This window comes from Leptidea sinapis, chromosome Z (assembly GCF_905404315.1).
Source record: "Leptidea sinapis chromosome Z, ilLepSina1.1, whole genome shotgun sequence".
Taxonomy (NCBI): domain Eukaryota; kingdom Metazoa; phylum Arthropoda; class Insecta; order Lepidoptera; family Pieridae; genus Leptidea; species Leptidea sinapis.
In genome coordinates, this window is record NC_066312.1 from 2,832,807 (window position 1) to 2,896,745 (window position 63,939).

General features: G+C 33.5%; 3 protein-coding genes and 1 pseudogene across 3 annotated transcripts in view; 3 read left to right on the forward strand and 1 right to left on the reverse strand.

The window, feature by feature from the left end:
- Positions 1-9,946: 9,946 nt before the first annotated feature.
- Positions 9,947-10,465, reverse strand: LOC126978889 (uncharacterized). The gene has a single exon (XM_050828004.1). It carries the CDS (start codon positions 10,463-10,465, stop codon positions 9,947-9,949), a length of 519 nt encoding a protein of 172 aa, XP_050683961.1.
- An 11,575-nt stretch (positions 10,466-22,040) lies between these two features.
- LOC126978409 (phytanoyl-CoA dioxygenase domain-containing protein 1) lies at positions 22,041-56,522 on the forward strand. Its single transcript, XM_050827181.1, has 6 exons — positions 22,041-22,273; positions 43,262-43,408; positions 45,260-45,376; positions 48,574-48,724; positions 53,192-53,437; positions 55,272-56,522. The coding sequence occupies exons 1-6, from the start codon at positions 22,250-22,252 to the stop codon at positions 55,457-55,459; spliced, it is 873 nt and encodes a 290-aa protein (XP_050683138.1). The 5' UTR covers positions 22,041-22,249; the 3' UTR covers positions 55,460-56,522.
- On the forward strand, positions 48,939-50,372 carry LOC126978406 (putative nuclease HARBI1; annotated as a pseudogene).
- A 4,911-nt stretch (positions 56,523-61,433) lies between the features above and the next one.
- The window catches only part of LOC126978413 (cubilin-like), a 10,429-nt gene continuing 7,923 nt past the window's right edge, over positions 61,434-63,939 (forward strand). The window contains exon 1 of the mRNA XM_050827185.1: positions 61,434-61,546. Coding sequence (XP_050683142.1) covers positions 61,498-61,546 — 49 coding nt within the window. The 5' untranslated portion in view covers positions 61,434-61,497. The remainder of the gene's footprint in view (positions 61,547-63,939) is intronic.

The window sequence follows — 63,939 nt, forward strand, 5'->3', positions numbered from 1 at the left end:
TAAATTTAACGTAAGTAAAATTCCACAATATGTTTGACGATATATTATCTTCACAGTTCGGTCATCAAGGAACTTTCTTCCACTTACTACAAAGCTGTGGAATGATCTTCCTTGTGCGGTGTTTCCGGGACAATCGGACTTCAAAAAAAGCGCATCCTTAAAGGCCGGCAACGCTCCTGCGAGTCCTCTGGTAATGATCACTAGGTCCGTACGCTCCTTTATCCTCTTTTTCCATAAAAAAAATATATTAAAATGAGACTAGGTCTGATGCCAATGGCAAGTGGATCAGTAGCAAATGGTGATCCTTTATATGTGCCTACCACTCAGGGAAAAAAAATATTTTCCTATAAGTGGTGAGCCTCCATGCCTGTTTGCTCTTTCTTATATGAAAAAAGTGTTTTTTTCGTACATATGTCGAATGTCGCATTACAGCCGGCCTTGGAGTAGGGGTGAAGTGTTGCCGTGTGGTCTAAAGCCCGAGAGGGAGTGGGATTCGAACCCAAGACCTGAAAAAGGTTTTTTGATGATGTTATATTTTTATTTTATGAATAAGTTTATCATAATATATATATTATACATTTGATTTTTTTTCTTTCTTTTTATATTGCTTATGCTATTAATAATTAATACGTTATTTTGTGAAAATAATCGTTGTTTCATAAAACCACTCAATTGTTTTTTGTTAATTTTAATATAATAAGTATATCAATGTTAAATAATGTATGTATAGAATATAAGATGGACTATTTATAACACAAGATGCCTCACAAAAAACTATGACGCTATACTACACTGTAAATATTCCGTTCAATTTTCTTAGATTAATTTTGATATTTTTTAAAATGTATAATTACATTATATTTTCAAAATATGAACCCTGGTTAAAGTTTAAAGTATCAACTTAATACTTAATGATAATGTTTATAAATAATTTGCAATTTGTTGTAACAACCATATAACAGAACACATAGAACATGACAGTTTTTATTTTTTAAATGAAATTGAGAAAATCGCTCTTCCAAGAGGAATACATTTAAATTGAATATAAGTTTATATTTTCCTTTCTTATGTTTAAAAATAAGACGCATCTCATAACTCTTTGTGAGCACAATATGCTTTGAAATTTCTCGACGCTTTACGTTCAAGAAAGTCTTTGATGTAACCAATGTGGGTTTAAATATTATCAAAATAGTACAGTAAATCCGTTTAAAGAGTGTCCTCACATGTCTATTAAGAACTTATTTCCCAGGTGGATTACAGCTAATAACACGCTGTCGGGATATTTATTACTCATGGAATAAAATTCAATTTAAATTAAATAATATTGTATATCGAAATTGTGAAACTGTTTAATCCGCACATGTTGTGGACGTGACTCATGGAAAATTTATTAAGATTCACTTTAAATTTATTTAGCGCGTGGGTCTTATGTGTGGGTCAAAGGTAAGTTGGGGTAATGTTGGCCTACGCAGAAATGGTCCTCTCCTTCCAGGTATGAGTAATAGTTTTCGATAAAGTATATTTCGGAATATTGAATGCTGCAGGTTGGGAAAGAAATATTAGGGATATAATATACAATTCTTTTCGTATTTTGGCTATATAATGAGAAGGGGCAATGAAAGCCTGGACAAATTGATCGAAGCTGGGAATACAAATGGCAAGCGAGCCCGAGGCCGATCTCTTAGCAGATGGACTGACCTAATAGATAACTCCACGTCCAAGAGGTTTAGCTCCGTCGTCAGGGCCGCGATGGACAGAAGCCGATGGAAACAAAGAGTTCACTCCAAGTGTGGACTACTTGTTGATGACCAAGATCCTCAGTCATGAGGCAACGACTAGAGAGAGGTTGGGAATCTAACGCCATCATTTTACTCCTGATAAGTTATAAGTGTAGGAATGAAACATTGAAGTCGGTTTCTTTGAGTAGATATTGGAAAAATACTAAACTATACATTTTCTAGGTCGGAGGAAGATGTTTTTGAACAGAATATCAGCTAGGTTGGGCAACAAAGCGGCAACTTTTTCTCCTGTAAAGTAATATTCATGTTTTAGCTTCAAGGGCATCGTATCTAGTGTAATTACTGGGCAAATGAGATTCAAAGTAACGATTGCATTTTACTTGGAAGACAATACTATGCCTGTTTAACAGTTTCACTGCAATCATGAGGGAAAGTACAAACAATAAATTTATGAATATTTGGGAAATTCTTAAGTTATTTAAGCTTTTCAAATCAGAGCAATGAATAATCTGAAATCATAGTTTCTTGATAATATAAGCCTGAATATTTGTGCAATTAGCAAGTGAATATTTTTGATTGAGTAGATTGATTAAAACTGTTCTGAATTAAAATGTGATTATACACACATGAGACACTTTTGCTATTTTGTGGTGTCTTAGATAAAAAAATTATAACAAAATACACATAGATTCTTGTTAGCTTAAAAGTAAAAGACAAATTTATTAAAGTAATTATGCAATTGAATATAAAAAACATAGCATGGTCACTTTACATATTTGCTTCGGGGAATAGTTTATTATTAAATATAAAAGCTAGCACAATTTTTCCAGTTTTCTCTGTAATTTGCGTACTTCCTCAGCATTATGTCTAACAGCATTATGCTCTGGGGCACGACGGCCGATATTAATAGTATCTTAATTTTAGAAAAAAGTGAAATTCGTGCTTTAAGTATATTATAGTAACTCTTTGTTATCCAAGTCTGTAGTCTTGGAAGTCGAGACTCATTACGTTACTGTTTAAGGATGTAATGTAGTATTTTCGGTTATATTAACTAAATATAAAAAAAATTGTAAGATATAAAGTAGTGTAATGATACTTATATTTCCATCAGAATACATTTATCAAAATAATTTGTTTACTAAGAAAAATTGCTTAAATATATTAAAAGGGTGCGCTGCATTACTTTAACACTAGACACAAACGAAATTACAATACCAAAGGAAATAAATCATTTTTAAGTAATTGTGTTAGATTTCTATAGAATAGGAGAGAATTGTGTTATATTGATATAGAATAAGAATAAACTCGGGTTATTAAAATATAATACAGTATATTGAGATTGATAAAATTTTATTTTTAATTACTTATAATTGTTATTAAATTGTTTAATTATTGACATTAAAAAAATTGTTGCAAATTTATTTTTACTGTTTTGTTTACGCTGATTACTATTGTAATTTTTACGCTGTTTACTTTTGCGCACTTGCTTTTGTAATGGAAATATATTCTGACGATATACAAAAAATTTTTTATAAATTGACGTAAATAAAAAAAAATCATTACTTTTCATAACACCCTCTCCAGTACAGTGCCATTTTTACATTCTTGATTGAACCCAAAGTTCGGAGTGGCATCGCTTTAGACTTTAGGCGTGTTTAGTCTTAGTAGCATCGTAGTGAAATTACTGCTACGTCACTCCTTAAATGTTTACGCAGTAAATCTTGCCCATTGCTACTTTATATACATAATAAGGCACCTCTGTGGCACTTATGTGGCCTTGATATGATATAATAGCTATGTTCATTAGAATATGAAATAAAAGCTTAATGCTATACTAGCATACCGTAGGCCATGTTTACACACGGCATATATTATAGCAAGTAGACCCTGTTCGTGGGAGATATTCTAGTTTCTACCACTCACGTTATTCTTAAATTTACGATTATATTTGATAAATAACAAATTATTTTGAGTATGAAGTATTATTCGAGAGGACAATACCGTTTCCTGCTTTACATCGCTTCCCGGTGAACTTCGCTTAAATTTCCCTTTGTGGCTCCAGCAAATTTCACTGAAGTATTTCGTAAAGGATTAAGGAGTCTCATTCTGTTTTAATTGTTTGAAATTTGGATTATATGAAATTCGATGGATATGTTCACGGGAATGTTGTCTAACTTTATAGCCTTTATGGCATACGAGCTGAATTTCATACATGAAGTTGTTGGCAATTTCAGGTATTTGTCGTTTCAATTGAAGTTTTAAGCTTTGTAAGGACTTTGTAAATGCTAGGTGCCATCTAAAAGTTGAAGCATGGAATTAGCTTTTGTGCAATATTTCAGAGTTGAACATTTTTCAAATGACAATTAGAACATTCTAGATGTAAAAGTGTACAACATGCGATTGTTTGGCTTTAAATTGCTTTTCAATTCAGCTTTTAACTAAAAATGGACGCATAAAAACTAGAGAAAATTTAATACGAGTTCTGAAATTAGAGAGAACACGGATAACTAACTTACAGTGTGTTTATTGCGTAATGGCTTCCTTTGAGGAAACATCGACTCAAAGAATTAACCGCGAGGAAGGCTACCCATGGTACAAGCTGGTTAACATCAAACTACCAAGAACTAGCGGCATGTTTTAGCATGCACATAATATTGAACCTTTTACATAAATAGGTGATGATAGATATACCAACACAAACTTTGTCGACGACCATTAATGAGGCGGCCGCGTGTTTTAATAACTAAAAAGACTGAATTCTTATAAGAAAACAAAAACTTTATAGCGTGAAATGAAGTTTCTAGTTACTGTTAAAATGAAAAAAAAGTGACGGTGAAAATTTATTGAAACATTAACTTTAAGGTTGCTTTGTGCAACTGGCGGTTAGTGACGTTATTGTCCTTGGACTAAGTACAAGTTGTTATTTTAAACTGTTAAATTTATTAAATTATTATTATTAATTATGCGTCTATCCTCCTAACTCGATCGGATCAAATGTACAGTTGTAGCGCGTAGCGCGGTCATACGAAATTAGCCATATGGTAAAATTATTGTTAATAAATTAAAAATAGATTATGTAGCTTGGAAATGGCTGTTCTTGTATCCACGTTGATATATGAAATTGAGATATGGGTATTGTAGAAGAAGCATGAAAGCAGATTTAATACAGGTAAGATGCGAACAATAGGAAGTATGTGTGGGATGAGACGTAGTGAATGGAGCGCGCTGTGATCTGAAATACGATGTCGTCTCAAGTATTCAGAAAGAAATGCTGAAATGGTGTCCAAACAAGTGGAGCGACTGTGTGAAGAAAGACTGACGAATTAATATACACATAAATAAAATTGAAGTGTCTGTTTGTAATGTCAAAATAGCTGCTTTTTACTAAATGTATATGAGAGGATCTACGAAATAATTAAAAAAAAAACAATTTTTTTTTTAAAAATTGTCTGTTGGCTGGACCTTTTGCTTTTTGAAGTGACTTTCAGTAGCAGATAATTAAGTTGGAGGTGGTGCATAAAATAGGCTTAATAGGCATTTTTTTTTGAGAAAAATAATTGGGGTCTGCAAAAAAACTAAGACCCAAGTAACGCGAATTTATTTCCAAAACGGCTAAACCGATTCTGACAGGGCTTGCACTGTCAGATAGCTGATATTACAGCGCGTAAGATCGGCTATATTTTTATTTATACTTTTTTATTTATTTATTATTATTATTATATTATTTTACAATTATGTTCCGCGCGGGTTAAAAAAATTAAACTTTGAATTTGAAAGACTGCGATTTCCTATCACCGTCAGCTTTGCTATGACTATCAATCAATAAGTAACAAGGGAAAACGTTGAGCAAAGCTGGATTCGATTGAACTAAGGGCAGCTACACGTGGCATGTTCACGTGCAAGGGATGTAACTAGCGTTGCTTTTTTGCTCAAGAAAAATCGTACACTAAACATTGTATATAAAGAGATTCTTCTCTAAATGATGATGGGCACACAATTACAAAAAGCAAAAAATAAAAATACTAATTTAAAAAATATAGAAAAGATCCTAATTAATAAAGATAATAATCACACGTAATTGAGGCTAAGTACCTCAAAAATAAGAAGTTTCAATGGAGTATTTCTGAACAAATAGAACAAAATTATTGATTTTTCGTAAATGTCGCGAACTGAGTAATAATTATATTATATAATATTGACACACTCTTACACAAATTATCTTGCCCCAAACTAGGCATAGCCTGTACTATGGGTACAATACAACGATATATTTAATACAATATACTTACATAAACATACATAAATACATATAAACATCCATGACTCGGATACAACGGGATCTCTAGTTTAGTAGTCAGGGTCACTAACCATTCGGCTATATCGGTCGTCAAAATTGAGCACGCCTTTTGTTAAATCTACGCGGACAAACTCACGGGTAGCAGCTAGTCAAATATATCAGGCAAGTATGTGTCGGCAAGTCGCGGCGGTCGACTTATAGGACATTCGTCGACCAAATTGGGGACATTTTAAATCCTAGCTACGCGCTTGGCTACAACTGTTACTACTGCCAGAAATGAGTGTTAGACAGATCTTGTATTGTGGTAAGGCTGACCGGCTTCTTAGGGTCGAATTTTGAAGTACCCGATCTGATCAAACCAATGTCGTTTGCACTTTGCATCCAATATTCATAATTTAATTCCCTCTCCCAAAACCCCCACACAATGCGGCAAAAAATTGAAATGAATACAACATTTTGAACGAAGTATTTCGAATATGAATGACTGCGTAAACAAACTGATTAACTAATGAACAGCTATTGTTCTCAACCAACGCGTTACAGGACTGGGCTTAATTTTGGAATAAATTAAAATGCAGTGCAAATTATTTGCATATGAATAATTTATCAGGAGATATTTGAACTTATATCTGTCACTTATTCCATTAACTGGATTTATGACATTTCCCCAAGTGCGTTTTTCAAGAGTCTAAGGACTCAACTAGCCTTTTTGCATGGTGTTCTCAGGTCGATGAGTTTTTGTCACTTATCGTATCTCACCCTAATGGTATATAAGAACTTATAATTTTTGATACTTATTTTTTAATCGAAGTTAATCATTTTTTATTTAATACTAGCTTACCCGACAGACGGTGTTCTGTATATAATAAATAAAATAATGTTTTATATGAATTGTCAATAATATATCATAACATCAAAAATTACTTTGTAAAATATGCACCCTGCTGTCGTAATGAAATTGTTTCACAGCAGAACTGTCAAACCGTGCGTCAATAAAGTCTCTCATAGAAATTATATATGGACACATCAAAGGAAAAACAAATTTGATGTTTTTATTTAATTTAGCAGCATTTTCCTATTTCTTCTCTGGACTTCCACAAATAATTCAAGACCAAAATTAGCCAAATCGGTCCAGCCGTTCTCGAGTTTTATATATATAAATAGATAAAACACTGTTCTCCTATGGTTTACTTTTTTATAAGACTAGCTGGCCTGAAAGGCTTAAAGATATCTTCCCTGTAATTAACTATGCCAGGCATGCGAAATCTTCAAGAAGACGATTAATCTTCGCTAGTTAAATGTTCTTCCTAAACACCAGTTTTATAAGAATATGCCCCTCTTTTCAGACGTAAGAAAACATTCTGAAGCCTGTTAATGATAGTTAAACATATAATGTTTTCTTTGATTTTATTAAGCTCATAATAGCATAAGCGTTAAGAATATGTAGGTACTAATAGTATTATGTGGTGTATGAATAAAAAATTATTTTGTTAATATTAACATAATAGGCATAATAGGCATTTATTTTCTCAAAATTTATTCGTTTAGAATTTTTTTTTGATGCCATTTATAATATACAAAGCAATACTACTGCTTCGGAAACAAATGGCGCTCTGAGAGAGAAGAAGCGGCGCAAGAAACTCTGCCAGCATTCTTTAATTTTGCGCTCTTTTTCATGAGATACGAGTATACAATATTGTACCTAGGATCTAATGATAATATACAGTATTGTACCTACAATATTGTACGAGGACCCTGTCTGTCGGATCACTTAGATATTCAGTTGTGGAGTAGTAGGATTTATGACGAAAGCCATTTTCAGAATCACCACAAAAATGGAACAGATGTGGTTGGGTTAAATTAATTTAAATGGTTTCAAAGTAGCATTTGGTACCGCTTACCGACCTCCTTGGCTTCATGTTGACACTTTTTTTGATGCTCTCACTGCACTTGCGACCTACGACCACATTATACTGATGGGTGATTTTAATAAAGATTTGTTGATCAATTCTAATGTAATTACAAAAAAACTGTCTGATTTTTTACAATATATTAATTTGAAACAATACGTTTATCAAGCCACTCACTTTACATCCCATTTCGCAACTCTCCTAGATGTAATATGTATCAGTACTAAGGTCTCGAAGTTAGATCATATTGCTGATTTAAGCAGTAATGCTTTTGTCACATTTTAAGTACACATTAGAAAACCTAGGCATTTTCCATTTTGATTTTGATATAGACCTTTAAAGGATATCAATATCAAGGCTATCAGCATTTAATGATCAAGTTAATTCAATACCATTGAAAGAGATAATGATGTGTCACTACACATCATTAGTGTCACTACACTAATGAATGCATTGTGACTTTTAATAAATACATGATGCTATTATATGACTTACATGCTCCAATCAAAAATAAATATATAAAGCCAATATCCGTGGACAACACAAACTATCAAAGTTATGATGAAACTTAGAGACAAAGCATACGTTAAAAGTCGTCAAAGTTAATACCATAAGCCATATTATAAGGATCTTAAAACCGTTGTTAGCACGGCAATATTTACGAAAAAATTGCTTATTTTAAACAAAGAATCAATAAAAATATAAATATTTAACTTTGTTGTTCAATTGTTCACACGTTCACTTTGGAAAAATATTAAACAAAATATTTTTATTTTATGGAATAGGAGGACAAACGAGCGTACGAGTTCCTGTTGTTAATTGATCACCGCTGCCCACAATCTGTTACAACACCAGAGGAATCACAGGAGCGTTGCCGGCCTTTAAGGAATGTGTACGCGCTTTTTTGAAGGAACCCAGGACGTATCGTACCGGAAACACCGTACAAGGAAGTTCATACCACAGCTTTGTAGTACTTGGAAGAAAGATCCCTGAAAACCGCACTGTGGAGGACCGCCACACATCCAGATGGTGGGGATGATATCCTAACTCGGCAGGAATCAGGTTAAACAGCTCTTCGGAACACTCACCGTGATAAATCCGGTAGAAGACACACAATGAAGCGACATCTCTACGCAACGCCAAGTGATCCAGCCGTTTGCTGTATTGTGAACTTTAAGAGTAAACACGCAGACTTGCCATTAAACTTAACAATTAATGATCTTAACAAAATCAATCAAAATTTTCTTATTCTTCCAGGTCAACAAAATGTCAGTATTTCAGATTTAACATAATTCCATCATGATATTGAATCTGTATTTTGTCTTGGGCCTGTTAATGAAATAATAGTATCTAAAGTTATTAGGAAAATTAAAACAAACGCTCAAGGTATAGATGGTGTTTATTTATTTATTTATACTATTAATCATTTCTGTTTGGACAGTTTGTCTGCAGGATCAAGTCTCTTGTTATACATTAATGCTTATTAGAATTGATTGAATTGACATTGATTTTATACAAGTGTAATTAACAAATATTGATAAAAAATATAAAAAAATCTAATTTTTATTTTAAGGCAGTGTTGACACTAAATATTTCTTAAGTTTAGTTTTAAATTTTCTTTTACTGGTTTCTAGTCGGATGTCCTCAGGCAAGCTGTTTAATAGATAAGGTAGGCGTTTTTTCAAAGTCCTATCTCCGTAGTAGTTATTGATTCTAGGAACCTCGAACTTACCAGCGGACATCAACCGAGTATCGTGGTTGTGCATAATTGGGTTATGTTCTTGATTGCCATGATTGTTAATGGCCAATAAGTACTTATGTTTTAAGCTTACTGGCAATACTTTACATATGTTTTAAAAGTAAGCCCATAGCTATCAAGCGCATAATCAATTATGGATTCCACCAAAGAAAAGTATAAGCACTTTAGGGTACTAATAGGTATTCTAAAACTAAGGTGGTAAAATTTTCCTAGTAGAATTCTTAATTTGCTAGAAATAAAGTCAACATACTTTAATACCTAAGTATGTTACAAAAATAACTTTTTCTATAGGATTACATAGGCAATTACTTAAATTATTATGAAAGCAGTTAAAACTGTGTGCATACAAGGGAGGCGGTGAACCTGTAGAACGAATATAAGGCGAGCCAATCACTTTTGTTTTATCTGCATTTAACATAATACCATTGTCGTGTGACCATTTGACTACGGAGTCAATATTCTGTTGAACCAAGCGACACGTCTCAGCGAGGTCGGTGCCGGCACGAAGAGTACATAGGTCATCCGCGAACATATATGCTGAACAGTGGCGTAGTACACCACATAGGCTATTGACGTACATGAGATAGCATACTGGCCCACACCCCGAACCCTGAGGTACACCATACTGTACCTTCACCTCCGCACTGAGCGAATCGCCTACCTTCACACGATATGTACGAGATGTGACAAAGTCACGGAACCAGTTGTTCAGTGGCTGTCGCACACCACACTCATCCAATCCATTCAGGAGCGTTTCCATTTCTAAAGTATCAAAAGCTTTCTTGAAATCATAAAAAACTGCAACTATAATTTTTCTCTCTTCTAAGTTTGTATTTATCTCGTCCGTAAATTTAGACAATAATGTATTTGTGCTTTTGCCTTTTTGAAAACCGTGTTGACATTCGTTTAAAATATTATGTTTTTGTAAGTAACTACCAAGCTCATTTACAATACATTTTTCCATTATTTTATCAATACTGGATAAAATAGATGTAGGTCTATAGAGAATATATATAATTATAATTAGAAATAACTTTACGGTCACCGGTCGGTGGATTGGACGAATAACTTATTCCTTAAGTCTGTCAGGGAACGTATGACTCTTTACAGATGTATTAATTAACTTAGCTGAAATAGGACTAACTTTATCACTAAGTAACTTTAAATCGGACATACGCACGAGATTGCTGCCGGGTGATTTGTTTTTATGCATATTATTAATAACAACTTTAACATCCCTGCTACTAACTGGTTGCCATCTCATGCTCACATCCGCTTTCTTTACATAATAACTTTTTTCTAACCATTTATCGCCACATATATGTTTTAATTCTTTAACATCATCTGAAAATTTATTTGCAAATTTATCACAAATGTCTTTTGTATTGCCATGCTTTTCCATGTTACAAAGTATTATATTATCCAATGATTGTTTTTCTTTTCCTATTAAACTGTGAATTCTGTCCCATATTTTCTTGATGTTTTTATTACAATCGTAAATTCTTTGCTTGTCATGTTCATTACTACATTTGACAATAGTTTTATTGCATCGATTTCAATATCTAGTATAAATTAATCTTTTTAACATATTTTTAGGATCATTAGACAATGTCTTAAATAATTTATCTCGTTCTTATATCATCCTCCTTAAATTATCATTACTCCAGCTTTTACAATTTCTCTTATTAGTAAAGGTGATAATATGTTCCTTATAACAATCGTTATATATAGTAGTGAATATATTAGTAAATGCTGTATAAAGTTCAATTGGACATTCAATATTTAATAACTCAGTAAAGTCTGTTTCCAGTAGCTTTTTTCTAACTAAGCGGTTATCGAGAGTTCGACGAGTAGCGGAAGACAACTCAGTATGCGGCATGGGCTGCGGCGGCAGGTCAGGTGGCCACCCCGACACCGTGGCGACCGTACCTATCGAATGCGCGCCTACACCAGTGATCGATGGAGCGCGCTTCCATTGTACCATGGCCGCAACATAATAATGATCCGAAAGTTTGTGCTTTATTACAGCTGAATTAATAATTGGTATTGGTGCTCTGATATAAATGTGTTCCAACCAGGATTCTACAAGTCTACCGTTAAGAATTTCTCGTCTAGTAACATCCTGTATACATTTCACAAATCCAAATTCGGCCATTTAATTCTCGTAGCGCATAACGCGATCACTATAATTAATTAATAAGTCTATATATAAAGAAACAACAAAAAACTACTTTGGATTCTTTAGGTAAACTAATAAAAAGATTACGTAATTCAACAAAAAATTCATTGATTCTGTCTTCTTTGTTATATCTTGGTGGCATATACACAGATATTACGTAAATTGACTCACCATTCCAGTTAAGTGTAATGGAAACGCACTCCGCCGACCGCATGATACTTGTAAGCGCGACTGTGTCACGTTTTGCGCACACAGACCCTCTCGCGAGTATACTAACACCCCTCCCCTGCTGCGACCCTTACGGGTATAGGCATCTAAGCGAAAACCTGTAATTTTATAAAAAGATAACATCGAGAAGCTTACATTAGGTTCAGTTATAACCAACAGATCAATTTTATTTAAATGTTTGTCAATTGACACAAGTAATTCACTGAAATGTTTTTTTAAAGAGCGAATGTTCACATGTAAAACAAATAGGTCTTTGTTATGTACATGGCATTGTAATTGTTGTGTCAAGCTGTCTAAGCTGTCGACAGATAGATAACTAATAGGAACATCTGTTATGAGATCTATACTATTTAAATTAGTGAATTTTGATAAACAATGTTACACTTGAAAGATAAATAATTACAATAATAATATGATATAAAATGGAAGCTATAAGTTTCGCGGAATATGGTGTTACATGCACTACCACAAACTCTTACAGTTATTACATCGATTATTAATCATGTTAGCAAGCAATTATAAAGCCTATACCTAAAAAAAATGTTGCTATGTTTAAAGTTTTAGAAAAAATAATAAGTATTCAGCTTACTGAGTACCTTCAGTCTACTGACATCTTACCCGAGAAACAATCTGGTTTCAATGCAGGAGTACAGATATGGCTTTGCTAGAGATGTAGTCGAGGATATTTACCAGCACAGCATGAAGGCAAAGGAACTACTCTGATGCTGCTTGATTACATACGTGCGTTTGAGACTATTAATACTTCTCTATTAATTGCAAATCTGACCGATTATGGATGTGATGCCATAGCAATCAAATTGTTTGCTAGCTATTTATACGATAGATCACAACAAGTCCAAATTAAAAGTAACTGCTCTGGTAACGTTAGTACTTCTATTTTTTCTCCTGTAAATCGAGGGGTGCCACAGGGATCTATTTTACGACCGTTGCTATTTATTATATATAGTGCTGACGTAAATAAGTCTTTAAAAAACTGTAAATATCATTTATACACTGATTATCTTCAACTATGCTATTCTTTCAAACCTTGTGAAACAAAAAATGCCGTAGAAAATATCAATTAGGACTTGAATCAAATATCGAACTGGACAGACAGAAATCGTTTTGTTCCTCATCCACATAAGTCATGTTTCTTAATCATAGGCACTCAAACTCTAATAGAACAAACAAATGGTCACAATCCTTGTTGAAAGATGCGCGAAGAAAATATAGTTCAAGTAATAAGCCCGAAATTTATGAGTGCCTACAGTTTGATAGTAAACTAAGGTTCCAGGATCACAATATTGAAACAGTTAGAAATTGTTACTAAAGATTAAAAGTTCTTTACCAAATTCGTACATATTTAAGTTAAGATATTCGTATACATGTGGCTCATTATTACTTATTCTATCAAAACTTAATAACGTTTATAAAATGATCGAAGCATGTTTTCTAGCCCGTACAAAGTTACTCATTCAGCGAGTACAAAATGCTTGCGATAGCTTTTGTTTTCCAATACCTCGTAGAGCTCACGTATCGCCTTTTATTAACAGTGCAAAGTTAATGAAAATGCAATCACGCCGATCACTGCACTTTGTCTCTCTACTATTTGGTATAATCACAAAGCAACAAACTTTATATCTTTATGAAAAACTTACAACTTAACGTTACATGTGTTACATTATTAATTTGCCCCACAAACAACACAACCGCATTTTATGGAAGTTTGGAAGCACTAAATGCTGCAATAATATACCACCTCCAATCAAAAGCTCTTTATCAGGTGTCACCGCTTTCAAGAAAAAACTCAAACGACATTTGCTAGAAGTTCAGATAAGTTTAGTATCTTGCTGTGTTATTAAGATATTATTTACCTACATTAAATATATATTAGTAGTTATTGATAAGTACTTACGGGATTTGTTGTTATTTGATTTTAAAGTTGATTTATTTTTGAATATGACTTAGGTATCTATTTTTAATCACCTATTCTAATTTTATTTATATGAAAACTATTGCTGATTACTTACCGATGTTGTGATTTTATGATATTTTGTTCCAACAGATTATTTTTTCTTGCCAATGCAATTTTCCTGGCTTCTTATAATACATTAATGGTAAATGTATATACATTTGTAATAAAGCCCAGCCACTGTTCAGGCATTTTCTATAAATAAATTTAAATGTTTTTTTAAAAAATGGCGCTTGCGTAAATCCTATTACTCCACAGATAAATATCTAAGAGATTGGACAGCCTGGGACTAAATTATGATTATTTTATAGCAATAGCAATGACAGTAAAATATTGTATATTTTTATTAAAAAGAGAGTGCAAAAAAATTTTAACAAAAAAACAACCGCCTGCAGAAACACTATTCCAAAACAATAGATAAAATGTGCACTAAAAAGTATAAAAATAATTGCGTATTTTTATATAATCTAATTAATTAATGTAATTCTTGTTACTTTTATTATATTGGAATCGGTGTCCTTCCGCCGCAACCCGCTCTCGCCTCTCGCCTCCTCACGACTCAAGCACATCTCACCTATAACTATGTATGTAGTAACAAACCTATCTTGGACGACACCGACTCCAAAAATTACAATAATCGTAACTAGAATAACATTAATTAATTATCTATATAAGAGATTTCCACGTAAACAGTCACTCATCACGATATCTCTGGAACCACTAGAGCTAAAGACTTGAAATTTGGTAGGAATATTCTTTTTACCGAGTAGAGGTCAGCTAAGAATGGATTTTCCAAAATTCCATCCGCAAGAGTTTTTTTTATTATTAACAGAACAACGTCTGTCGAGTCTTTAGTGTTTAGTGCACATTATATCTATTGTTTTGGAATAGTGTTTTTGAAGGCGGTTGTTTATTTGGTATTTTTTTTTTATTTTATGATTTTTAGTGAATTTGAAGTATACTAACTAACAATTTATACAAATATATGTAAATAAACTAAATTTTTCAATGCAGCAATGAACGTAAGTACTTTGCAATTTGATTACAGACAGTGTTCCGTAACTTTGTCATGGATTCCGTTATCAGAACCTAACCAACCTATCTTTGAAGTATATGCTTTCCAATAAAAAAAGAATCATCGAAATCGGTTGGCGCGATATTGTGTTATTCGTAAGTTTATCGTCCACTTTGCTATACGTATGTATCGCAAAATTTAAGACTTGTATGGTTTTCTCATGGATTCCACTGTCAGATCTAGACCAAATTACCTTGGGAAGTAGCAGCTTTCAAATAGAAAAAGAATTATCAAAATTCACCCAGTCGAAAGTTTTGAGGTAACAAACATAAAAAAAATACCGACGAATTGAGAACCTCCTCCTTTATTGAAGTCGGTTAAAAAGAATACTGGGAGAGTTTTTTGTGCCGCTTGTTCTAACTTAGAACGCCATTTGTGTCCGAAGTGCTAGTAGTTGCTAGCATAGTATATTAGAAATGACATCAAAAATAATTCTATAGGAATCAATTTTGAGAAAATAAATGCCTTTTATGCCTTTTAATGTTTATGATAGTAGTAGACTTGGGGTATTTGATATCTATTTTAATTACTCGTATTAAAAATTTAGCTCTCGAAGTTTGGCTTCTACGGTGTCTAGAGAATAGAAACCAGCGTTGAGAAGTAAAATTCCCAAGATAATGCTGACTAGGCACCATTTTGGTGCTTTAATGTCCATATTATTATTAGTTTTAAGATTTCTGTATATTTTTTAACCAAATAAACCTTTTAATTATTACTATTAATTATTAAATATATTTTTATTAGAAATATTAATATTCATTGAAATGTTTAACATCTTTTGCGTACCACGTGAGATATTTTTAAGTGTTCCCGAGGGGCGCAATTCTCATTTCACATGGACGAAGTCGCGGGTAAAAGCTCGTTAAATAATAAAGCAAGATTAGATGTAACGTTAAATCAACTTCTCTTTTGATTTGACATTAGCTTTCTTTATTCTTCTTTGCTCCTTTGTACAATTTTGAGTTTGGGTGTGAGTGAGCATAGCATACTTAATTTTTCTTCTTCGGCTTAATATTCTTCATTAATAATGTTGTTTTTATTTAAATCATCTTCTTAATTTTGTAAAGCTTCTGCTTTTCCTCACTTAAAACATGAATTTTCCTGAGAAGTCGTCGTGTGTCATTAAGCACAGAATGGCTTTATTATTTACAGAATTTAATTAAGGCTTGATTTAACCTTTTTGGTAACTTTTCAAAATTCTAATATTTTACTTTATGCGGATGACACCAAAATATTTAAAATAATAAAAGAAAAACAGGACTGTGTTGACCTACAAAGCGATTTAATTGAGTTAGGAAACTATTGTTCCGCTAATGACTTATACCTCAATGTTGACAAATGCTGTATGATAACATTTTCGAGGAAAAAAATGCCAATTTTCTTCAAATATAAAATAAACAATAAACCCCTTAAAAGGGTGTCAGAAATAAAAGACCTTGGGGTAACGCTAGATTCGGCTCTCTTATTTGAAAATCATATAGACAATATGACAGCAAAAGCTTATAAAATGCTTGGTTTTATATTCAGACAGGGAAATGACTTCAAAAATGTTCATACTTTTAATCTTTTATATAATGCTTATGTCAGACCATATTTAGAATATGCCTCGACTGCTTGGAACCCACGTTATACAAAATATATAGATGCTATAGAAAGTGTACAAAATAAATTTATTAAAAGATTAAATTATAAGTTTCAAAATTGTAATACTCCTAAATTTAATTACCTATCTTTACAACAGCGTAGAGAATACAGAGATCAAGTTTTCCTTTTCAAAATATTACATGACTTAATTGATTCCAATCGTATTTTAAGTAACATTAAACTTAACTGTCCAAAACATTATACACGTTCTATAGATACATTCTTTATCCCTGTTCGTAGAACTAATTATACTAGCAATTGTTTTATTATAAGAGCATGCAACACTTATAATAATAATTATAGTCACTTAGACATTTTTCATAGCAGCTATCCAACTTTTACTAAAAAAATTAAAGAATATCTTAAACATTCTTAAAATATGTCCAACCGATAAATTTGATAAATTTTGTTTCATTTGTATTTTTGTTTACTTTTTTCGCCTTATGTTTAATTGTATATAAAATCGTTATATTTTGTATTATATTCACTCCTACTTTGTTTATATTTAAGTGGAAACTTTATTGGCTTGTGTAATATAAATTATGTGTTACAATGTGTATATAACTTAAGCTGTTTGTTTTCCAATAAATAAATAAATAAATAAATAAATAAATAAACTTTGCCTGCGAGAAGATTTAGACAGTTAGTTACCTATTTATTTGTTTATTTATTTTAGCATAACGGGTGTGCTACCAGCATTACCTGTAAGTGCAGTAGCAACGGGACTCAGGGTATAGATCTGAAAGCATTGTCGAGTTCTCCGTAATTTCTGGAATGCGCTATTCGGCGGAATTCATTTGCGGTTCCGGATATGGAGGAGTTTTGATAAATGACATGACAAGTTTTTTCAATTTGGCATTTGGGAACCACGTGTGCGTTAGAAAAAGATTTTTGACTGATGGAAAACAGGGGGTTTTTTTTTAACATTCATAAGTGTCATTTCCGTGACCTTCTAATAAAGTGATTTTGATTTGATTTGTTCCTATACTTTCTATTTTCTATTACAAATACGGTTTCTGAAGTATCCTATATTTCACCTTGTTTCAAAATATTGGAATCTGGGCAGTAAAATAATATTACACTACGAAACTAAAAGATATGAAGGGTGTGAAAATAATATGAGAATGCAAACGTAATAGTTAACGATACACATTTTAGTGAGAAGCTTACTTTTTCAAATTCTTTGTATGCATAATATATCGGATGTTACCAAGTCTCAACCGATTCGCGTGTGCCATTATTGGTTGGTACTACGTCAAGTGAAAAGTCTCAAAAACAACTAAGTCGCTCTTTCGCCACCCAGATACTATCAAGAAATCGTCTGAACTCTCGGTCTGCCAAAATCAGCGTGCAGTAGACCAATAGCCCTTAACCAAATAGATCAAAATGCCCTCTATATATTGACACTTGCTTTTGCCCGTGACTTTTTCCACGTGGTCATCGAAATCAGATATCAATGAGGTTGAAATGAATAAATCAAGATCATATTTATAAAAGAAATTGAATCTTTAGCAAGCCAAACATTGTAGCTCTAAGAAACTTTAAAAACGGCATACTAAAGGTTTCTAGAGATGTTTTTGCTACTAAATTAATATCAGGTGTTACATATAACTAGCAGTCACTTAGAGTAAGTCTCATTGGATATTTTTTATATTTATTATTTGTTGGTCTAGAGGTGAAAGTCTTACATCTAAGCTAGTGGGCGTCTGCGACATCTCCACCGTAATTTATTGTCTTTTTTTGAAAACCGATCAGAAAGAACCAAATCTAAATGCTACGGGATTCTTGCCACAATACACCAAGACCTGCCATGTTCAAGTCGGTTTTGATGTTTATGAGATTGGCATGCACAAACAAATAGAAACTCTAGCAATAGTAGATTTTACAACGACTGCACAAAACGAACCATTTTTATCCGAGACTTTTAATAGCTGATAGTAATGTCGAGGATAAAATGGATTCGTGGACGAGTTATAAGAAGACGAGTTATTACAGTAGTATAACATGGACATTTTTAACAATTTTAGCAAATTTGAAGAAATTACGCACTAAAAAACAAGACCTGTTTCCCGCCGCTTTTTTTTTAATCTTACGACATTGATATTAGGCTTGGGCTCTAGACCTATACAGCCTACTATTAAATTAATTTTGTAATATATATATATATATATATATATTTTTAATTAATTAAATAACCTACCTATTTTAATTTTAATATCTTTTATGTCTTAAAAAACACATGAGGCAAATAAATTAAAGTAAATATTATAAAATAACAAACTATCTTTATGACTATCTCTGAACTTATTATTATGTTTGGCTGTATGGTTCATTTTCTTTGCCTTAATATAGATACATTAATGCACTTGTGCACAAAAATCGATTTTGTGCAGCCTATATCGTGCACAAATAAGAAATTTCAGGGCATGAGAAGTGAAAATAGTTTTTTTACCGCTGGAGTCCTGGGCGACCCCAGGTGTTTGGCTCGGTACCATCTCGCACTACACGTACAAAAAGATGATAATTGATACCGCTGTTTCTCTTAGAATAGCGTTAGATGCCAAACCCTAATGGAAATCTCATATAGACAGCTTATCCAGTAGACTTCTGTTGCATGTACAGTAAAAAAGACTGGTTCCTTAACAGACATTGAATCTGCATGATTGTTCTATTTTAGTTACATTCACAGCCTTATATGGTAGGGTATATTATTATAGGGTTATACTGCTGATGTTGGTTCTATTTTTGTTATGGGCTTTTACTTGGGCTGTATATAAGGGATCAACAAGGACAATCATACTTAATTTAAGGACTCTTAAACTATGACTGTTTTAACCAATATTACGAAAATTTAGTATATGTTCACACAAATGTCAACGATTTCAAGAAGATAACATATGAAAGACATACATAATATTAATACTACGAGTATTTCTAGGCTAAGTAAACTCGACAGGTCATTTGCAATTGCGTTATATTTTATATTAATAAGCTTCCTGCAAACATAATTAAAATGTCTCTCAAGTCTCAACAAGTTCAAAGCCTTAATTAAACGACGACTTCTAGGAATATCTCATTATAATGAAAAGGATTAAATGGAAACAAAGCTTGGGTATGAACTGCCCTTAAGAATATGAGCTTTTGATTACTTTTTAGAAATATATAGATGAATTTTATAAACTTACTTTTGTTATTTGATTGATTTGTTGTGGTAGGTATTATATGTTCTATTATATCTATATTAGATACTTATATAGATATAATATTATATCTATATTAGATACTTATTCTTATCTGAAAACTATTTTTTTGAGTTAGAAATACCAATGAATTCGCAATACAACTTATTCAGTCAATGAAATTTCATTACATATTGTGATAATTAATACAATGAGTGGGCGCGGTGTATTGCCGGGTTAGCACTTGTTTTGTATGAGCAAATTTGTAATAACTCTGGTGAAATATATTAAATTTAACTACATTTTGTGATTTATAAAATAATTGATCAAAAGCAAAAGCTAACTTAATAGTATTTTGCCTGCCTTTTTTTTACCTGCAAAAATACTTCGAAAAGTGGATAAAGTATTTTTCCTAGTTCCAAGAGACTCAACGATCCGAGCAAAGTGGTGTAAATACTAACCGTTTGACCGCGTGCAAGGCAGAGATGCTCGAATGGCCGGGGACCCAGTGTTCTGTGAACGGCTAGATAACTTGGCGTTGCATAGGGACGTCGCTTCATTGTGTCTTCTAAGAGCTCTTTGATTGAAGCACATTCGTCTGGCCTTCCTCCACAGCCCGGTTATCAAGGAACTTTCTTCCACGTACAACAAAGCTTTGGAAAGAGCTTCCTTGTGCGGTTTCCAGGACTATACTACATGGGACCTTCAAAAAGAGCGCGTTTTTTTTTAAAAGGCCGGCAACGCTCTTGTGTTTCCTCTGGTATTGCAAGAAAATGTCGGCGGCGGTGATTACTTAACATCAGATGACTCGTACGCTGGTTTGTCCTCTCTTCCGTAAAAAAATAATGAGAAGAGATAAAGTATCTCCAACAACTTGCTTTTATTGTTGTGGTATATTATATTCAATGTACCAATTTTGTGGTGAGTTTAATAAATATATTATTTTTTATTTAGTTTATAATTTCATTGTTTTTTACTTGAAAAATGTAAACTTAAAACATAACTTTAAGATTGATATGATAGTCATTATTTGACCATTAAAAACGTATTCAATTGCACAAATACTGTGTTATTAATCATTAAAATCATAATAAGCGCGTCCATTTCTGGAAGATTATCTAATTGTGCTTTAAGAAATCCACTTTCAGTCATTGTAAATAATAATTGTACAGATTATTGAATAATAAAAAACCAACATAAAATATAATATATTATTTATTATTATATTATATCTAGGAACCATACCAGTTATTATGTTTATCTAGACTTTGACGTCACACTGCGCTCCATCCAATAGCGTTGCGTTTCGATGTTTTATATTTATCTCCTATTTATTGCACTTTTGTTTATTTAATATTTATTTATCAGCAAATTTAAATTTAATAAGAAAAGACAATAATTGGGATAATGCATGTAGCATTATCCCGATTACAGGAAAATTATGATAGCATTTCTTTGGAACTCATTAGTTGTCCTTTTCAATTAATTAAAAGTTACTGCTTCGATAGCTGTCAGGAAGTTTATTGTAGGAACATAATTATGGCCGTGTAGTGTGTAGGTACTCTTTCCAAACATCAGTATCCACGTGCGATAAGTTTAAGTTTAGTAAAGACAAACCTCTTCCATTTTCTGTTCAAAAGTGACAGCGGTATGAACATTGGCAAATTTAAAATGCTAGTTAATTATAAATGTTATTAAGAAGCCCATACTTTTAAGTAAATATACCTAGTTTAATCGATATACATAAACATTTTAACGATTACTCACATCCATATTTGAAAAAACATATTCTTCTACAATATGAACTGTACGGTCAAGATCATAAAAGTCATATTCCTTTAGCGTATCATGTAATATCGTCCAGATGCTGTCATACACTCGCCCCCGCCACGTACTGCGTCATTGGACATGCGCTGGCGCATACCAACGAAATTTACAAGAGATATTTATAGATTTGTGTACATTGCTGTTTGGTATTGAATATTAAATTCGTCGGCGGGCTATAAGCGCCAGTGAAACAGTTAAAGTCGAAATGTGCGTAGTAATAAGCGTGGGTCGCATAAAGCTTCGATACGTTCGCGGCAGTGGCCACTGGCCAATCATGTATGAACTCATACACATGACAGAATACTGTACCGAGACTGTCTAGTGAGTAACTGAGTAGTGATTAGTGAACTGAGAAGTGAGAACACTTCGATTAACATTTAACACTTCACAGTTGTGTGTTGGATGTTGTGAGTGATTGTTGGTCTCTCGGGTCTTCCACGATGCATGATACTATAAAGAATCAGGTATATTTTCACACAATTCCTATACTTTTGCGAATTTTGGCATGCTTGCTTAGCCTTGTATTATGATTTCTGTCTGTTAGCGAAATTGTTTACGTCAAAATGTATATCTACGTGTTTAAACAGTCACTGGTGAACCACAAAATCAATTCAACATTAATCAATAATAATAAAATTATCTTTATTTTTATTTTTTATGGCAGTTTGAAGTTGACTGTTTATATTAAATTTTTTATAAACTTTTTTGGCTAATTTAAATAAAAAAATATCAAAATGATTAAAAACAAATGAACTTTGAACTCGTGATACTTATGGCATTTGAATACTTTTTTCTTTTTGGGTCTCTAAGGTTTAGTTAAAAAAAAAGAAGAAAGACATTGTGACTATTTGATACTGCAAAGTAGGGATGGATATTTAGGTGTGTCCTATGTGTTAAATAAAACAAACACTTTTTCATATGATAACTTAACATTTGAAAGAAGACTTGTTGTATATCAGATTACCTATGTATACTTTTATATTCACGTTCTTAGTGAAACAGGTTGAAGAAGTTTCTATAGGTACTTATTTTTTAATTGATTGTGTAAATTATTACAAAATAAAATTTTGATCTCAAATTAATATTTATTCATAATTGCGCTATTATAGACACAAAAATATATATCTTTGTTAATGATTTATTCCTCCCAACTATTGGCCTTAGTTTACTTTAAATATATATATTTAGTGATTTTGGTTCGCACACAAAAAAATGGAGTATCAGATCGAATAATCAGAAAGTTGGATAAAAAAAAGTGATAAAGCATTCGTTTCGTTGTAAAAATCTCAATTTTTACTTCCCGTGTTTTTGAAAATATTATATCTGCATTCCTTATGTAATTTTAAAGAGACAAAATTATGTAAGTAGTAGCAGAAAACTGATCCTGATTGAAGCCCTAGTTCGTCAATTTTGTGCAAAGAGGTAACGGATAATCGTTTTTACGACATAAAATATCAAAATTTCAAAGCAAAAATTTCCCGCTAATTGGAGATAAAGAAGTAATCTATTTGTGGCAATATTTAGTTTTGTTAGATTTAGTTTCATTTCATCACAAACTCTACCGAAAAATATCTTATTTTTGTCGGATTCGTAAACGCGTCCTTAAATAATTACCTAGTCTGTCTGGTACGGCTATGTCATCGCTTAGGAACACTTGCTTACAAACATACCTAGTTTCGGAAACACATAGTCTACATGTGTAAAAAATTAAAAAATGATGTATGAGTTGTTGTTTGTGTGATATTTTTTCTTGTTTTATTCTCGTAATTCTAATTGGTCTGCAGAAAGATCTAGTTATTTTATGATCTTGACTAGTTAAAATACATATTATAACAAGAGCTGAAACACGATTATATCAAATAAATTTTTCCATAGAAAGAACACCAAAGTAGAACTTTGTGGGGTGTATTTACTGAAAAAAATATAGCTTACAATATAGTAATAAAATTCGCTTTAAAAAATTAGACACCAATCTCTTATTTATTTATTATGACGACCTAGAGAGCCCAGTGCGCAGTGACCCTGCCTACTGAGCTAGAGGTCCCGGGTTCGAATCCCGGAAATATATATGATGAATATGGATGTTTTTTTCCGAGTCATAGAATTGTCTTGTACCCATACTACAGGTTATGCCTAGTTTGGGGTAAGATAATTTGTGTAAAAGTGTGTCAATGTTATATTATTGTATAGAATATTTGACGATTATTTGAAAACACGCATGTATTTTTTAATAACAAATAAAAACAACATATAGCTACTTACTATTACACTAGTTTTCACACTGATGCTATCAAACGAGTCGCAAGTCTGAAATGGCAGTGGGTAGATAGCCCAGAAACATGGGTCATGGGCCGTGGGGCTAAATGGTCCAGGAATGAAATGCTTTGAGCTGAAAGGTGACTTAGAGGCAGACCACAGATGCGATGTAAGGATTACGTCATGAAAAATGCGTAAGAACAAACTGGGTGGAAGTAGCGCAAAACCGGGCTAGGTGGCGCAAAGAAGGAGGCCTACACGAACCTGGTTGATATTGATTTAGAAAGACCTATATTTTACGCCACGCCTTTGGTATTTAATGTTATTTGAATGTTTGCTCTTAAACATATTAATTTCTTGCGGTACGTGCTTCACCGTCATGTTTCTATTGCTTTCCGTTGGCAAGCAAAACAACTCAAATACCCAACAATTTCTAATCCCGTGTTCCGCTAGTTTATGAAACATGGCGGTAGTTTTTCAACTATGGACATTAATAATAATATAAAGAAAAAAATATTCATGGAAAGAAATTTTCGTTCAAAAAAAGAAGAAGTTAAAAAAGGATTCTCCCGTCTAATGATAACTTTAGTTTTCAATCATTAGTGTTTAACAGCAACAGTTCCAACAACAACAGTTCCAACAACAACAGTTCCAACAACAACAGTTCCAACAACAACAACAATAACAACAGCAGCACCAACAGCACCAGCGCCGTAGACCCGACTTCTCCATCGACTCTATAACTGTCCCAGTTCAACTCCCACTGTACCTTCGTACCCTTATACTTAGTTCTCGCGTGTGTACGTAACCGATCCATTGGACTTGAAGAGTGATCGCGTTTTCTCTGGCGTCAGTGGGCTTGCGAAAGCAGCAGACTCCTTTAATTAGAATTAATTAGTGCACAAGTGGACATTCTTCGTAACGTGTAAGTTAGGGATGATGACTATTGGACCCTTTACATAATTTACCGTCGAAAAGTGTGCGTACGCTTGAAATTTTTGACGAGTGTTATCAACATACACTGTGAGACATTATTGTGTATCGTTTAATTGTACCGTAACTTAAATGTTTCATGTTAAGCATATTTGTCTTTTTATATAGTAATCCACAGTTAATGTGTGTTGTCGTGGCTTGTCCTGTAATTAGTGCTAGTTCCTAAGAGTAAAGCCTTGAAACGGTAACAGTACATTTTATATGCAATAGATCTTTCAAAACGTTTAACCTGTACTAAATATGTAATGAAATTAATTATATTCAATGTAAAATAAGTTGGTTTTTATTATCTAATATTTCGACGGTATTCGTTGTTATTTTATGTATCGAAATAATCCCTGTACGTTACATTTAAAATAAAGTCTGAAAAACAATGATCACACAAATACTTTCATATTCGTGTTTTACGCCCAATGCCTCTGTGCAATATTATATTTGTCACAGTGCAATATTAGATATGTTACATAGGTACTCACAGAACAAATTACATATCAGTTTTATAACATAACTTTAAAAAAATCATAAATATTAAAAGTAATCTGAAGTAAACTTTTTTTTTCATAATAGATGGCCATCTATGTTGACTTAACTGCTTCATTTCATCTGATATGTCACTACACAGTGCTGTGACGCAATTACGTATGGCCACTGCGGACAACATATTAATTTGCCCTGGGCGATGCACACTAATGAAACAGGGACGGCACCCCTTTTAAATATAACATATTGCTTGGCTTTGCTATCATTTACTGGGCACATCCCCGTGTGTGTTACTTTCGGTAGGCGCCGTGCTTGAGTTAATTATTTCGGTTTTCGTTTGTTCTTTGTGTCACAACGAGTTCGTCTATTTTCAACGCTCGACGAGCAGGGCGTCACACGGCGTTCGTTCGTTCGCTTTTAATTCGAAAAGAAAACGATTGGACGCAGTGAATGCAATTGGACTTCCTCTCAACTAACAGTTCAAGCCAGTGTTTTCTTATTTGTTTGCAATTGCAGATTGAATATGTGCTATATAGAAGCATATTCAGAAATTGTATTTAGCTTTATATGTTGTTTGGTGTATTGACGATGTGTGTACGGCTATGTATTTATGCCACTGTGTTTTAAGAGCATTCGATGAACTCTATAATATAATCCACATTAATATTCAGAAATGTGACCGTTACGCTGTTTATTTGTTAGATATATACCTACCTATAATATATCTTTCAAATGGTGAAAGTTATTCAGCGTATGAATGCAGTGCATCCGAATTCCAAATTCCAATCAACTGTAACTCTTCGTTTTCTCAAGCGATGACCATGAAACACACGTTGTGCAGAGGGCAGAAAAGTAATCTAAACTAGATATTGATTAAAGCTCCCGAAGGAGAAAATTCATGAGCAGTAAAAAGGTATTTACAGTAAACTTACTCAACAGGCGTGACCAATGTACGAAGTAAAAAAAGAATTATTAAAATCGATTCACCCAGTCGAAAGTTCTGAGGTAACAAACATAAAAAAATACAGACGAATTGAGAATCTCCTCCTTTTTAAAGTCGGTTAAAAATTATTTTTCGCAAGCGTTACCGGAATGAAATTATCAGCATTTTATCACAATAGGAGAATACAGTGCAGGTAGTTGAAATAGAAGTTTTATGGTGTCAATCGTGGTCAATCTAATACATTTTTATTTAATTTTTTTTTATATCATTGTCATTCAAACCGAACAGATGTTAGATTTTACACACATACTAACAAACTAGGTAACTATCACAAGTCAAATAAAAGTATTTTTAATGAAGTACTGCAATCACTGACCTCTAGTGACTGCAATATGAACTAACCACACAATTGTGTAATACGTCACAGATCATTATCATAACAATACAGTATATGCGGTCTTAACAAATACCACAGGGAAGGTATAGATTGATATCTTAGACGTATAAGATTAAACTTTAAGCTTAATATACTATAAAATATATACTGTGTAGTTTATCTATCTAATCTATATAATCTCTTTCTCAATTGTGTAAACAAGCTTTTCATGACTGTTTACCTTTTACGATTTACGATTTAAGAACTTTATTTCTCAGAAGAATATTACAATATTCACTTATAGAGAAAATATATTCTAATTGCTATATAATATAATATAATATGCGAGCCGTGAGAATATAACAATATCTAAAATATATCGATTATTTTTTTCTTCTTTAACTATAAATATTAACAGAGTAAGTAAAGTGGAAAAAAAAACAGTAAACACACACTAGATGAAACACTTAAAAAGAAATAACTATACAAATTATAATCTAAAGAACATTCATAAATAAGTTACCTACACTACACTAATGAATATCAACTAAAGACACAATTCTGAATACAATAATACAAGAACTTTAGTGAATTACGCGATCGAGCGGCGCGATGCGCATGCGCAGACCGTCATTCGCAATTTGTAAATATTATAAAGCTTTGACTACACTGCAGCAACAATTATTCATCTACTTATTTTTAAACTGTAACAATTTTTTATTTATATTTTTAATTATTATATTTTTAAATGTTTTCTTTTAATATTTTTTTAAAAGTATTTAAGCTTTTGATTTCTTTAATATCTTTGGGGAGGCTGTTGTAAAGTTTCGCCCCTTCAAACATGATATTCTTTTTTCCGTAATTAGTTCTAGGTGTTTTTATATAAATATTATTTGCTTGTCGAGTTATCCTTTTTTGTATTTGGAATGTTTTTGTAAATGTCACTTGGGAATGTATCTCTTTAGACAGAATTTTCCTAATAAGAACGCACGTTTTATACTTATTGAGTTGAGAAATATTCATGATTTCGGTATCTTGGTAAATTTTTGCGGATGGTGTTAAGAAATTATATCAGAACAGTGATTTAATAATTTTATTTTGTGCAATCTGTAGCGGTTGTAAATTAGTCTTTGACGCAGTTCCCTAAACTTCAATTAAATAATCTAAGTGAGACTTGACCATAGAATTATAAATAGTGAAGTGCACTTGCCTTGGGAGGCATCGTGCAATGCTACGTACTGCACCAGTAAGTGATGTTAACTTTTTACGGATATATTCTATATGCGGTTTCCATGTGAGTTTGCTATCAAGTATCAGACCGAGATATTTTTCTTTATTTATTTTGTTTATTATTTCACCATTGATGGTTAAGTTATTATGGCTTCCAATTTTTTTGTTTTTTGCTGTGAATAATATGTAGTTTGTTTTAGATGTATTTAAAGTAAGTAAATTATATTGTAGCCAGGTGTGTAGTAGATCCAAATCATGTTGTGCTTGTTCTATTATTGTTGTTATAGTATTTCCAAAGTAAAATAGACTTGTATCATCAGCATACAGCGTGATATCTCCATTTAGGCCGATTTTATGTATGTCATTTATATAGACTAGAAATAATAATGGGCCGAGAATAGAGCCCTGAGGAACGCCACATGTGATGAGTTGGGGTAAACTCTCAACTCTATTAATTTTAACTATTTGATATCGGTTTGTCAGATATGATTTGAACATTTTAAATGCAGAACCAGAAACACCAATGTTTTTTAATTTTGTTAGCATGATTTCGTGGCTTACTGTGTCAAATGCTTTTTTTAAGTCAATGAATATTCCTAATGATATTTTCTTTTGATCAATGCCAAGTTTAATGTTTGTTACTAAGTCAATTGTTGCTGCAAGAGTATTAGAATTACAACGAAATCCATATTGTTTTTTGAAAAGAAAATTTGTAGATGTAAGAAATCCAATGAGTCGATTATGTAATATTTTCTCAAATATTTTTGATAAGATAGGAAGCACAGATATTGGACGGTAATTACTGGGATCCATTTTATCACCGGACTTGTAAATAGGAATCACTTTTGCTATTTTAAGGGAATCTGGAAACTTCCCTTCATTTAAGCATCTATTGATGCAGTGAGTTAGTTTTTCAGCTTTAACGTCTTTGACACATTTAATCACTTTTGTACTCATGCCATCTATGCCAGTGCTAGTGTTTGTATCAAGGTTGTCAATAATTTTGACTACTTCTTCTGTAGTGGCAGGATTCAGATAAGATAGTCTAATTTTATATTCTTGTGCATTGTTTAAGAAAATCATAGGTTCTTTATATTGTTTAGAGTTTAGAATTTTATTGGCAAGTTCAATGCCTATATTAGAGAAAAATAAATTAAAGCATTCACATATTTCTTTTGATTCATTGATTTGACCTGAAGATGTGTTTAATTTTAAAGGAATATATTTTTGAATCTTGTTATTAGCCAAACTATTTATCAGTTGCCACATTTTCATGGAGTTTTTCTCACACTTCTTAAAAGCTTTTAAATAATATTGACTTTTAGTTTGTTGAATATTTTTATGGACTAGACTCTTTTGTTGCATAAACTCTCTCTTAAGGTTCTCATCTTGTGGTGCTTGCTTTAGAGAATGCCACAGGAAATTCCTTTTGTTTATTGACTCGATCAGTTTTCTGTTGATCCAATCTTTGCTCAGGGGATTCATGACTTTGGTCTTTATTTGTTTGTTTTCAGTAATAGCTTGCAACAGGATGGTTTCCAATAAAGAATATTCATTACTTAAGTTGGTGGTGATATTGGTCTTAACAGTTTTGTATAAGTTAGTAAAATCAATTGCTTCGTACTTTGCCCGTGAAGGCCGCTCAGGTGTGATTCTTTTTACCTCTAAATATATCTGCTTATGATCTGACATAGAGCTTTCTATGAGAGCCATATGGAAGGTGTTTTCTTTAAGACTTGTACATACGTGATCTAGTATAGTCTTGGAAGTTTTCGTAATTCGGGTACTGTGCTCTTTATCTGTTTTGTTAAGTATCCTCAAGGCATTCTCTTTTAGGACATGCTTATACTCTTTGATCATTTTTTCTTTGCTGAGCAAGTCTAAATTAAAATCTCCGAATACAATGATACGTTTTTTTTTGGATAAATGGCTTGCGTATGTCTCTAGAAATTTTTGCACGTTTGATGCTGGTTGCTTATAAATAGCTCCTATGTCCATTGATAGTTTTTCTAGATGTATCCATAGGTAATGATTGCCATCTTCACACTGGCTATCCAAAAATTCATGTTTAAGATTTTTGTGGACATATATTGAAACTCCACCACCTCTTGACGATGTCCTGTAATTATAATGATGGGTGTAATTTGGTAGACTTAATCTTACTGCTTCATTCTCATCTTTAATCCATGTTTCTGTCAACACTATGATATGTACATTTGTTTTAAATGTTTCTATAATGCATCTTAACTCATCAAGTTTGCCGGGTTTCGCAATACTTCGAATATTAGCATAAAGAATCGATATTGATTTTGTTGTAGTTGTAATATCTTTATAGTTATTTGTTAGTTCATGTGTTATTTTAGTAGTACTATTTAATGTATTTTCTCTATAATTTAGTTTTTGCCTTCTGTTCTATTATTTTCGGGGACCCTTTAATATACTTTATAATCAGGTTTTCTTCGCCTTTTTCTTGTCTATTTTTCAATTCTAATACAAGGTTTTTCATTTCTTTCTGTTGTTGTATAGTCTGGTCAGAGTAAATTCGAACACCATCTATTTTAATATTATTTTTATTACGCAATATAGCTATTGCTGTTTCTGATGTGGAAAAACATATTTTTAAAGGGCGTGCTTTAGTGGCATTATATTTTCCAAGCCTCTGTACTCTGACAGCTTTTGGGCAACCTGGGTATATGGTTTTTGTGATTTTTTCTATCTCCCGCCTATCATTTTCACGTCTTTCTTCAACATTTTCAAAATTTTTCTCAGGAATGCCTACTATAACAACATTTTTTTTCCTTTCAATGCGTTCATTAAGTTCGTACATTAAGTTATCATAAGTAGCTTGCGATGGAAATGTACACGTTGATGATAAGTTAGTATTCATTTTAAGCTGGGCGAGGTCATTTTGGAGAGATTTAATGCTCCCTTTATTTATTGTTACAGTGTCTGATAACGCTACAATCTGTTCCTTAATATTTTTATTCTCAGCCATTAGTAAGTCCATTGTAGTGTTTACTTCTTGTAGTTTTTCTTTAATGGAAGATATATTCTCACTTATAGTGTTTATGGTTTCAGCCTGGTTTCTGCTGGATTCCAATAGTAGTTCCATGATATCGTTTTTAAATTGATCAAGTTGGTATGTAAAATCACTTTCTGGTGTTTTCCTTTTTCGTGAGGAGACGCTGTCCGTGTCTGATTCCAATTCGCTAACGTTCGAGAGATCTGGTTGGGAATTACTGCTCCTTCCAGCTGATATATTTTTTGTCTTAGTTGACTTTTTAGCAGGAGAACGGATGATATTCATTTTTGTTATGTAATCTTAAAAGACAGATTGTAATAATATGTATCGTCGGTATGTACGCACCCTTATACTTCACCAAGAAAACAGGTTTCGACTTCGAGTCACGCGTGCGCAACACACAAAACTGAGTTAACACTTCGAGTAATTAAAAATGCACTGTTTGTGAATAGTAGTTAGGTTTAAAGTTGGAAATAAGTAAAAAATAAATCTATGACTATATCGTTAAACACGTCCGTCCGCTCCGCTTGTTCGGCTCGATATGAACCTTTTGACAATTGAATTTTTACGGTTATATTTTTTAAATTTTATAACCAGCTCATTTTAAAAATTTACTTTTGATTTACACATCCACTCCCAATAACACTCTATCATAATACCTATACGTACAATGAAAAACTGGACTCACAATCAAGCTCAAAAATTGTTCGGAGAAAACTTTTCGTTCATAGACTTTGAACATTACTGCCACTAAATAAGGTGTTAATTTGAATGAATGTTTTAATGTTATCTGTATTAGCACAGAGTAGGGATGGATACTTACGTATTAGGCCTAGCGAAATTCGCTAAGAAAAAAAACCATTCACTCGATTGTATGAAACGTTGACAGATGACGGCTATAATCTTGTAAAAAACGGAGACAGCCGAAATCCATTACGTTTCAAGCAACTATTCACTTTCAAACTTAGCAGGATTATACCCTGTCGCCAATCGCCATACAGTAATTACTACTATTTCAAACTTATATCAAATCAGTGCACGTTTCATACTAAACTAAACTTCAATTTTTACTTAGGCAGTCCCACCTCTTATTACGTAGTATTTACACCCTCTTTGGTATTAAGTATTGGTTAATGTGTGATTTTGTTCATAGACTTCTTATATTACTGTTACGAATAAAGGGGTTAGTTTGAATGAATGTTTTAATGTTATCTGTATTAGCACCGAGTAGGGATAGATACTGACGTATTAAGAACGCGTTTACGAATCCGACAAAAATAAGATATTTTTCGGTAGAGTTTGTGATGAAATGAAACTAAATCTAACAAAACTAAAAATTGCCACACATAGATTTCTTCTTTATCTCCACTTAGCGGGAAATATTTGCTTTAAAATTTTGATATTTTATGTCGTAAAAACGATTATCCGTTACCTCTTCACACAAAATTGACGAAATGGGGCTTCATTCAGGATCAGTTTTCTGCTACTATTTACATAATTTTGTCTTTTAAAAATTACGTAAGGATAACATATATAATAATTTCAAAAAAACGGGAAATAAATTAATGAATATGTTATAAATAATCTCAAGAAAAAATAAAAATGAATCGTCTAAAATTCATATATTTTTCTGATAAGCATGAGCTTTAAAGTGTGGTATTAAGGGTTATTTTATTTTGTCCCTCCGTACGCATTGCACAGAGAGATCTATCGAAACAACGTCAGTCCGCGATCGGCCGCCGTCGTGGGTAGACACTGTGTCGGTTGTAAGCAGCAGCTCGTACTCGGAAAGATCGCTGTACGAACATGAATATTTTTTATAAGCTCTACAATACTGTCTTTGATACTTTACATATTTTGAACGCAGTCAGATTTTCAAAAAAATATGTTTCTGTATTTTTTTGAAGAATTTGTGATTTATTTTCATCTCTAAATATAAGGTCTATATTAAATCGAAATCCAAGATGGCGCCTATGAAATATACCAACTTCTCTTGATGGGTGTCATTTTCATGGTTTGCGGGGTCAACAATAACGAATATCGGGTCAAAATCGAAATCCAAGATGGCGCCTATAAATTTTACCAACTTCTCTTCATGGGTGTCATTTTTATGGTTTTCGGGGTCAAAAATAACGAATATCGGGTTAAAATTGAAATCCAAGATGGCGCCTATGAAAATTACCAACTTCTCTTCATGGGTGTCACTTTCATGGTTTGCGGGGTCAATAATAACGAATTTCGGGTCAAAATCGAATTTCAAGATGGCGCCTATGAAATCTACAAAATTTTCTTCATGGGTGTCATTAATTTAATTTTTTGCGCGGCGGCCATCTTGTATTTCAAAAATGATCCCAAAATCGTTCTCTGCACCCTCGAGAACCTCGGATACGATACCCATATTGTGGAATCATTTTTTTGCGCAGCGGCCATCTTGTATTTCAAAAATGACAAAATTGTTCTCTGCACCCTCGAGAACCTCGGATGCGATACCCATATTGTTGAAACCATAATTTTGTGCGGCGGCCATCTTGGATTTCAAAAATAATCCCAAAATCGTTCTCTGCACCCTCGAGAACCTCGGATACGATACCCATATTGTGGAAATCATATTTTTGCGCGGCGGCCATCTTGGATTTAAAAAATGATCCCAAAATCGTTCTCTGCACCCTCGAGAACCTCGGATACGATACCCATATTGTTGAAATCATAATTTTGTGCGGCAGCCATCTTGTATTTAAAAAAAAACTGAGTTTACTACATACGACGTTATGCGACCGAATTGCCATCTAAAGTTCTAATATTTAACTACTAAACGAATACATCAAACAATTATCAAAAATACATAGGTATTAAAAAAAAACAAAATTCAAACTTGCTAAAGTATCAAATTCATTTCATTCCCGCAACTGACTTTAAGTACGTGTATGTGTTTGAGCGATGTCAGTGTAGTGGTGCGATTCGATACCTCTCTGTTTTGAGAACGCGTCCTTAAGTATTAGTAAATGTGCGTTTTCGTTGATAGAATTTGAACATTACTGCCTAGAATAATGGGGTTAATTTGAATGAATGTTATCTGTATAAGTTAATGTCAACGCTGCTCGGACTTTTTTTGACGTCAGTTTACTAGGCGTTGTTAGTAGGTACGTTAATGCGCTCTATACATATTTTACATGCCACCAAACTCAATAACATAATATGAGGACTCTTTATATTAATAATATTTATAGTGATACTAAATGTTGTACAAAAGTATGTATATGCTTATGTAGGAACGGAACGGATACAATAAAGGTTAGAGATCACTTTGAGTTGTATTATTATCTATCTGTTATCAAAGTAAACGTCATAATTTGTTATTTATTGAGTCAACCATTAGCTCGATTAGAGACATTATAACGTCTTGTTGCTAGACGAATAGCCCTTAAATAATTAATGCGCATCCGTTTCAGATTTCCGAATGACTTTTAGACTTTCAATAAATAAATACGTGGATATCCTATTTTGAATAAATAATATTTCAACAACGACAATCCTAAAGGGTTGAATATAATATAATAATATTAATATAATATTGACACACATTTACACAAATTATCTTGCCCCAAGTTAAGCGTATAGCCTGTGTTATCGGTTACAAGACAACGATATATTTAATACAATATACTTACTAAACATACATAAAGTCATATAAACATACATAAATACATTTAAATATCCATGACTCGGAAACAAACATCCATATTCATCATATAAATACTTGCACCTACCGGGATTCGAACCCGGGACCTCTAGCTTAGTAGGTAGGATCGCTAACCACTCGGCTTTTCAGGTCGTCAATATATAAGTGTAGCCTTCAATACTGTCGGCTATAACATCTTAAATGTTTAAATTTGTTAAAACTATTTCGGCGCGCTGAACACTTTATTTTGACTTTAAGACCGGGCTGCCATGCTCGCTCAGTGACTTATGTATACAGTCTATAATGTTATATACAGTATACAGTATATAAAGTCAAACAAAAAGTGCGAAAAGAAAACACCTCTATCGGAGTCAAAGTCAAAGTTCTTTATGTCAGAAACAGTCATAAGTAAAGTTATTACAAATTTAAGAGCAGGCACATTTTTCGTCTTGACAGACATGCAAGTATTTTTGTGGTTTCGCTTCACAATATTGTAAACCTAACACAATCAATAATCACTGTTATATTTAATTTAACCTACGTAAAGCCATACCTAAAAAACCCTACAATACACAATAACAATAATTAATAAAATGCTAAGAGATAATTTAGTAAAAATAATCACAAAAAAATATAATATTATTGGTAAAAACAGTATCGTTACAGTACAGTTCGTTTATTGAGTAAAAACAATATTTTTTAATAGTGTTAATAATTTAAATTTAAATCTATTTACCACTGTCTCCACTCTTATGTCTTTTGGTAATTTATTAAATATTTTTACACACATATCTATACGCTATTATTTTTGAAGTAAAACTTCTTAAGGCATGACTTGGCTTGACTTGACGAATATTTTTCTGATGGAAGTAACGTTAGTACTTCCGACAGAAGAAAGTCAATTGAAACAATTTTTATCAATTATAATTTAATGGTTTAAAAAAATCGTTTTGTTTATTTAAGACTACTTTTGTAATAAATAATAAATAAAAGAACTTTTATTTATAGCCTAACGTTTGCGACATTCGTTAATTTTTCTTCGTCCATTGGACAGGCAAAAGGTTCGAGCCAATACAGCTATATTCGTTAATATTCAATAACAACGTTATATTAATATGTGTTGTTATAATAATGAAATCTTCAATTTCTTGTTATTTTTATTCAATTATTTATTAATAACACGGCTTTAATTAAAATTAGTATATAATAATTAATGATATAAATTAAATCTTCTTATCTTTCAACTTTTTAAGAATTTTTGTGATATACGTTATTTATAGTAATATGTTAATTATTCCTTAAGTTAATTATAATTACGTTTTACTTCAATCACGCGTAAAGATTACACGCGTACTCTTTTCTAAGTCTATGGTCAGTTATTGATTATATTCGCCTGGTTTACTGAGCAAACTTGTACCAAGTAGTCTATTCAAGAGGCAAACTACTAATTTATAAAGACTATTTCATGACTATTATTAATATTTAATCAACATTATCTATATAAATATAAAAGGTATCTCTCTCATTATACCTATCTACTCATCATGGTATCTCTCGAACCATAAGGCTAAGAGACTTGAAATTTGGTAGGAATATTCCTTTCGCCGAGTAGAAGTCAGTTGAGAATAATAACTAATAATTTTACGAAATCCACACGCAAAAGTGTGAACAAAATATGTCGGGTCAGCGTATTATATATAAACTCATTACCTATTGATATATCTTGGTATTGTGACTTGATTGTCATTAATTATTACAGTTAAATTTAATTTTAATGGAGACTTAATAATCGTGACGTCATCCATGATATTATATATCGTTAAGTGGGAAATGGAATACGTGTCAATCGATCATGTCTGAATTTCAACTTTAACATTGATGCAATTTTAAATCACAATTGGTATTCGTGACCCAATGTACGAAACCATGCTAAACCTGTGCCTATAATTTCATGAGTGAGCAGCACGTTCCGCTGATGGTAATTGATACGCCCTGCCCATTACAATACAGTGCCGCTCAGGATTCTTGGAAAACCCAAAAATTTTGAGTGGCACTACACTAATTGCGCCTTGAGACATAACATGTTAGGTCTCATTTGCCCAGTAATTTCACTGGCTACGGAACCCTTCAGTCCAAAACACAATAATGCTTACACATTACTGCTTCACAGCAGAAAAAGTCGCCGTTGTGGTACCCATAAACTAGCATTCGGTACACTGTAGTTATTATGCTTATGCTACTGATTAGAATGAGACCAAAACACCAAATGTTTTGGGCTTCGATAATTAATACGTCTAGATAGAGTCTCTTGCTGTTAGACAACCGATAAAACAGGCCAGGAATATTAGTTAAGTGTGTGTGACAAGCTACGTCTTGCGCGATTTGTATGAAATTTTTTATTAGTGTGCTCGTATTGTTCAAAGTAGAGGTTAACTCTCTCTCATTCTTCGATGTTTTCACAGCTGTCATAGTCTATCTAGACGTATAAAGGAGATTTTGGGATGTTTGTTGCAATGCATTATGGAAAAAAAGCTTTTAAATCGGTACCTATAGCTATTACCGACATTAGCGTGTACAAACGCATAAATAAACCAACAAACAGTTAAAAATCCTTACACGGTTACATCGGTAACATAATGAGAACTTATAGTTTTTACTGGTACAATTAATAATTTTACATTTGTATTTGGAAGCTGTCATTCTAATATGAATATTTATTACGTTTTAATTTGGGGTGAAGATATTCTGTGATTGCTTTAGATAAAATAAGTATGGAGTCATATAATACATCTTTTCAAACTTTAATCCGCTTAAATGTTTGATGAACCGAGATATTTATAAGTACCATACAACCTTCTCCGTTTGTAACAGTGCAATAGCTGTCCACGTAGAAATCACTGAAAGGGGATAAAAGCATTGAAGGAAATCCAGTTCAAAAGCAAAAGATTTATCTCGGAAAACGGATATAGCACTTAAAACATGTCGCTTATTTTAAAAGATGATATAAGACTTGGAACTTTTAAAAGAAACACTAAATATTATTAAGCTGGTAAATACAAAATGAATAGAGTGGCAAAATTGAAACAACTTACTACGTACGCCGAAGACACAGATTTATTTTCTATAGAGCAACATTTTAGCAGTTAGAAATTCTGAGTTTATCCTCAAATCTCTGTAGAATCTTCTCAATTCGTTTGCAGGTGTGGGCATTACCCGTCTTCAGTGATTATTTATTAAGTTGTTAGCAAGTTTTCTGTGAAATAAAAATATCGACACATGTGTATCAAAATACGATCTTCGAGAAGGTTATGAAAGAGATTAAAATCGCCTAAAGGAATATTCACTTCAAAAGTCAAATTTACAGATTACAGCAAGAGAGAAAGAATGAGTGATAAAATGATAATAAAATCATCATCATCATCATCAGCCGGAAGACGTCCACTGCTGAGAGAGAGAGAGAAAAGCCTCCCCCAAAGATTTCCACGACGATTGGTCCTGCGCTTCCCTCATGCAATCCATCCATCCATCCATCTTGACCAGATCGTCGGTCCATCTTGTGGTGTGATCCTACCAACGTAGTGTTGGTCTTCCGGTACACGTACTGTCGCATTTCGTATGTCATATCGCCCAAGCTTTTCACCGATAAGAAAATACAGTTACGAAAATTTATAAATGGATATATCCATATCAAGTGAGAATACTTCATCCGTAATGGCTGTTCTTTTCAAATCATGATCAATTTTTACTGTGTGGGATGATTTACATCAAACGTTACAAATATCTATGCATAAAAGATATAAGATTGGTATACTGAAAAGCAAGTCATGCTCTATACAATATAATCAATTATTTCGTTTACGCTCACAATAGTAACATTGGCCTCCTCCGTGCAACATTGGACTATCGAAGTGGGACTACTAAAATAACACATTTAAATTTAGCAGCCACGTGGGGCCAAGTATTCGACATTTCATTCTGTTTTAAGGTGTTCCAAACTTCTAATATGGGCCACTTTTTGTGTGCGTACAACTTCTTATAGATTTTTTAAATGTTTTCTGTTTTTAATCCCTTCTTAATCATATAAGTCATTAAGGTTTACGTGTGTTTATTATAGATTTGATGTAATTGAATCTACGAAAAATAAAAATCTGTTCTTAGATGTGTGATTTCCTTACACGCGCATCGCATAAGCCTGCGTGAGTCGACGCTAGTAGGGAAGATGTTCTACATAGTCAGGGCAGTGCGCTTTGCCTAATTAATTAATTAAATTGTTCCACAAGAAGAATGGTATATTATCGAGATGTTTCGTCAGTGAGATACTCGGACTACTGAAATTGCTTTGTAAAATCAATGAAACATTGCAGATAATTATGGTTTGCGATACTTTCCGATGCAGATAAAAATAGATAGGGTAATGAGAAAGATCGTTTACGCTCAGTTCTCTACGTAATGTAGGCCTTACACGTTAGTTTGGATTATGGTTTTAGCCTTGGATGCTTATGCGACATGCAACCAAGCAAATATCAAAATTGATATTTTATGCCGTTCGGTTACGTTTGCGCGCAAGCAAGCATAACCGAGCGTGTGGCATCTGGCGTGCATGTCTCATGCCTGCACGTCATTACTGTAATCTGTTGGTGTAAATCTCAATTAATTTATTAATGGTACGTGAGAGAACCGCATTTTTCAATAACCAGCGTGTAGATGCAATATGAAATTCTGTTATGCCTGTAGGTTATAGGCATAACACATCATCATGCAAACACTAATGTGTATGGCCTTGGCAATGCTACATCGGGACGCCCAATAAAGGAGTTAGATCTATACGAGTCAATTATAATGTCAGATTGTTTATTGTAAACTTTATCTACATATATAAAAATGAATTGCTGTTCGTTAGTCTCGCTAGAACTCGAGAACGGCTTGACCGATTTGTCTAATTTTGGTCTTGAATTATTTGTGGAAGTCCAGGGAAGGTTTTAAAAGTTTGAATAAACATAAAAATCTCCGTTTTTATATAAAAACAACAATTTTGATTTTCCTCCGACGTGTCCCCCGTCGTTCACAAATCAATTAAAAATAATAGTTTAAAATGAAAAACTAATTAGAATTTTTATATCTTTCTAACTTTCTGAGGAGGTAAAAAATAAACTTAAGGAAGTTTTAAGGAAAACACGGGTAACACTTAAAATGATTCCTTTTGTTTGTCTTAAGTTTAATTTATACTAAAGTTAAGGTCTTTTATTTATCGATTGAGGCAGTACGAAGTTTGCCGGGTCAGCTAGTTGTTTATAAATATAGAAAAAAATTAAGTAGATTGGTGGAAGGTGATACCTTTGAAGTTTTACCTTGCTTTAAGTAAACACCGTTTGTTTTTCTTATATATATACAAAATTCTGCCTGAAGTCAGCTTGTCAAAGCTGAGGAATTATGGGGAAGCTCATGGTCGCTCAGACGGCAATGGAGAGGGCTATGCTCGGAGTTTGCCTGCGAGATTCAATCAGAAATGAGGAGATCCGTAGGAGAACCAAAGTCACGTATACCAGATGGTTGCAAAACTGAAGTGGTAGTGGGCAAGGCACATAGTTCGACGGACAGATAGCCATTGGGTAGTAAATTCCTCGAATGGCGACCACGTACCCGAAGACGAAGTATTCTTTGGCCCCTCACAAGATCGACCGACGATCTAATCAAGAAACTTTTATCGAGTCCTCTCTTGAGAAGTCAAGTTTTGCGCGTTTACCACTATAAATCTCTATTTGTCGTATCACCGCTCTTCGAGCTCGCCTAGAATCGGATGCTGGGTTTCGAAATCTCGAGCGATTGCCAATTCCGCGGTCATCTGGAGGACAAAGCCAAATTGGCTTCGCAGAAGCTGGGCGTCATAAATAGAGCATGGCAATACTTCAAGCCGGCCCACATTCTAGAGCTCTACAAAATGCAGGTCCGGCTACATTTGCAGTGTTGCTCGCGCACGCCAGTATCAGCTTGATCAATTTCACTGCGACCAACCCAGGGCAGCTCGAATTGTCGGTAATCCAGTGCTCTGTGAACGGCTGGATTACTTGGCGTTGCGTAGAGAAGTCGCTTCATTGTGTGTCTTCTACTGAATTTATGACGGGCCTGTTCCGAAGTGCTGTTTCATCTGATTCCTGCCACCGAATTCTACCTTTGCACGACACGCCACAAATTAGGATATCATCCCCACCATCTGGATGTGGGGCGGTCCTACACAGTGCGTTTTTTAAGGTCCTTTCACCCAGATACAACAAAGCTGTGGAATGAGCTTCCTTGTGTGGTGTTACCGGGACGTTACGACATGTGTATCTTTAAAAAAGAGCGCAACGCACCTGCGATTCCTCTGGTGTTGCAAGATAATCTGTAATCACTTAACACCAGGTGACCAAAAAAAAAATCACCGTATTAGGTGGGATGACGATCGTCATGGCGATCATTGAGGGAGGCCTTTGTCCACCAATGGAAGTTTTCCGGCTGAGATGATGATGATTATCATACAGTCAGCAACGGCTGCAAGAGCTGGCTGAAATTACCAAGAGAATGACATAAGTTTTCTTCTTCGCCAACACTAGCTGTACGGGACTATGGTTCACATAAGGTGCTTCTGTGACCGCAAACTCTCTTACTCTGATTAAAGTCTTCCGATAGTTTGAGACCTAGTCGGTACCCACACTAATTTAAACGTGATTCTTATTTGCCGTTGCCGTTTTAATGAATTATTTAAGTAAAGTTACCATAAGGCTCCTAGATAAAGTTATTTACAGATCCAGATATAAATTTCTATGACTCATAGATACAAAATAAATGTTCAACATTTCTACAAACGTGATGCGTCTCCAGACCGCGATTTTAATGCGAAATATATTGAAGATGACTCACAGTTATAATTTTAATACCATTCCCTTATCTAATCCTATACATATAATAAGATTGTAACAAAGTAAAAACTGCAAATTGAATATTTTTTTAAATAATGCTTGCTGTGAGTTCTTCAAATATTACCGAATTTAAAAAAGGTACTTTATAGAATTTTGTCCGCTGGTCTATCAAAAAATACTGCTAGATATTTTAATTTAAATATTATTATCAAGTGGTTATAATATATAGGCTACACATTATCACACTCAGTGGAAACATATATAGTATCTCTCTTTGTATGAAATGGAGTATAGGATTAGAACAATGCATTATTGGAGTAAAACTTTTTTACGCACACTGGACTTGGGGAGTAAGCTGGTGGAGGCGTGACGTGGGCGTTACGAAAAGTGTGATCGGACGATGCGAATGGAAGTTGATATAAGTAAATGATGATAGAAACAGAGAGAGTTACTTTTCATATTATATATCAATATAAAATTTTCAGCAGGCTCCTTTGCACAGGATGCCGGCTATATAAGGGGTAGCACCTACCACAACAGCGCCTATTTCTGCCGTGAAGCAGTAATGTGTAAACATTACTGTGTTTCGGTCTAAAGGGCGCCGTAGCTAGTGAAATTACCGGGCAAATGAGACTTGACATTCTCTTAAGAGATATCTCAAGGTATATGAATATTTTGTGTTGGTCAAGAATCCTGAGCGGCACTGCATTGTAATGGGCGTATCAATTACCATCAGCTCAACGTCCTGCACGTCTCGTCACTTATATTGACAAAAAAAAAATATATCATCTTTGTAAAATATGTGATCAATATGATTAAATTATGAAATAATATTTATTTTAAGTTGATTTGATTGTATTTTTACACAAATGGTTCCTAACCAAACTCTCACCAAACTACCTTTAAAGTATATCCTTTCCAATAAAAAAACGAAATTGGTTGGCGCGATAATGAGTTCTTCGTTAATTTGCCCCGCACATACTTATATCAAATTTTAGACTGTTATGGCTTTCTCATGGATACCATTGGTCTGGTATCCATGACAAAATCGCATAGATCTGGACCAAATTGTATTGGGACCACACGGGACAATAAAAAAAAAATTATCAAAATCCGTTCACCCAGTCGAAAGTTATGGTATAAACATACCGACGAATTGAGAACCTCCTCATTTTTTGAAGTTTTTTTTGTTAATAAATTTATATGTTATTTTCTTTTCAAAATTCAATTTCAACATTCAAAAAGTTACTATGAATACATTCTTAATCTGAAGGTGCAAGAAATAATAAGAATAGAGAAATTTTTATATCTACTGATATATTTATGAGTGGTTAGCGATCCTACCTACTAAGCTAGAGGTCCCGGGTTCGAATCCCGGTAGGTGCAAGCATTTATATGATGAGTATGGATGTTTGTTTCCGAGTCATGGATGTTTAAATGTACTTATGTATGTTTAAGTAAGTATATAGTATTAAATACATCATTGTCTTGTAACCCATAACACAGGCTATAATGCTTAACTTGGGGCAAGATAATTTGTGTAAAAAGTGTGTCAATATTATTATTATTATTTGCAGATGGAGCGAGATGGATACGTAGTTCTCGAAAATTTCCTGCGAGGAAATGAGTGTGATGAACTTAAATCGGCCGGCCTAGAACTCACAAAACAAATACCGGACGTTGCAGAACGATCAATATTCTCAACTAAAGAATCTAGTAAAACGGTAAGTGGCTGTTTCATATTACTAATAACACCAGTTTCATATTAATAAAGGTTACAAGCTACTGTGTAATTTTCTCACTGTGAGTGCCGGGTTTTAATACTATAGTAGGGGAACCTGTTGTACCTGGGACAGTTTAGATATCTTTTTTTTTTATTTGTCGAACTCTACACAAACCATTTATGCATATTTTGATTGGTCAATCATTTGAGTGTCCACAAAAATATGTAAAATGTATATTTCATACCCATAATATGTGTTTTAATAATTAAAACGAAAAAAGGGATTTAAGGTACAACATACTCTTTGTACGTATGCTATGGTGTACCTGAGACACATTTTGGTATGGAAAATATTAGTATTCATAACCAAAACCGTTTAATTCGTTTAAATAACATATTTAACGAAAAATAACACACAAATTCCGATTAAAATAATATTCATAGTTTCTTTGTTCTTCTGAGACAAAATCTTTAAACAAAATAACTTTTAACAATTAACAAAATTAAGTTTTGTAACGAAATAGTACCTCGTTAGCTGCTATATTAAATTAAATCTTGATAGGCCCAAAAACTGACATGTCTAGTGGTTTTTTTTTTTTTGAGAAGAGGAAATACAGTTACGTATTTATGCCCCGGTACGTGGCGTAATATGTCGGACTCGAGTGTCCGCGTAAGCGGACACCCCATACCGACTAAAGCCTCCTCTATGCTGTTAGCCATGCTTTTACAGCGACATAGGACATGGGCCGTGGAGGCCGCAAAGACTACGCAACAACAGTCGCGGGGCGTCTCCTAAGGAGACTCGAACCTCGGGCCGGCCGCGGCTGTGTGCTTGTGGGAAGGAGAGAGAATGAAATGAAGATGAAAGATGAAAAGTGGAAGGAACACACTCGCCGGCGTGTCAATGTTCAACAGGTTCCCCTACCTACAGCGACTCTGTGCTATTAGTATGATAAACATATATATTGGCAGTACCTACTCTCAGAGTAGGGATTTAAAATTGTTTTGATTGTTTATTTACTAATTGTCCAACAAACTTTTAAAGTTTTTTTACCACGACTGACTGAATTCGAATCAATACTATAATAAACCGATTGTAACGGTATGTTGCTTATTATTCTAAAATTGAATTAATCCATGAATGGCAGACGCTACCATTTTGTAATATTAAATGGAATTCTAATAGCATTATAGCTTTCTAGAAATAAGAGGTACGAAATTAATGTACTCCTGGTACATTATTGAATATTGTAAAATAAGTTCCAAGTACAATGGGGTTGCTAATTTGCTTTGCTAATTGGGAGTGATGTTTGTTTTTTTATAAATTATACACCGTTGTCTGCTATTGTATTATATATCTTCATAAATATTTCAAGTAAAAAAGACGTAAAACTTATTCGCACAATTTAAATATGATCCAATTAAAGTGTGCGTTATGACGATATTTATGATAACAGCATTCAACTTGTAACATTTTGTAAGTTGTTTTGTGGCATTATCTTCTTTATCTTTCACCCGCTTCGCTACAAATATTGTTTCTCTTTCGTTTCATAGAATCTTTTCGCCTTCTTTAGTTGTATTTGAATCTTGCCTTAGGCAAATCTTGCAAGCTTAATTTGAACAAGTCTCTTCTAACCTAGTCTACCACAAAATGTATGCCACAGCACACCCTGGTCACCACGGTCAGTAGTTGGTGTGAAATGAATACTTTTGCCATTTGGAACAACCTATTTCTGTCAATTTGTATTTTAACTCTTACCACAATAAAAACCAAAAAATGGGAGCGCCTCAGGACAATCAACAAATAGTTTGTCCTAATAAAGTATTTAAAATCTGATCAATTTTCTTACAGCAACTTGTGGATCAGTACTTTTTGGAAAGTAATGACAAGATACGAGTTTTCTTCGAGGCCGATGCAGTTGACGAAAATGGCGATTTGAAAGTAGATCCAAGTGTATCTCTAAACAAGGTACTTAAAACATTCGAACTAATTTACGTGGATTCTCTAAACTGATAGCCATACGACTTAGAGCGTACAAAATATACCTAAGAAGAGACATTAGTAGAATCAATTGTTACGTGACAGAACTAAATGGTTATTAAAACACCAGTATAATTCCGCAAGTGATTTATCACACGACGCAGCAATAAGTAAAATACTCCTTACTATGTACTAATTACACTAATGTTGACCAATATCACTCCAGTTACTGAATGAATCAACGAACCAGGGGTGCTTATGTTTATACAAGTAAGGATAAGTCTTGAATATTCTCGAACAGTCTTCTTTATTACAAGAAGTAAAACTGTTTTTGTAACCAACTCTATCTATCCAAGATAGGTACCTACGTCAAGGCAAGGCGAGTATTCGTCGCCTTTATCCGTCGACCTTCGAAATACGCATCACTATTGAGTAACTACGTAATCTACATTATTATATTATAGATACAAAGGCAGTGGCAAAATACATCTGATTACACATGACGTATCGACATTTGGATCTAAAACGCCATAAAAAACGTTACAGCTGCTGTTTACAGGGAAAGAAGGAACCTACTACAGAAAGGACCACTTGATACCTAAGGGATAGCTACCACTGCATATATACATACTGGGCAGTTATGTACAAGAATCTTAAGATAAAAGATGAATATTTTAACTTTGTAAACTTGAAATAGCTTAGCACGTCTACTTTTTAGCATCGTATAGCTGATGGAGTGTTAGCAAACCGATTTCTGACTCTGTTTTAGCTCTTAAATCTGTATTCATACTACCAAGCTGTGGAAAGAGCTTCATTATTCCCACATTATTAATAATTATATAATTTACATTGTACTTAAAACTTAATAAATATTGAAGTTTAATTATTTCGTGTTATACTAGACAATTTAGTTTAATTAGTTCTCAATGTATCAAGTGTACCTAGATATTGTTCACACAAGAGTGTATCGTATGACAACCCTATTATGAGAATTTGTAGAGAATTTAATGAAATGTGTGCTGATATTGATATTTTCAATAGAAATACGCATTTGTTTGAAATACTCTTTATGAAATTAGCTAGTTTACATTCCACTTTTTCGTTAAACTTAAATTAATTACTAACTATGTAATTTCTACTGTGTCGTCTTTTCTTTACTTACTGTATTTAGTGAATGCTGTTTACAATATTAATTGGATCTCAAAAGTATCTTGTACTCGTTAGTAGATGATAGTTTTATCCTGTTTTCTGTTATTGTACGTTATTATAATAAAAGTCTATACAGTTTCGGATTTGGTGATACGTAGTGATCTATTCTTTCCTACAAATACTCTGCAAAATTTAATACGTTAGGTAGGTAATACATATACCTGTCACCTTGCTAATAGTGCGAGAGACCAGGGCGTGCAAATCGTATTTAAAGGTTAAAATAATCATTACTTAAATAATAATAATTGATGATAAAAATTAAGACAACCTATGTATTTTTTTTTCAGCATTTTTAGAAACAAAGTTATGTTATTTGGTGTAATATTAACCGAACGTTTAGGTATTAAACTATATACCTATGCCGAGCCAAAGAATATGTAATATCTAGTACAGGTGTCGAGCTCAATTTGTGATTTTTTAGTTAAAACATGTGATTTCAAAGCAATAATCTGACGAAGTAGGTAATATCATACTTTTTTAGAATTACTGCTAGTTATATTAAAGAGAAAAATGGTTATAACTTAAGTGAATTTTGTTTTTGGAAAAGGAGGACAAACGAGCGTACGGGTCATCTGGTGTTAAGTGATCACCGCCGCTCACAACCTCTTGCAACACTGGAGGAATCACAGGAGCGTTGCCGGCCTATAAGGAAGGTGAACGCGCTTTGTTTGAAGGTACCCATGTCGTATCGTCCCGGAAACACCGCACAAGGGAGCTAATTCCACAGCTTTGTAGTACGTAGAAGAATTTTAAGAAGAATTTTCGGTATTCAAATTGGTATTGAAAGTCAATTGAGGCCTCAATTTTTTAATCTTTACATAGATAATATAAAAATATGTCGCTTTCCGCTGTCTCTTTGATTATATTATGCTTACCGAGAACTCCTTCTAAATCACGCAACATATTTTGATGCGGTTTTCATCATCATTTAGATAATTACAAGGCTTACACAATATAATGACTTAAGTTTTTATGTTAGTAGAAATAGACAATCTTTGCAAACAAGTCGAAGAAAATTTATTTACAATACAAAGGTTACCTTATGAGAGATACATAAAAATTGCGAATCTACTATTGTAGACATTATTGTTGTTCTTATAGGTAAATTCCTAAGAAAAACTCCGCAACGTTTCTTTTGTCTGGTCAATGCCTCAGATTGATGAGGAGAGTGGTCAATTTTAATGTTATCATCAATAAAATTGTCTAATTAAAAAAAACACTCATTTTATTTTCTTTGTGTAAATGATATTCCAAGTGGTTACCTAGTGACCTCTGTTAGTTAGATAAAAAAAAGATACAATATCATCACTTCTGTTAGGTTCTAATGTTTGAAAGTTTTGGTCGTATAATCGTGCGTTAGTAGGTTCACTACTTGTGGATAGATGGCGTTAATCAGCAAAATTAATAGATTATTGAGTGTTTTTAATTTGTTTTTATCATAACAAATTAATACTTCTATGCGCAGATGAGTACACTTAACAAAAGATCAACATATTAGTATCCAATGTCAGTATTGTACACACACACATAGGTACTTTAAGTAATTTGTAATTTACAACTTCGATGTATCGGCGTCTTGGATTCCTATATTCTGTTACCGGTTTTATAACCGGATGTCAAGAGCGAATTTATTCACGAGCCTCTCTTTACACTTTTAGGACGAGAAACAGAATTAAATGCACGTATTTTATTTTTCTCCCTTTTTAACAATAACAGCAGCCGGTAATTGATTCCAAACACAAACAGGCTGTACGAGGCAAGTAATATCTTTAACTACGAGTTTGTAGAATGCCAGACGTCAATATGATGCGCGTGGTATTTAGCATATTGTTATCATGTCCGGCGGTGGAATACGGCCGCTGGTATCAATCTGAATAACTCCTTAATTAGTATTTAAACTCTTGGTTAAAAATAGACTTGTTAAGAGTTGACTTGTTGTATAGTAAGGTTCCCAAAATATATTTATTAATTTCTAGGTGGGCCACGCGCTGCATCTTCTAGATCCAATCTTCAGATGTTACACATACAGTGACCGAGTTAAGACAGTGTGCAGGGAACTTGGATTCATTGAACCTGCAGTTGTACAAAGCATGTACATTTATAAGAATCCTGGTATAGGCGGTGTAGGTATGACAATATTGACATTACATAATAAATTATTGTTTAGCCAGTCGCCGATTTCGCGTGTATTTCTACATAAAATAGCCCATTACTAGGATCTGATTTGTTGCTTTGGGCAGCACCTAGTAAATAATATACCTACTTATCAACAAACAATTGGAGATTTTGAGGATACGGTCAATATATATTATCCATATTTTCACACCCCTAAATTATATGAGACTTACACCCATATTCTAAGTCGTAAACTCATGATTTCCTCGACTCGACTCAACCTCACTGAGGGGTTTTCATATTCACAGTTGTAATTTTTGTCCTTACCTCAAACACCTTCCTCACTCGAGGTGAGTTTGAGTCGAGGAACCAACTGTCAAGTGTAAGGTTGATCGCCATCTACCTTGAGGAAGTTTATAAGTAATTGTTAGCTACAAAAGACATTATTTCATTAATTTTTTATAATGTCTTTCGAAAGTTTTATTGAATATATGTACGATAGTCCTTACGACTACTTATCGCGACGATATTTACGAGATGCAGAAAATCCGATGGAAATTTATGATGAAAATGAATTTCGAATAAGATTCCGCTTCACCAAAAATATTGTGGCAAGCTTTTTGTTACCCCTGCTCTTCCAAAATACTGGAGACAGCAATCGTGGATTGCCGATTCCACCCGTGATCCAAATGCTAGCAGCCTTACGATTTTACGCAACTGGAAACTTTCAAGTAAGTATTCTTATAAGTTGTCTACATTCATAAAATTGCAATACAAAGCTTTGTATGTATACATTTTTACTTTAATCGATATTTTTACAGATTGTTTGCGGCGACTTGCACCAAATAAGTCAATCAGTCGTTTCAAAGATTGTGGCCAATGTATCGAAAGCTTTAGCTTTAAAAATAAGGCGCTTCATTAAATTTCCTGACGTCCCTGAGGAAGCTAATGTGAAGATTCAATTTCATCGTGTTGCTGGATTTCCTGGGGTTATTGGATGCATTGATTGTACTCATATTCCAATAAAAAATCCAAACCGACAAAACGGCGAAGTATTTCGCAATCGTAAAGGTTGGTTTTCAATTTATGTGCAAATAGTATGTGGCCCTCGGATGGAAATATATGATATCGTAGCACGCTGGCCTGGATCTGTCCATGACTCTAGAATATTTAATAATAGCAGGTGTTATATGAGATTTGAAGAAGGGGAAATTGCAGGTTTACTGATTGGTGATAGTGGTTATGCACAGTCATCATACATGTATACACCAGTCCATAATCCATAATCCACAATCACAACCTGAATTCAAATATAATAGGGCCCATATCAGTACTAGAAATATTATAGAAAGGTTTAATGGTGTATGGAAAAGAAAATTTGCATGTTTGAATAGAAAACTGCAAAATAATCTATCAAATACATGTAATATTATAGTGGCATGTGCTGTGCTACATAATATTAGTATTGAGACCAATCAAGAAATGACTGAACCCTTAACCAATCTTGCTGTAGTTCCAGTACCTCACACTGGTGATACAGCACGAGGTAGTGTTATAAGGGCTGCATTTATAGCAAGACATTTTAGTTAACACCTACATCTTATTATGTTTTTATATATACATTTTTTTATATGTTACTTTATTTTTTTAAATGTTACTTTGAGGAAAATTTAAATATTAATCTTTACTATTATTGTTCTATTAATAAGTTTGTTAAATACTGCTCACAACTAAATTTTTGGATGATTTATAAATGAATGAATACTAAGCAATAGTTTTTTATTACACAATAGAATTGAAATAAACATATACATACAACCTAATACTAAATTAATTTTCAAAATTTTTATTTTTAAGTATTCTTAAACTTAATTCAGCCTCTTTTCTTTTGGCTCTATTGCAGAGGAGAAGTTCCTCTGCAGCTTCTCTCTCAGTTTTGGCTTTGAGAAAAATCTCCTCTGCTGCCTTCACCATTCACTCCTTCTCAGCTATTCTGAGCTTATGCAGCTCCTCTTCCCTTTTCTGAGATTTTTCATATGCTTGTTGATGGATATGAAATTCTTCTTGAATCACTCTGGTCCGTATATTTCTTGACTCTGAAATGTAAATCATATAATAAGACCTATATTGTAAATGTAAAACAACAATTTCAGAAATTTATTGATTTTTTTTTAAATAATAACAATAGGCCTGTGGTCTCCGTCTCTCTAACCATACCATCAATAGAGAACAAGTTAAACTGTCGACCCAGTCACTACCACTAACAACTGATAATAAATGTAAAGAGTTGCAATAAGTTATCTAAGCCCATCAACCAGTATTTTATCAGCATGGCGAGTTGAGGCTCTATATCCCCTATCTTCAAATAATAAGAAAAGACACCAGTGATCAACAGTCAGACATTAATTAAGTGGATTATGGCAACTATTTTGCCTATTATAATGTGTTCAGGTATAACATTTTTTTAATTTAATTGAATGTACATTCATTTTAAACTTTGACAAAATATTTTTATAACTACCTTGTGATGGAGCTGCACTATAATCAGTCAACCGGGACTCTGTCAAATGTGGAGGAGTGTTTATAATGTTTTCTGTAAAATTACGTATAACATTAATACTTAACAATAAACATAATATTATTTTTTATAATTTTAAAAAGGTTGGTTATTTTACCTCTTTCTGACACATGTTCAACTGCTGGTACTTGAGATGACATGTCTAACAACACATCATCAATTTGGATTACTGCCAAACAGAAAAACAGTCATAAAAAATCACAAATGGCAATAAACTTAAAGCAGTAAATACCAGAAGTACTACAATGTTATTTACCTGCACTACAAGGTATGTTATCACTGTCGATTACATCTGCCAGCTCCACATCTGTCTGTTCAGCGAGAGCATCCTCCAGTACAGGGACTTGGCTAGAGGTACTAGGTATGTAAGCATTAAGGAACCACCACCGGTCCTCATCCTTTCCCTTTTCTCTAAGGCCAACATACTTTTACGCCTGGTCCCAACATTTTTTAAGTTGAGCTTCAGTCCTCTAAAAATAAAGTGATAAAGAAATAATTGCTCAAATGTTTCGTAAAGTTTGCCTTAAGTGAATATAATAGAATAAAATATATTTTCAACTACAGTAAGTACTTACTTTTGAATTCGTTTCTATGGCATTGTACTCCTCTGTTAGGCTAAGCCAGGGATTTTTTTTAGCCACTGCGCTCCCCATAGTGGCTATCGAATTTAATTTGTATTTGATCACTAACTCCTGCAGACAAATCTTTTCGGCTTCATTGAAAAGCTGTCTTCCAGTTGCAGTCATTTTAAATAATTGCTCAATAAGAACAACAACACACGATTGAATTCACTTGTATATTGCGAAGCGAACAAAATATTTTCTTCTCCAAGCCACCCATTTCACAAATATCACAGTATTTTTTGCGCAAAACATGGGTTTTGTTTTCAAGTGCATTTAAGGAATTCGAATTACGCTGCGTTAATATTTGTTTATTTATGTGTTCGCTTTCATTTGACACTTCACTAATCACTTGACACAAGAAGTTGAAAGCCACAGATAAAAAATCGTCAATAATAAGGTTAGCATTCCTCCAAACGATGACGTAATTCATGAGTTTTACCTCGACTCACACTCATTCGAGGAACCTCATGAATTCCTCAAACTGACAACTATGAATACCAAACTTGAGTTCCTTTCAAGTCATTCCTTGAGGCCTCCTCGACTGAGTTCGAGTCGAGGGACTTTCGAGGTAACGACTTAGAATATGGGTGTAAGTAAAAGACATTTATTGAAAGAGAAAGTAAAAGACATCGCGGGTTGGGTTCCAATAATTCAGAGATATGACTAGACTAATGAGGAGATCTATTGGAGAACCAAAGTCACCGATATAGCCCAAATGATTGCGAAATTGAAGTGCAGTGGGCAGGGCACATAGTTCGACAGACAGATGGTCGTCAGTAAAGTCCTCGAATGACGACCACGTACCGGAAGACGTAGTGTTGGCAGGCCCACCACATCTGGACAGATGCTCTAGTCAAGATCGATGGAATACGTTGGATGAGGACAGCGCATTACTGATTGTCCTGGAGATCTTTGTCCAGTAGTGGACGTCTTCTCTCTGATAAGATTATGATGACGAGACTTCCTGATTGTGGTACACGCCATTGAACAATCACTGCAAGTATGCTTTTATCAATCATAGATATGCTATTCTTATGTTTGTATTGATCCATGGAGCGGGTTTTGAGTCCGTCATCTGTCAGATCTGAATCGAGACTTGTGAAGGACTCGGGTGTACGTTTATGGAACCCCCTTACATGTTCCTACACCAGTACTCACCGCCACTGCTCATGTTGCACAACCTCTAAAGGCGTAAAGCCATTGTTCAAGGAAAGAACCTAGAGCTTATGCTACTTTGCCTTTTGCGTCAATATGTAAATTTTGAATGTTAAATTTCAGTGGAGCCACATCAAGACATCACGTATTTATACACGGAACCAATCCCCCCAGTTGGGTTCTGGATAGCACTCGAAGACGCCACAATACAGAACGGATGTCTTTGGATTGCTCCCGGATCTCATAAATCTGGTGTTCATAGAAGACTACAACGGAATCCGGACAAAGATTCTAAAGAAACACTTGTATATGACAAGCCAGCGTGTGTCTACCCACAATCCAGCTTCTCGCCTGTCGCTGTTAGCAAAGGTAAAAATATTATCGTTTTACATGTTATAATAAAATCGTAACGTTAGTAGTAAAGTGTAGGTAGGCCCCCCACAAGATGAACCGACGATCTGACTTCGCCGGAGTAGGTTGGATGAGGTCAGCGCAGGACCGATCGTTATGGCGATCTTTGGGAGAGGCCTTTGTCAAGCAGTGGACGTCTTGCGACTGAAATGTGTAATTAACACTGTACATTGAATATACTCTTTAAACATTACTTTCTGTGTTCTACAAATACTACCGAAACCAAAAAAGTTTTTTTTTGTCTGTTTGTCAGTGTGAAGTTAGGATATGATTGCCGCCGACTTCAAACATATCACCACACATCAATAATTTAAATCTGAATATGCGGCATGAACTTTCATTCAGTTATGAAATTGTTGAATGAACCTTATTGTGTGATCTCCAGTTTGTCACATCGTGGGTGACATGTTCAGTGAGGCTGTAAGAAGGAATGGGCGGCGGTGATTACATCAGGTGAACCATGCACGCGTCCTTCTTCATCTTCCATTCCATAAAAAATATATTACTTATATGTTTCAAATTCAAATATTTTTATTCAAAATAGGATTCGAAATCACTTTTATTGAACGTCGAAAACTAGCACCCATACAAAATAGACTGCCTCAGACCTGAGAAGAACGGGCGCAACACAGCCGGCTTTTTTTTTACAAAAAATGGATAACAATGTAATATAGTACAATAGATATTTATAATATAAGATGTTTATGGTATCTATCTATATTATATATGTATATAATGAAAATGGTCTTTGTTTGAGGTTCAATCACACCTAAACCACTGATCGTATCGACATTAAACTACCACCATTCTTCGTTTATGGCTACTTATTTTAGGAATTCCAACTTCCCTTCCTTTTAAAATTCATCCAGCGAAGCGGGCGGGAACGGCTAGTATAAAATAAAAATAATTCAAAAAATTCATATTCCAACACAGTATCTTCTTTATTAGTCGATACATCAGTGTTGTCATTACCAAAAGTGTCTGTGGTGCAATAGGTTGAACCGTTAACTGTCATCACGGAGCCGGTTCGTTCCTCCTCCGTCACGAAGCAATGCGTGTTCGATTTTCAAATTCATTTGTACGTTTATTCAACGCTCTAGAACAGAGGTGCTCAAACGGTCGATCGGGATCGACTGGTCGATCGCGAGTGCTTTTTGAGTCGATCTCGACAAAAAAATCCGGTATGATAAACTAAAATCGGTAATTACGTACCATCTTATGAAAAGTATGCTCAGGACATGCACTGTTATGCAGATTCAACATCCAAGCTCTTTAGTTAAGCTTAGAACTTTAGAACGCGTTTGTTTTGTAAGAACCAATAAACTCGCCGTTTTAAATAATAATTATGAGTTTTTTCATTGACATTTAAGAGCAGACCTATACTTACCTTGACTAAAAAAATGCATATTTTGCGCAAAACTAATATATATGTCATCGTGACACTCTACCTAGACGACAATCCTTCATCACACATACTTGAAGCCTCTCAGAGCCGATCGATCGTAGTCTAACAATTTTGTGGTAGATCGCCAGCAGTTCAAGCTTGAGCACCCCTGCTCTAGAATATCGGCTACGCTCTTGTGATTCCTCTAGTGTTACAACAGAGTATGTTTCCCGGTGATCACTTACCATCAAGTGACCCGTATACTGGTTTGTCCTCCTCTTCCATAAAAAGTCATCAGTGCGTTACGAATGAAAACATTAGATCAAGAGCGAAAGTATACGTTTATTCGATAAAGATCACTTTTATATCTATGAATTGTGTAGCTAAAACATTCTTAATGTGTTTCAGGTACTTGCATTTTGCTACATGGCAACGTTGTACACAAAAGTGCTCCGAATAAATCATCCGCAAGTCGACATGCCTACACCTTTCATGTTGTAGAAAAACATGGCAACACCTTTGCCCCAGACAACTGGATCCAAGAAGGAGAAAACGCACCTTTTGTTAACGTCTATACCACTTCACAAATGGAGTAATGTTTGAAATTATGACTGTTGTTAGTCATGAAATTATAAATATATACATATATATCTACTTTCGTTGTCATATTTTATATTTTTTTAAACGATTATTTGTCAGGGTTAATTATAATTTCGCTGTTTGACAACGCCTTGCTTACTTAAAATGTGAATTTGAATGCGAAAATGATTGAAATCTTGTGAACAATGTTTTCAATTCTCAATTCACACACAACTTTATGTCATTTAAACTATATTTAAAATGTTTGTAAATCATATTTAGTATCTAATATAATCACTAAGTGGAAGTAAACTCAGGATACTGACAGATATTCTCGCGTTAAATGGCTGGTTGGTGGGTAAAGTAACTGAAGACTATTACGTGAGATAGAATTTTGCATGATCGTACCTGTCTGCTTCTGTGTCTCAACACTAAAGTTTAATACTCACTAAGCCCAAATTATTAGTGCCGTTTGCTGTCTTCAGCAGTTGATGGAATGGCCCCGGCACTAACTGAAGTAGCTTGAACATGAGGAGCCAGAGTGTCGATGTAAGTCGCGTCACATACCAGCCGTACCCTTCCCAATGCTCAAGACGTGTCATACCACCCGTTTACTATACGATTTCAATTTAAAATTTACCTCATAATTACCGCTGTAATAACTTGGAATATTGCGAATTTGAAGTAAAAAAAATGACGGCAAATGTCAATTTCAACCAAACCTCTCCCATTGCGTTTGTTGTTATGAACTATGACGTCATTATTCGTATGTACCAAGTACACCAAAGTGACTTACTTTTTCGGCGTGTAATTTTTTTTTAAATATAAAACCATATTTTATTATATCGAATCAAAAACATGCCTATTTCCTATTGAACCATGTTTATATACCATAGTAAATCACGTGTTAATCTAAATTTTAATGTGTGCCAAATCTAACAGAAATCGAATTTTTTTGGTTTACAAGATTATTGTTACTCAGAGCTGATCTTGCTTTTCATCCGTGTAATATTTTGTGATTTATTGCTAAATGCGATACTCATTGTGATAATATTTTGTTAATAAAGATATCAAACTTGATTTGTGTTTATATGAACCTTTACAAATACAGGCGTCCCAAAGTTATGGGACATGAAGGGAAAGTATATTAAATATCGTAGATAGGGTATTTTGCTGAAAGAAGACTTAATGTTATTTTTAGATTAGATTTTCTAAATATATCATAATCATCATAAAAGTAGGAGTGTTTTTTTTACATTTAAGTCGGTTCGATTCCTAGACGAAGCAAGTAATTTTAGAAAAACTTTGAATACAGAATTACTAACTTTTAAAAATAACATAAAGTCTTCTTTCAGCAAAATACCCTATCTACGATATTTAAGGTACTTTCCCTTCATGTCCCATAACTTTGGGAGGCCCTATATATATATTATCTTGAAACCAGACAATATGTTGTTACCTATAATCCTGTACTGTTTGTATTCAATAGACTTTTAAATCGATATCATGTTTTTAAAAGTCAAACGTAAAGTGGAATTTTTATGTAGGTTCGTTAATAAGAAGGACCTTAAGCTCATGGTACAATTACCATTACCAGTTGATACGCCCTGCCCATTACATTGCAGTACCACTCAGGATTCTTGAAAAAACTTAAATTCACCACAATTGCGCTCGTCACCTTGAGACATAAGATTTTAAGTCTCATTTGCCCAGTAATTTCACTAGCTACGACGCTCTTCAGACCGAAACACAATAATTCTTACACATTAACGCTTCACGTTAATCATACGATTTAAACAATATTTTATTTTCAAATTTAAGACGTGTGTACAGGATAACGTTTATTGGGTCCACTAGTACTACTATAAATACATATATATAAAATTTAAACCGACCAAGGCGCGAGCGGACATTTATAATAAAACTAAAAACGTCGGTTGAATGAACCAGTTTGCATTAATAATACATATGTATTAGGTATTAGTTTATTGAGGTACAAGGTCGGTCATACCATCGTCAAAGGAAGTAAAAATCTACAAGTTGAACATAGCCGGCATTCTTGGTTAGCACTGTATTAAACATAGGCAATAATAATATCGATCAAAGATTTATTTGTGTCTCGCGCTAAACCTGCGTCATCAACGTTAGTAGGGATGAAGTAGTACTTACTCGGCGCCGCGCGTTCCGAGTACTTTGCCATCGTACAAGACAAACTGCGAGGGTACTTATATACTTCTTGAATTATTTTAATGTATGAGGATTTTTTAAATTTCTAAATAGGACAGGTTTTATCGTAAATATAGTTATACTGTATAACTGACAGACAGGCAGACAGACGTAAGTACTGCGGAGGAAACCCCCTTATTCATAATGGTCTGCTAACTTAAAGCATTGCTAATTCTCACTCTGTCTTCTTCTATAGACCTAAGTCAGAATGAGAAAAAACACTCCTAAGCGGCTATTTAAAGTTAGCGGACCATTATGAATAAGGGGGTAAGTAAAAAGGATTCCTATTAGCTAAAAATTGTGCGTTAACGCTCAATGAATAGAGAGGATATTGACCTTACTCAGTTGAAGTGTAATGTCATTACCACAAATATGATAGTGTTCGGTGATGATAATGATAACAATAATTAATACATTCGCTTTAATTTATTGCTGTGTACCAGAACGGATAACTGTGACATAAATATTGTTCAACTTATGAACAATAAGGACTTTATTATTACTTATTATATCATATATAGTACCTATAAATAGGATATATACATAGACTAATAGTAATTATAATTGTTAAAAATATTTTAGTTGAACGAAATACTTATTGAAATGTTCTAATAGTTCTAACCTTATAGTTAGGACTAGGGCGTCAGGAACACTATAGGTGCCCTACCCGTAGATAGGGGCCGCCAGATACCGTACAGATAAGTTACGGGGTAGGTGTTGGGGGGGTTATCCCACTTTTTTACACGCTTTATATTAGCTTCACTTGTATGTTTGTATATTTGTATGTTTGTACCCAATTTCTTTGGGCGCGATTTTGACCCACTTTAAAGGGCTATATTTCGTTCAAACTTTGTAGATTTATCGAGGACCGATGACATTACACTAGTTTGATAAAATTGTTCAATTTTTCAATTTGCAAAATATGATTTTTGTTAATATATATAATTTTTTAATAAATAAATCACTAATAAGCGCCATCTAGTAATTTAATGTAAAATTCAAAGGAAACGCGCGACAAGTCAAGACAGTTCCACAAAATTAAAGTAACTAATTCGTTTAGAAGCGAATAGATGGCGGTGAATTTATATTTCCATTATAAATTATTAATGTGTGATTTAACTGAGCTAATTATTATAAGAGCTAGTTCGGGGATCTCTAGCTGAATTAAGTGATCATTCAATATAACTAAAATATTTATATTCGCAAATATTAAAATCCCTTCATTCAATCTAAAAAAAATAACTAAAAAATGAAAAATAAATAATAGTTTAAAAAAAAACTAAAGAACACGAGGTGCTTTTTAAGATATTATTAAAATAATAATTCTTCTACATCCCACGCTTTTTTTTATAATTAAATATATAATATTTTTTTACACTATTTTCAATTTAAATTTATTTCCAATTTTTAGTTGAATTTTATATAAAGCATGTTCTTTAGTTTTTTTTAAAGTATTATTTATTCTGGTAACGCGACTGCACACCCGCGTACACACCTCGCGTAGGGTAAAGTGTAGCTTATCAGGGCGTTCAAATATGAATAAAGTTAGATAACTTGGACAGTGTTTAAACGCGTTTATTATAACTCAAATACTGTGAATGTTTCAATGTCTTTACTTTGAAGATTGCAATACGCTATCGAATTTTATTTTAGTTGGCGTATAAATCATTATGGATAAAATTTAAGTAATATTTTTATATTTGACGACCCATATAGCCGAATGATAAGTGACCCTGACTACTAAGATAGAGGTCCCGGGTTCGAATCCCGGTAGGTTAATTCAGTTATATGATGAATATGGATTTTTGTTTCCGAGTCATGGATGTTTATATGTATTTATGTATGTTTAAGTAAGTATATTGTATTAAATATATCGTTGTCTTCTCTCACTTGCCCATAGCACAGGCTATGCCTAGTTTGGGGCAAGATAATTTGTGTAAAAGTGTGTCAATATTTTATTACTATATTATATTTAAATAGTTATCATAATGAAAGTTTTAATTTTATGTAGTTGTAGTATTGTAGATATAGTTATAAGAAATGTTTTGTTTGAATAATAAATTTACTTTACATAGTAAAAAAAAAGTTAGTTATCTCCAGGTGACACCTTTTTACTATAAACATAAAGTGAACAATATAGCATATGAATATTCTTCACGGAACTTATTGTTATAAAATCCATTTTTTATAATACTGCCACGGTCAGACCGTTTGTTCCACATAACGTCCGAAACGGCTGGATGGATTTTAATGGGATAGGTCGCTGATACATAATGTTTTATATAGTAACTGACAAATGACTTTTGATGAATTATCTTCAGCAGTCTAAACAAAATAGGAACCAAGTGCAATCCGATGTGGAATAATAAATAGATGATTTTCGATATAAATCTAAAGTAGTAAAAATTATTAATATAAATCTCTCAAAACTTAATAATTTTATAATGTATTATTAAATCATAAAAGTATTTAACAAAGGAGGAACTTTCCTAAAATAAAGTTGTATCTTCTGGCAGGATACACATTATTTTAAATTTTTACTAAATTATTTATTCGTTTTTTTATTTTGCACCTAAGTAATATTTTTTCATCAAGGATTTCTTCATAAACTTTCAAAAATAAGCTCAAACGGATCTGTCTATCAATCTCTTATAGTTCAACAATTGTCACACTAGAAATGTACATGTTGCTGCAGCAATAATGTTTACTTATAGTTAATTCTAAATTACATTATTAATTGAAAAAAAATCACTTCATTACCTTTTGCCAGGTGATTTAACACATCTATTTTCAATCTTTTAATTTCCATATTTAACGTGTTGAGATATCTTCCGTCTCTTTTTTTTTTGAGGACGAGACGAGCACGACGGTCAACTGATGGAAATTTATACGCCCTGCCCATTACAATACAGTGCCACTCAGGAATCTTGAGAAACCTAAAATTCTGAGTGGCACTACAGTTTCGCTCGTCACCTTGAGACATAAGATATCAAGTCACATTTGCCCAGTAATTTCACTAGCTACGGCACCCTTCAGACCGAAACACAATAATTATTGAACATTACTGCTTTACGGCAGAAACAGGCACCGTTGTGGTTCATAATCTAGCCGGCATCCTGTGCAAAGGAGAGGCCACTGGTATCTGATGTGAATTTATAATTATTCTCGTGACGTTTTGACAGAGAACGCGCCTGGGTTGATCAAAATACTTTGTTTACACAAACGATTGGGATGGAAATGCCTCTCGCTGGCTCAAGTTTCTAGACGAGAGAAGAAGCTACCTCATAGCCAGAACAAGCCAAAAACAATTACTGTTAAAATAAAACTTTCTCTCTCTCTAGACACTGGTCTACTGTTTCAGGTTTATGGTGAGTATTTTGATACAGCCTCAGGTTCTAACAGACAACCGAACATACGAATAGCGTAGTCTCAGTAATAGTGTGCTGTTTTGATGGAGCTAACATATTTTCGAAGTTAAAAAAGCAGTTTGAAAACCTTATCAACGCGGTCCACTTTACTTTGAGTTCGTATTTCATAATACGTTCGAATAAGTAATATTAAAGCAAGAGTAGTTAATGTAGTCTCATTCAGACACAGATAAGAAGATATTGACAATAAAACACTTATGGTTTCTTTGATTAGGAGTTTGGAGATTAAACAATGGGTTTTAATAAGACTATCCGCAAAGAGCGCAGTGGGATCTAGAGGTCGTAGTTTACTATAGATACGGAGTGATAAAGGGGCCGTTCACACTGGCATGGCAGAGGAAGTGATAGCCGTATGCACTATCCAGTACAGCACTGATATCCAGTGGAGCTCAACGCACATCATGAACGGAAAACTTGTGTTGATTCTCGCAGTAATCGTCTGTTCTCTATGTAAGTGAATACGATGTTATGTTGGCACCATCTCCATTTATTGTTACCTACATTTATTTATTTAAAAAAGGAACTATTATTATTCGTGTCTTGTTTTCTTTTTGTTTTATACGCGAATTTATTTGCAATGCTTTGATTTTTATTATTATTTACTGACAAGGCAGTGTCATTTATGATTTCTTCTTATTTTTATTTTAAAATAAAATTGAACGTCTTTTCTAATATAAAATAACACCAACCAATAAATGAATATAAAGTACCACAAGGTAAGTACTTAACAAAAAACCAATTTAATTTAGACTGTTTTATATTTTTTCATATGTCTGTCAATTTATTCCGGCTAATTTCGAAACGGCTCGACCGATTTAAAAGCAAATTTTACTAACATACAGGGTACAGAACTTTATAAAGCGCGCATTTACAAAATCCTCAACCTCAAAGACCAGTCGGGTTAAATCGTCGCTTGACGTCCCTTTTTTCAAGCATACGTTTTCTATCCCTGTTCCTGTAGCAAATTCACAAATAGAGGTGCCATATCAAAATATATAACATTTACAACAATCAATTATTTTAAAGGGTGTCTAATCATCCAAAACAGGACTTTGAAACCGTCATTCAAACGGAAACGTGCACGATAAAGTTTCCTTTAGTACATTTGGCTGATTTAGCAAAATAATATGTATGATACGCGTAATGTTTCATACAAATGAATACATATACAAAATTAAATTGTTAATTACGAAACCTATGGAACTCCAATCATTACAATCTAATTTATAAAATTCTAGTGTCCCGGTGTACTTTGTTACCAAACTCCTCCAAAACGGCTGAACCGATATGTATGAAATTTTCTGTGGATATGGGGTAAGTCTGAGGATCGGCCAAATTTTTCATACCCCTAAATTATAAGGGTGATGCACCCTTAAATATATTTTATTTATTTTTATTTTATTATGATTTAGCATTGAAAAATACATACAACTTAAAATTATCACCCGTCTGCGATCTCTTTTTGTATCGCGATATATTCTTCGCGCGTTACTTTATTCTGTCCACAATTCCGCTTTAAGGGTTATAAAATGGCAATCGAATACAATAACTCTATTACGGTAAATTTTATGTACAATATATTTGGTAGGGCTGAGAATCGGTCGTCATCTATTTTTTATACCCCAAAAATTTTAATTACTGATTTTTTTTATTACTTTATATGGCAATACAACGTTTGCTGGGCCAGCTAGTAACTATATGTAAGGATTTCGAAATGTATATTTCCATGTCAAGTTTTCAATGTCATGTCAATTGGCACTACAGTTTCGCTCGTCAATACAAAATACAAGTAGATTACTATAATAACTAAAAAATTTCAGACCTAAAAAAACCTGGAAGAATGTGGTTTTCACGGCTTTTATATTCGATCGTTTTTTTGAAATTATTTTAATCCAGACCCAGATTTCATGTCATCTGTCAATCGAACCTTAATGTGTATTATAATATGTGTATCTTAATTTTAGAATCCATAAACGTTTATCGGTCACTTTCATACAAATACCAATTTCGAAGTCAAAAAAAGTGTGTGCTGGCTATCTTTACGCGCGATGAAGTTAAACTAAATAACAGATATTTAAATATATGATATATTATATAATATAAATTATATATATCGCAAACTTTGACGATATAACCTCATCATATGAGCAGCGTTGGCATTTCACATAACCCGAATAAAACTTTGACAAGTGTGATTTTATATATTTTACTAGGTCACCCAGCAAACGTTGTATTGCTGATATTAAAATCGCGATACAAAAGTAACTGTTGGTCGTAGATGGGTGAAAATTTGAAGTTGTATGTATTTTTAATGCTGACTCATAATCAAACAAATTTGAAAAATAATGTCAAAAAAATTAAAAAAAAAATCGTGTGAACCATCCTTAACATTTAGGGGGATGAAAAATAGATGTCCGATTCTCAGACCTACCCAATATGCACTCAAAATTTCGGGAGTTCATTTTCACACTTTCAAAATGTTTGCACGTAAAATAAAATATTTCTTTTTTATGAGGACGTTCAGCTGATGTAATTGATACGCCTTGCCCATTTCAATGCAGTGCCGCTCAGGATTCTTGAAAACACCATAAATTCTGAGCGGCACTACAATTGCGCTCGTCACCTTGAGACATAAGATGTTAAGTCTCATTCTAGCTAAAATGGAGCCTCCCACTGGTAAATTAAGAATAAGAAAATGAAGGTTAGATGTCAAGATGACGTTGTTAATATCGGGATAAACCTAATGGGGGTTTTTCTTGTAATCAAGTGTATTGAACAATGTTTTAAATTCTTCTTTTATTATATATTTTTTTGGTTTGAGCTGATAGTCTTGTTACGAGTAT

Excerpts from the sequence above, each read along its gene's own strand:
- LOC126978889 (XM_050828004.1), bottom strand. The coding sequence starts at position 10,465 with ATGGAAACGCTCCTGAATGGATTGGATGAGTGTGGTGTGCGACAGCCA.
- LOC126978409 (XM_050827181.1), top strand. The coding sequence starts at position 22,250 with ATGCATGATACTATAAAGAATCAG. Across the intron at positions 22,274-43,261 it reads ATGATACTATAAAGAATCAG|ATGGAGCGAGATGGATACGT; the intron begins GTATATTTTCAC and ends TATTATTTGCAG. Across the intron at positions 45,377-48,573 it reads CAAGTGTATCTCTAAACAAG|GTGGGCCACGCGCTGCATCT; the intron begins GTACTTAAAACA and ends ATTAATTTCTAG.